The sequence below is a fragment of the Nymphaea colorata genome, chromosome 11 (assembly GCF_008831285.2).
Source record: "Nymphaea colorata isolate Beijing-Zhang1983 chromosome 11, ASM883128v2, whole genome shotgun sequence".
In the NCBI taxonomy this organism is placed as follows: Eukaryota; Viridiplantae; Streptophyta; class Magnoliopsida; order Nymphaeales; family Nymphaeaceae; genus Nymphaea; species Nymphaea colorata.
The window spans coordinates 988,771-1,041,176 of NC_045148.1; the positions used below are offsets into that span (position 1 = coordinate 988,771).

General features: G+C 39.5%; 4 protein-coding genes across 9 annotated transcripts; 2 read left to right on the top strand and 2 right to left on the bottom strand.

The window, feature by feature from the left end:
* Window positions 1-12,565: 12,565 nt before the first annotated feature.
* Window positions 12,566-22,126, bottom strand: LOC116264248 (cadmium/zinc-transporting ATPase HMA3-like). 2 transcript variants are annotated; one of them, XM_031644359.2, is made up of 11 exons: window positions 22,038-22,067; window positions 20,809-21,041; window positions 19,725-19,909; window positions 19,385-19,645; window positions 18,224-18,321; window positions 17,245-17,500; window positions 16,541-16,678; window positions 15,860-16,187; window positions 15,224-15,429; window positions 14,848-15,047; window positions 12,566-14,021 (listed from the first exon to the last, which is right to left on the bottom strand). In XM_031644359.2, exons 3-11 carry the CDS (start codon window positions 19,903-19,905, stop codon window positions 12,825-12,827), a joined length of 2,865 nt encoding a protein of 954 aa, XP_031500219.1. In that variant the 5' UTR covers window positions 19,906-19,909; window positions 20,809-21,041; window positions 22,038-22,067; the 3' UTR covers window positions 12,566-12,824. The 2 variants fall into 2 exon arrangements, with proteins under 2 accessions (XP_031500219.1, XP_031500218.1); XM_031644358.2 differs by lacking the exon at window positions 20,809-21,041 and having other exon boundaries at window positions 22,038-22,126.
* Window positions 22,127-33,438: 11,312 nt separating this feature from the next.
* Window positions 33,439-37,885, top strand: LOC116264942 (uncharacterized). Of its 2 annotated transcripts, none has more exons than XM_031645411.2 (5): window positions 33,439-33,582; window positions 34,539-34,843; window positions 35,957-36,108; window positions 36,903-37,036; window positions 37,117-37,885. In XM_031645411.2, the coding sequence occupies exons 2-5, from the start codon at window positions 34,596-34,598 to the stop codon at window positions 37,282-37,284; spliced, it is 702 nt and encodes a 233-aa protein (XP_031501271.1). In that variant the 5' UTR covers window positions 33,439-33,582; window positions 34,539-34,595; the 3' UTR covers window positions 37,285-37,885. The 2 variants fall into 2 exon arrangements, with proteins under 2 accessions (XP_031501271.1, XP_031501272.1); XM_031645412.2 differs by having other exon boundaries at window positions 33,483-33,582; window positions 34,551-34,843.
* Window positions 37,886-38,905: 1,020 nt separating this feature from the next.
* On the bottom strand, window positions 38,906-43,414 carry LOC116265036 (uncharacterized). The gene is made up of 4 exons (XM_031645556.2): window positions 41,443-43,414; window positions 40,391-40,792; window positions 39,745-39,953; window positions 38,906-39,480 (listed from the first exon to the last, which is right to left on the bottom strand). The coding sequence occupies exons 1-4, from the start codon at window positions 41,846-41,848 to the stop codon at window positions 39,235-39,237; spliced, it is 1,263 nt and encodes a 420-aa protein (XP_031501416.1). The 5' UTR covers window positions 41,849-43,414; the 3' UTR covers window positions 38,906-39,234.
* A 4,610-nt stretch (window positions 43,415-48,024) lies between these two features.
* Window positions 48,025-51,988, top strand: LOC116263834 (pentatricopeptide repeat-containing protein At1g08070, chloroplastic-like). Of its 4 annotated transcripts, XM_050080400.1 has the most exons (4): window positions 48,025-50,214; window positions 50,351-50,454; window positions 51,180-51,282; window positions 51,509-51,988. In XM_050080400.1, exon 1 carries the CDS (start codon window positions 48,121-48,123, stop codon window positions 49,978-49,980), a length of 1,860 nt encoding a protein of 619 aa, XP_049936357.1. In that variant the 5' UTR covers window positions 48,025-48,120; the 3' UTR covers window positions 49,981-50,214; window positions 50,351-50,454; window positions 51,180-51,282; window positions 51,509-51,988. The 4 variants fall into 4 exon arrangements, with proteins under 4 accessions (XP_049936357.1, XP_049936356.1, XP_031499487.1 ...); XM_050080399.1 differs by having other exon boundaries at window positions 50,351-50,459; window positions 51,180-51,988; XM_031643627.2 differs by having other exon boundaries at window positions 51,180-51,987.
* Window positions 51,989-52,406: the final 418 nt, after the last annotated feature.

Consider the following 52,406-nt stretch of genomic DNA (forward strand, 5'->3'; position numbering starts at 1 on the left):
ATGTCCAAGCAAAATGAAAATAAAAGTTAGATTTTATTGTTTTAGTTCTTCAAGGCGTGTTTGGATAGTTTCAATTTGAATTTTTCAAAAAAACATCATTTTCTTCTTATCAAAGCTTGGTTTCTTCTTGTTTCAAGGAGTATAACATAACTAGTCGAGCTGATGCGAGAGTCGCCTAGTTCTCTTGTTTCAAGGAGTATAACATAATTGGTCGAGCTGATGAGAGAGTCGCCTAGTTCTCTTGGGTATCCTTCTCTTTCTCTCTCTCTCGTACAGTCAATCAAGTCTCTTATTTTTTGAATTATTTCCAAATATTTTTTATTATTAATTATTCTTATATTTTTTATTCTTTAAAAAGGAATAATTAATATTTTTCTATCTATTTATAACTGATTTAGTTGCCTGACTGATTGAATTTGATTTCTGAGTTTTACGGCACAGAAGCAAATTGGACGAATCCACGACTGCTAAATGCATGAGCAGTCGGACTAGAAAAATACGCATCGATTCCATGCTATTGGCGTCGTTAATTTCGTCATTGAGGAGAATTGAATAGCTTGGTAAACCACCACCTTGGTTTTAAGCCATGTTCAAGGCTACCTGCATCGCGCAGAACTGTAAGCTTTCTCACGGCGTTGTTCTTATACGGCCCTCTAATCCAATTTAACATGGGTTTTCTTTGTTGAAGGTGGATTTGTCGTGCATCTAATGCATTCTCGTAGCTCTCTGTAATGACTTCTTAATTTGAAGAGTAAACTCAAGATCTCTGTCTGCTATGATTCCTTCTGACAGTTAGTATTTCATCTATCTTTTGAAAACACCATTTTTTGTCGAGCTTTGATTATCACATTGGAGGCAGAACGCCATTTTGCTTCAAAAATCCAGTTTTAATATCAAATGTCATCAAAATGCACTCTTAGTTTTATCCAAATTAATTTTGGTGAGAAACGTAGATTTCTAAAGTGATGGTCTTGGGCTCCTGAATGGAAATCGGCATTAAGAAATCCATTCAATCAATTTATTGGAGTCGCTTTTATGGGCTTCAGATCGTCAGAAATGCCTGATACTTTGTCATTACTTGTAGTTGGTAGAACAGAGTTTAATGTCGACAACATACGGAGAAGGTGCATCACATCTTATTCACAAAGGGGCGCTAGATCGCGTTTGATCTTGAATTCAAATTCATGAACATGAAGTAGTTTGCTTCTATTTCATCAAAGTAAACTCAAGCTATACAGTTGAAAGCGTCATTTTCCTGTCACTTTGCCTTCTAAATATTATTATAAGAACGAAAAGAGTCCCTTAGATTGATGTATCTCAGAAAAAAGAAAAACATACAAGATCAAACTAATGGCCTGTCTGGATGAAGGGAAAGAGGAGAAAATGAAAGAAGAGGAAAGGAATGGATGAGGAAAACAAAGGAAATGCCCAAACAAGCTTGCATGAGGAGGCCGCTGCCCGGGCGAAACTCCGTTCTGTGTCCCCATAAGCGCAAGCTCGAGGCTTCGCGTGCGTCGGCTTGTGCAGAGAGAGTCGATGCAGTCAGATCTCACGACCATCCTTCGACAGCGACGCCGGGCCACTTCTCCAAATACCAGTGAAGAAACGAACTTGAAGGCCCTTTTGTTTCACATATAGAGAGAGATATAGAGAAGGTTACTCATCTTAAAATCATTCTAAGTCAACCCATGACAATGGCGGACTTGACCATTTCTGGGGGGTGCTGAGTGCATTCAAATACCAACTTCCCTTATGCTCCTGCACTTCTTCTTTTCCTTCGTCTTCTTTTCTGTTTGTCTAAAGAGTTCATTTTTTGTCTCTAATCTGTTGGATATTTTTCCGTTCATTTGGTGCAGCGGTTTCTCAGTACGTTCGTTTTGTTGATACGATTCCATGTTGAAGGGTTCGAAACCTGTCCTTCAATTTGTGCTCGATGGTCTTCGTCTCGATCCTACTGAGCATCAATCTTCTTTCTTCATCTTTCTTTCTCTTTCTAATTCTAGATATCTAATTCGATCGTCATTGCGAACTCTAGTTGTGCCAACAAGTTAAGAAAATAGCTTGGCCGTCTTTGACGTGCAGGGAATTTGATTATTAAGATTTAGACATACTGGAATCGTTAATAGGAAAAATGGTAGATTGAGAAAGAGATTTGTTGGATGAGTTAATTAAACAATTGACTATTGGTTTTGCATAATCCTATAGCCTCACAGAAGTACTGAACAATACAAGGATATAGGAAGGTGGGAAGAAGGCAAGAGGAGTTATGGGAGGGGAATAATCTTGGTATGCTTCAGAAATTAAGAAGAAAAAGGAAAGAAGTAAAAGTAGAAGAGTGTTGACGTGCCCCGATTTCAAGAGGCAAGTTCTTTCTTTTTCATATTCTCCCATCCTTTCCTACTAGAAAAGCATGGTTCAATTGTCTTTAACCGACTACGATCCAAAAACAACTTTAGACTACAACTGGTTTTCTATTGCCTAACAGAACTGCACATAGGTGGTTGAGCGTGAGAAATCAGATTTCTAGTAGTAAATGGTGGAGCTGTAATCGAGATTTCCTCTCCGGATACTGTTTTGAAGAAGCAATTGCCAAGTCGGATCTGGCAATTTAAGTAACTCGTAGACCAACTCGTACCACGATGTGACTAATTTAGCTTTGTTTTGTTGCCGCATCATCTTATTTAGCCGACTAATTCCTGAAGATCTCAAATTCACTGTTGAGCCCCTGTTCAGGCAACTATCGTTATGTCTTTCTGCTGTTGCCATCCACCTGCGCTAAATAACCTATGCACAAAAAATAGCTTTCCTTTCATTGTTGGCATGGTGAATTCACAATTTAAGAAGGTGAAAATGCATTCATCAAGTAAATAAACCATCGATTGGTTCAGTAGAGACAATCTGGTTACAATCTGGCTGCTTTAGATTTGATCTGTTCCCTTTTCCCTTCTGGACATCAAAGGGTGTTTGCTTTCTGAGTGGGGACTATCTTGCTCATGAGTAGACCTGCTGGAATATATCTTCAGGAGAGCATCTATGCCCTCCGACATTTTTTTTCCTGGTTGCATCCTGTCTGGTCCTTCTTAGAATTCTTCGTCATTCATAGCTGAACCGGATGAAAGATTGAGTGCCAACGAGACCCTCTCATCAATGATTGTGCCAGGGCATACGGGGTTGCTGCAGAAGAAATTTGGTCTCAATATCCATGTTGGATGGGGACACATGACTCGAGAATCTAGACACTATACTGCTATGAATAAGCTAGCAAAATCCTTTTTTCTGTTAAGCTTTTAACATCTAGAAAATAACTGTTCTTATCACTTCTATTCTTATGGCGTCTCCATATCCCAGTGTTGCAGAAGATACTCTACTGCAGTATGGGTTCATGAAGAAGCCATTCTGTGGTGATATTTTTCCTCTGTTGGTTGGCCGTTTCTTATTTTTTATCTAAATTTTTCATTGGTCGGGGACTGAAACCACAACATTGAATGCTAAAGTTTACAACCATGTGACAGCAGAGAAATATGTCTCTTTCTTTTTTTATAGAGAAAATGGGTTTAGGCAGATCCGGCCAGCTTATGCCATGAGGTGCTCTCCAGGTACTCAACCTCCTCCACCTTGAATTATTCTAACTCAACCAAATGGATGAAGCTCTTCTTGGGAGCAGAGGTGTGTCTTTTGCAGATCGTCCATCCATCGAATTAAATTTCTAGGATGATGGCAAATGGTCGCAGACATTGATTATCTGCATCACAGTTTAGATACTTGCCATTATCAAAAAGGCTGAACAATTTGTAAAATGAAAACAAGTAGATCTTACCCTCTGGCACTTGTGCTCGTTTACATGGATGTTGGTCCCAGGTTACAGCAGGCACACAGTCATGCTCTTAATTGCAGTTCTTGCATACTATGCATAAGCTTCAGCAAATGATGTGCCATGAATGAGTGCTTCTAAAGTACCACAGAATCTTACGATGTATAAATGATAAACGTGTATGAAACTTTTGCAGTCTATGTTAATTCTCTATCTGACCGATTTGATGGTGCAAGTCCATCAAATATTCTATCCAGCTTCTAGGAAAGTACTGTCAGTGAAGGGATTGGTACTCATGTTGGTTTGGATTGCTATTAAAGTTTACGGATGCTAAATTTTGCCTATTTGGCGGAAGACATGAAATAGGAAAAGTGTCGCTACTTGTATGACCGCACTTGAATGTACGAAAGTACATTCATGCCAAACTTTGAATATTTGGCAGAAGGCATGAACAAGAAAAAGTCGTTTTATGTTTCAGTGATTGTGTGATGGCACTCAAAATGCACATAGCACGGTCATTCATCTGAGTTAGTCTGATCTACTATCTATAGTTTATCCAACTATGCTCATCTACCCATACCTCTGCTTTAGTATTCATCCTTGTTTTCTTTCCACAGTTGGCTTCTACTTAGCTGGAGTGTTTCCTCATATAGTCTGAGCCTTGCATGAGAAGAAGAGAGCACAATGTAGCCAAGAACAACTTGCCAAATCTCTGCCTCAAACAGGAAAAATGTCGGCAAGTCATCCTTGGCTGCACAGCACTCTCCGCCTCGCCATGTAAGGCCCTTGGATGGATGCTCTGCAAGCTTCTTTGACTCTTAACGTCTCCCCATCTTCTAATCGTACTGCCTATCATCTTGTATCATCCAAACCTTGCATGAGAAGAAGAGAGTACAATGTAGCCAAAGACAAACTTGCCAACCCTCTATCTTAATACAGAGTGAATGTCGGCAAGTCATCCTTGGCTGCATACCACTCTCTGCATCATCAGGCAAGGCCCCTCAGATGAAGATTCTGCAGGCTTCTTAGTTGTTTGGCATCTCTTGAACTTCTAATCATGCTTCTGGTCTTCATTTCATCTAGGTCTTGCATGAGAAGAAGAGAGCACAATGTAGCCAAGGACATACTTGCCAACTCTCCCACTCGTGCTAGCACAGAGTGAAGGTCGGCAAGTCATCCTTGGCTGCACACCACTCTCTGCCTCTTCAGGCAAGGCCTCTTAGATGAAGACTCTGTTTCTCTTCTCAAGCCAAGGAGGATTCTCATGTCCTGCTTTCCCTGGGATGGGGTGCCATTCCTTATATAGGCAGACTAGTTAGCTGGTTAAATAAACAAATCGCTAATATTCTCTCTGACAATTCCTTTACTAGTGGGTCATGGAATGTCAAAATTTCTATCCCATATTTCAAATTCCAAAAGAGACAATCAGCTCCTTTGCTCATATACAGTTGCAGAACTTTAATCATTCCTGCTCTAGGGAAAATTTCCTTTTGTGGGTATCTGTGGTGGGCCTTAGTAATATCTGGTCCCCCTATCTTCTATTAATGGAAATGATAAAAGTAGCAGTGTCTGTCCTTTCTTTGGGCCCGGCAAGTCCTAGAGATGATAGTCTGTGAAGGAATAGTATAAAATTGACAAGGAACATGCTTGGAACATTCAAAATAATGGAGATTAAGCGTTTTCCTTTTTCAGTATCTTTGTGTTATAGTGCTGCTAATGAGCAGCACAACTACCTGCTTGTTATGTTGAAAATGACCATAATTCTGCAAGTATGACTGGCTGGTATATACAACCTGTGGCTCTGCATTGCACAAGGATGTAAACAGTTCAGATTCAGATAATCTAACTATATTGTACATTGAATTTTGTCGAATTCTGCTGACCCAAAAAACCATATCATAAACGATTTATGTCCCTGCATTCCACGCCAGGCTTGCTTCATTTAAACTTGACCTTCTCCAGCTTAGAAGAGGAGGCAAGCTTAGGCGACTGTCCCACTCTCAGTTATCTGAAAGATAAGATTGATCAACCAAATTAGTCTGATTAAGTTTGTTGATTTTGATCTGAAATATCACCTGCTATGTGATATTGTGAAGAGGCATATGTCTATTCAGATATACTGGAGCAGCGTTGGCGATAAACTAATTGCCTTCCATCATCTCTAAAAGCTGCAAAAGCAGACAGGCAGTATTTCAACGTATTGAACAGTTAAAAGCAGAACTTTTTCAAGGATGTCCTTTTGTAGTAAAAGCATATATGGGCTCCACAGTAGCATGGGCATTTGCCGTTATACTCCTCCAAGTTCATGTTCACTATGATTTCTGTGGATCCATCTCCTCTCTTGTGAAAGATTTTGTCCAAATACAAAAATACTTTTGCAGATAAAGTTGGAGAGGAGAGGAATCCAATTGAGCGACATCATGTGAGGCTGAGATGGGTCCAGTAACATGTCAACATGGCAAATTGCATGGCTTAGGTCGGCAACCATATCCTTCGCAAGAATCTATGTCTGTGTTATAATATATGTTAGCTACCCATGATGGATGACGCTGACAAAGCGAACGTGTCAATCTGCGGTTCATCGTCAACCCACCCACTGGCATCCACATATTTCTGCAGATTATGCCTTGCAAATGGCCATGCACATCCTAGAGGAAAAGATAGAGAGTGAGATGAATAGCTTCCATTTAAACAAGCAAAATTCCCAATCTAGAAGCACTTTTTCTTCTCAATTCAAACACGAAGGATTCCTATCAGTGTTTCAGCGTCCAAGGACCATGCTTTCCAATGATATTGAATTGGTCAGAAATCTTTGGTTGGATTTGATAAAGTTTTTGGTACAATAGCAACTGTTTATTTTGATGGGTTTTGTTAAATTAAACATAAAAATGACCTGCTTTTATATACTTTTTTTCACATTAAAATATGTTGGTCAGGCATACTGGTCTCGATTAAGCAACCAATGTGTGCAACTGCATTTTATTATATAAATTAGAACAAACCCAAAGGCGCCCGAGGTTCCAGTGCTTCTTCTAGTAGGGATTGTGGTTTTGATCCATGTCATTAAAATTTCAATCAGCTATTTATTTCTGTTTTTTCATCAATTGATGGATTTGCAGCTATTTATTGAAATTCAAAACTAATCTCCACTAAATAAAACTTATAGACCACATCAGTTTGGTTGGATTAGAAATAAGGGTATGTACAATCATTCACAGAAAACATGTAACAAACTGATTTACATAAAATTCTTTAGCATTTTTGGGGGTTTAATGGGATCAATCTATGTCGATTTATGGATGTAATGTATCTAATAGAGTGAGGGGATTACAACCCACTACCTCCCTTCAATTTAGATGTTGCTGCCCGCCTTTGAAGACACATAGACATAACTTGCATGCTGATAAGTACCTAATTATCAAATATACACAGGGACATGCATAATCAACAGCGGAACCCATGTGGCGGTATTCTTTAGTTTATTAAAGAAAACATTGATTCTGTCCCTATTGGAGAACAAGGATTCTTTTCTCCTGCAGTGGTTCTAAGGCCGGTAGAACTTTCTAATATATCACAAAGATTAAAGTGTTCATTTATCTAAGGTCGTCACAGGTACGTACCAAAAAAACTAAAGAAGATTTTGTCTTTATTAAAGGTGAAAAATATGCTCATGTTCAACCTTTCAATTAGATGCCAAAATAGGAATGCTGTAAAGTGCTTACGTGAATTAGTCAATTTGCTGCTTCGCCTAACGAATCTTGGAAGAGCCATAATGCCCTCTGAGTTTCGATTTTATGGCTTTAGATGTTATGACATTAAATGTGTTTTAAAATACTATGTGCCGTCTTCAGTGGAGAAGTTAGGCTAGAATTTCTGTCGTATTAGATTATATTTTGAACGAAGAATGCATGATGGTTGGCACTCGTCACCCTTTTATCTTTGGACAAATATTCTTGCAGATATGCTTAATTTTAAACCGCTTCTGGGATGGAGGAAGTGATACATGAATCTTAAGTTTTCCATCTTATTGAAGACTGGAGCCCCTGATAACATGGCAGTGTGGTTACTGTTTATGGGTTTAATACAAATTTGTGAATACTCCACAAAAAATGACAATGTAAAGATTTGAGGTAGCTGGTCGGACCAGTGAATAGTAAAAGATGAGTATCCGATTTGATTTTCATGGGCACCACCCCTCAATGTAAACCAACACAGCCCGAGATCCTAAGAGCAGGAGGGGCTGGCTTCTGGTCATGGGATTTATTGGCCAACAAGTGCTTCATGAAGACCATCAAATTCAAGGAGATCAAGAGTTCAATATCATAGAGTTTAAGTCAAACATGTAGCTTTGTTGGCATAATCTGACTGGAGAACAGCGTAAGTTCAGGTTGTTTATTCAAAAAAGAAATGTAATGCATGCTTTAGATCTATTGTCATTAATTAAAGAAGTGATCTCCCTTGCTTTTCTTAAGTGCTAATCTTAGTGATGTGTATTAGTCTGTGCCCCTGAAGTTCTCCAGAATAAAATCATTCGAGAGGAACGGGAACAATATATGTGAAAGCATCAAATTGAAGATCTGTAGCTCCATTTGATGAAAGATAAGATAGGTTGACCCCTTAATATTATATTAGCCCATACACGAGTAGCAGAGCCAGGATTTTCTGATCAAAGGGTGCTTGAGTTGGAGATACAAGTTTGGTGTAGGCACTACATGTAATTTTTGAATCATGGTAATGTGATCTTGGGATATTCTAATAAGATTGTTGATGGGATGGTGTAGGCCGTAGCCCGCACCAACCAAACAAGTAGCTCCGCCACTGCCACCTGCTGCTGTGGAACTTGGGGGAGGGGGGCAGGGCCATGGGCCCAATGAGTCTTTTGCAAAATAAAAATTTACCATATAAAATGTATAAAAATTTCACTTGGCCACAGTATAAATTTTGAAAATTACATAGTGCATGGGCCTCGATAAAAACAATCCTGGCTCCGCTCTTACCCAGAGACAAATATATTTAGTTCTTAATCTCGTCATCCTGAAACTAGGCCAACCCTGAAACAGAAGGCGTAAGAACTAAGAAGCCAAGCTTATGTTGGCATTTAAAAGTGCTCTCTCTCTCTCTCTCTCTTGGACTTATGTTAATGTTATTTTCCTCTCTCTCTCTCTCTCTCTCTCTTTGCCTCTTGTATATTGATGTAACTTGACAGAAGTCGAGATCTTCCACTTAGTAATATATGGCCATAAATTTAAAGGTTTGCATTTATGAAAGCAATGATAATTCCTGAGGCTGCGTACTTTTAGCCAAGTGATATGAATATTTAATAGCTTTTGCCTATTGAAAGGGACTGATAGTGCAAGTTGCACCAAAATGTGGGCTGAAAAAATGAGATTCCAAATCATAATTTCATACATTATTATATACAACTCTTATTATTTGTGGGAGGGTGTGTGTGCGTCTTTCTCTATACATGTGTATATTTCCCCACTCTCACTTTTCTTTTTCTCTTCAGTTTCTCTTCTTATTTTTCTCTTCCCATCCTAAGATGGGTTGAATATTGGTTGCGGATGTTTACTGCATAGCTGAGATCTGACGTGCACGGTGATATGAGACCACGAAGGATCTAAGCTCCATGGTTTGATGTTTGGCAGTTTAGACAAGCAGCGTGGAAATGAAATCCACGGATTGTTTAAACCGTAGTGTTGATTTGAGATCCCTTACTGATGTTCAAGGGGAAACAAACAGACGATGAGGATCTTAAAACCATGGATTTATGGCCCGATCCCCCCTTCATACTACAGATCCCTGTTTTTTTTAATGCAACGTGGATCTCGAATCTGCAGTTGTAAAATCTACTAGTAATGCGAATTTCACTTAACGTGGATTTGAAATCATATACATATATCCGAGGTAGCAAACATAGCCTTAGATAATAAAAAAAGATATGAAAAATCATTCCAAAGTAAGACTACACACACTCATATTTATGAACACCTTATCTGTTTTCTAAGCTTGGTCTAATTGATAATATATCAGGAAGTATATAGCATCTTTTGTTGGAAAGTTTTCAATGCGCATATGATTCCATGCATTCAAAGTGTTGATAGCATGTCATAAAGGGGTTTGGTGCACTGGTTCAGGTCTGTGGCTGGTAGATAACCAGACATTCGATTAAATGGCATGGATGTCAAACTCTCTCATACCAACAATGGGTGGAATTAGTGTATTAACTGACATACATTAGGGATCTTACACCGGACGCCAACTTATGTATTTATGCGGTGAGGGGCGGGGAGGGGAGGCATAATTTAAAAATTACTCTCATTTATGCCGTGAGATACTCCTTCAACTTACCTAATAAGTTGATGCCATATAAACTTGATGAAGAAATAAAATTTTGATTAGATGAAGTTCATCTCTGTCAGTTAAATACCATATTGAATGATTTATTTATCAAGTTGAGTTAGAAGGTCGCCAATGGTGATGCCTTCAAAACTAAAAAACGTGTAAAATTAAAGGATCATCATTTATGTAGACAATTTGCACAATAGTTATACTAAGTTTGTTGACTTAATATGATCATATCACATTAACTTAATTCTCTATGAATTTCCATTTTGTCGGCTCTCTCTCTCTCTCTCCTGTTCGGGTAGATGAAACAATTTGGTATATCCTTGTCAAAATAACATTGATCCTTACTTATTTCTCTAAATTGGCGTCGATTCTTCAACTTCTTTCGCCTTTGAGGAGCCAACCAACCAGCGGTCATCCATGAGTTCACGAATCAGATTCAAACAGAACCGCGGCAAACCTCAGAAAGGTTGTGTCCATTAGGCGGTAGCCCTGCAACCACGATGGCCCAAGCAGGAGGCTGCCTACATTTTTTTAACAATATTTCGATAAAGTGAACGTTAAACAATGGATGTCTTTCAGAAATATTACGTTGGCACAGCCAGTGAGACTCAGAAAAGTGGCGGTGATGCCAAAAAGTGAATTCCAATGAAGACCAGGGGCAACGAATTTTTAGAGAGAGAAAGCGGGTTCTCTGGCAACTCTCAGCGACTTTGGCTAATGAAAATCGGAAGCTGTGATGCTGGAACAAGCATATCAGAACACCGTTTAAAGAGATGCACCTGGAATCTGATCTTGTTAGATTTTGTCCTTCTGGTACACGATCTCTTCATGCATAGGGGCACAGAAGGTCGAGCGCAATATACGGCTGTAAATTAAAGGTCTGCAGCCAACAGTAGGTGGCAACCAGTATTCTGAGCAGCACCAGTTGCAGGGTCAGAAAAGATAAATTTAACTTTTGAGGAGGCCATTGATATTGTTCACAAATTTTAGGAAGTCCATTCATACTCTTCATAAATTTTAAAGAAATAAGAGATTTTCCTTACTTTAGCTTGAAAATCCAGTGGCTCCCATATATTCAATTTTCTACGTGCGTCCACATGGGTCGTGCTTATCCTTCTGCATGTTTTAATATCAATAAAAGGTGTTACTCAATCCTGAAGTGGTGATGCGCATCAAGGGTTTGAATTTTGAAATGCAGGAGAGGATATGATCTGAGAGACTACACCACTTGGTGATCTGTATTCAAGGATTTCCACTTCTGCAATTCCGCAATATCCTGTTGTCGGATACAACTAATTGCTGGGTAGCTCATTCAAGTTCAAGTTCTTGGTATCAAACTTTATGTGGAGAGCCGGAGAGAGAGAGAGAGAGTTCCTTTTTTCTGCAAGTGGGTGGAAAAATCATCAAAACAGTAATTCTGTTGATAGGAAGCGGCGACCCTTGTCAGCAACTTGCCTATGGAGCCCAATCTGCAACCATCGACGTTGATGCTTTGTTCGATTATAATCACCAGCTGTATCATTAGTCACGGCATTTGGTCTTTACATATGTCACTGCATAATGAAAAGGGACGAGAGAGAGAGAGAGAGAGAAAGCTTATACTTTCTGGATATGGTGATTTTTACTGCCTCGTGGTGTCAGATGCAAGAATTCATACTCTGGTTCAGGGGGAAGGATAACGAAATACATCTTCTTGTGGCCCCCCTGTTCCTGCAAAATGCATTATTTTAGGTCCCAATCAACTTTGTTACTGATTATTTGTCAACCGTCCCTGCATGATTTCGGTGTGCAATTATTCCTGCGTATCTCTCCCTTTCCCATCAATCAAAGTCCTTTTTCTTTTCCCTTTTGTTTTCATACTAGCAGCTATCCACCAATATGCGTAGTCCTTGTAGTTTTTCATCCTCCTGTTCTTCACGTCTTCATTGTACTCTAGGAAATTATAGCTGTTGCGTGGTAGTTTTATAACAAATGGATAGCAGTAGCCTCAAGCTCTGCGTCCCCAACGAGTCTACTGGACAAAAGTGAAATCAATCGGTAATAAACGTCTGATCATAGCTTGCAACTTTTCTTTTTCAATTAGAACTGGTGTCAGCCTGGAATATGAGGGTAACAGATAAAGTTAAGACTAGAGTGTCCCGGTCAATCTAATCTTACGACATTTATATGTGTGAGAGACCGGATATCTTCGGATGGCTCGAGGAATCCATGTTTACACTGCAAGATTTTGCTAGATGACAGAAGATTTAAAAACTATCACTAAAAACACTAAGCACTAGCAACGATTTATATTTATGTTATAGGACAGTTTATGGCATTTTAAACAATAATTTATTGTACATTTAGCGACGGCTTAAGCCATTCGACAATATCCACCAGTTGGCAGATTTCAATTTTCCTATGTATGTATGTATGTATAATTGTGTTTTCTAACAGCTTGAGCTCAAAGTATTGATAGCTTGCTTTTATTTCAAAGGCGCAAACTTTACCCATGCTTATCTGATCTCAACAAAAAATTGAGGTCGATCATCTTTACGAACACATGCGTTTGACAAGCAAGGACTGAAGAGTTGAAGCCCCCTGTGATGGAAGGAAAGGCTTGCTCTCTCAAATTACAAAAACATGCGATGGTCAGTGTCCTTCTTAGACAACATTATAGGGGCTATTCCACTATAATTTCGGTCAGTAGGGTTCCAGCATGAATACATGCACCACCTCTAGGTCGACAACAGCTAGTCCTGCAGCACCTGCTGTCTCCCATGCCCTTAGCACAGCAAGTTTGCCCATTCTCCATTCCACTGAAGCTGCTGCCCAGCACCTCCTGGTGCTCTGTGTCTTCAGACTTGGTGCACTTGCCACATTCATCACTCTTCTTTCTTCCATTGGTCTTGCTTACGCTTGAGCTTGGGCACTTGCAGGCATCTTTGGACCTTTCTTGAAACTTTTCAGCAGGCGGATCCTGGACAGTTTCAATGGCATCAATCTGATTGCTTACTCCTCCATCTCCATTGTTGCATGTGCCTTTGCACTCATCTTTATGTGAGTGCTTGCACATGGCAACACAATCGGTTGCTCTGCTGCTTTCGTCAGGATGCGGGTGTTTACACGTGCCAATGCATGGGGCCGAATGGCCACCATATGTCGCACATGTGATTGGCTCGCTCTGGCTACATTGTTGTAAGTGTCCATGGCAGTTGGTTATGCAGCTTGTATGTTCATGATCTTCTGAGTGAGCGCTTGGTCTAGCACTGGCTTTACATGTATCATGCTCTTTGCATGTGCCATGTGAGGAGTAATTGTGAGTACAATGTCCAGCACAAGGAAAGCAGCCTAGATGCACGTGAGATGTATGTTTAGTGTGTCCATCACAAGGGGCACAAGTCTTAGTATGTGTATGAGGACTATGAGTCTGGTTTTTGCACTTGCCCATATGGTTATGCCCTTGCAGCAGCAGCAGCATGCTATTAAGAATCACCAGCAAACAGGTGCCTACATCAGCTAGAATAGCAGCCCATAGGCGCGGGTGGCCGCCGAAGGCAAGCCCAAGTATCACGGCCTTGGTCGCGACTGACAACACTATGTTCTGTATGATCTTTCGGTGTGTTCTCCTGCCAAGTTTGATGGCTATGGCAATCTTTCCAATGTCGTTGGACATCAAAGTAACATGTGAAGTCTCCGTGGCAATGGCAGATCCAGAAACGCCCATGGCGATTCCAACTGTGGCAGTTGCCAATGCTGGGGCATCATTCATGCCATCACCAACCATTGCTGTTGGTCCCAGCTTCTTAAGGTCCTCAATTATGCTGACCTTCTTTGCTGGTAGAAGCTCTGCATGAACAAAGTCTATGGAGTTCCCCAACTGTCCAAAAAGAAGAATCAGTTTGAGCTATTCAAAGTGGTATCGTATGAGCATCATAATATGTACTAACTTCAGAGAAATGGCCATAAATTTGGGAATGAAACATGATCTTCGATTTATCATCCATTAGCCACTAATGAAAACTTACGTCTCTGCTCCAAACATGATACATGAAGCTTAGTAGTTAAGAGGATAGAGTAACATTTTAAAAATGTCATTCCAGAGATACTTCGATGCTCTGACCCTGTCTGCTTGATACGACACCAGAAACAACTTTCTGACATTGCATACTAGTCCATGGACTACATAAAACCATAATATTTGATTCTTTGTTCTCGAACCATAGTTTTTCTTTTCTTAAATTTCGGCGACACTTTCTTTTCTTTCTGGTAGGTTGATGTTCAACAGAATATACTAAAAAATGCACTCAATTACCAACAGTTCTTGACCTTTTCAAACATAGAGTGTTTTTATCTGGTAATGCTTAAGGGTTTTCTTATGCTTTTTTCTGAGCATAAACAAAAGAAAATTAACTTTCGACTTAGACCACGTAATCGGAAACTCCAGGGGAGGCCCAATCACCCTGACATACAGAGGACAATATCATAAGGAAACTGAGGGTATCTGCAGAATGGTAGGATTAAGACTTGATCTAGGGTCTTTATGTCAACGTCCTTCACAATTCCCCTCTTTCAAGACGTCAATTTTTGTTGCTAAAGCGGAACTTCTGATCATTATCCTGACACGCTAGGGTTTATCAGACATCAAAGAATTTGCAATCAATGGCAAAGATAAGGCAGAGGATAAACAGGGAAAAAGAGGAGACCTCTTCTTGGACGTGCATAGCAGCCACTTGACTGTCCCCAGTAAGCATTGCGGTCTTAATCCCCAGCGACCTCAGTTGTTGAACGACTGCCTTTGCCCCAGGTCGGCATTCATCGCATACCCCAAAATTCGCCGCCATCTTCCCGTCCACCATCACATATCCCATCGTCACTCCCCTTCTTCTGTCATCCTCCCCTTCATCTGAGACAGATTAGCAAACGAATTATTTTTGTTGAGGGAACGACTACGCCAGCACAACTGTTCCAACATTAGATGATTGAAACTTGAAAGGGAGATGAGAATATGGCCGTTTACGAAATGCAATCATAAATGCAACCACAGTTGATATATATATATATATAACGTTTAGAACTTACCATTAACGTGACATCCGAGCCTTTGTGCCATCCTTTTATTCCCAACGCAAACCTTTGTTCCGTCTATCTCCCCAGAGATGCCTTCTCCTGGAACTATGTGAAAATCCTTCACATTGTCTGAACATGCCTCTATGCTATTCAATCTGCTATACTCAACCAGAGCAGACGCCATTGGATGGTTTGATTTTCTCTCCAGACTTGAAAGCCTGCATGTCCAAAATGGGAGCCATAAAAGAAGGATTCTGTACCAAAACTGATTTCACAGGTATTTAGCTTATCAAAAACCTGGTTATGTTATTGCGCACCTTTCAAGAGCATTTGGCAAGAAGGACAATGTATTTTTGGAACAACGTTCATAGATACACATAATTGAGGATACCATATTCTTTTGTTAAGAAACATAATATAATTGTAATTGTTGTTCATAAAATCTGACATGATATTAATTTAAAAAAAATGTTTTATAGGAGCTGCATCCTAAAACACTGTATGATTAAGAGATATTCATATAACTTTATGGGTTAAATTTATAGAACATTAGAATCTAATGTTCCATGAATCTTTACTTATCTTTGAGATAAATTCATTGAGGCAGATTTATGAAACACTAAAATAACACTTGATAGCTGTAGGTACCAGTAGAGCAACTTGTCTCTAGTTGCAGCATCACCATCCAAGTGGAAGTGAGAGACGGCGAACTTGCCACATGTCATTGTTCCGGTTTTGTCGAATGCCACAACCTTAACCCGTGCGAGCGACTCGAGGTGATCCCCACCCTTGATCAGGAGGCCGATCGACGCTGCTCGGCGCAGTGCACACTCTGTGGCGACTGGTGTGGAGAGGACCAGAGCACAAGGGCAAGCACTGACCAGCACAACCAGGCTCAGATAGACCCAGTGCTGCAGGTTGTGGGCTCTGAGTATGGCTGGCAAAACTGCTAACCCAACTGATGCTATCACCACAGCTGCAGCGGAAGAAGGAGTTAACCAAACAATCTTCATCATTCTCATATGGTGCAATAAATCAAGAGGCGCGCCCCAAAAAAACATGTATTGGCAATGGACCAAATCCAAATCGATACATATTCATATCGAGTCTGGCTAGCATGACTTGAGATCCAGATTACTCTTTTGTTTTGACCATTGCCAGACTGGATCCACATCTTGGTGCTTGTTGGACGTGGAGTACTGTGGTTTGGTGTAGGGGTGTGGATGGTTCGGATCTGGGTTGGACGTGGCAATTGCCATACCCCACTGTTTGGATCTGGAGTTTGGGTAAGATTGGTAACAATAACAGGTAGCAGAAACAGGAGCATACTTGGAGTGTAGTACTTCGCGAATTCGTCAACTATGCGCTGTGTTTTGGACCTGTTCTGGTGTGCCTCTTCTACGAGCTTTGCCATCTTCGCCACTGCGGAGTCCTCGGCGAGGGCAGTTGTCTTCATGTTAATGTACCCTGCAGAGCAATTTGCCCACAAGTTAAGCATGTGTGGCTAGAATTGATATACTCACTGCCAGTGGTGGAGCTAGAAATTAAACCAAAAGTTTTGAACTTTCCGACATGAGCTCAGTGGGTTTTTTGGGCCCGAACACCAAACTTGTGTTTGATTCCTCACGTGCACGTGTGAAGGGGTAATTTTGTCTTTTTTAATTCATGCACGCTTGACAAACTCCCGATGAAAAGACAAAGAGCATGATGTCTGCTTGAGGATCTTAGGGGTCATTTGGCAAATAGAACTCTTTGTTACTGTTTCATTATACTAAGTTTTAGTGTTTTATGAATCTGCACCAATTTTTGTGGTAGACAATGGAACGCTCAAATCTAACTGCCAAACGACTTCTTAAAAGACTGTTTAGCAGAAGAAAGTTTGGTTAGTATTTCATGTATCTACCTAATAATTGGGTTATATATATTAAGTTTTTTTACAAATATTCTATAAAACTATAGACATATATGCAACACTATGTTTTACATGCTTATAAAGGGATGTGCTTAAACATCAAGACGAGGAACAAAATTACCAGTAAGGTTCATAGTGCCGCCCCACACAAGTGATCCAACAGTCTTTTCAACTGGAGTCGACTCCCCTGTCAAGCTTTTCTCATCAACCTCACTCATCCCGTTGACCACGGCGCCGTCGATCGGAATCACTTCTCCGGCCTTGACCACAAGCACAGTGCCAAGATTAACTTCATTTGGGTGGACAACGGCGCCGGTCTCTGCAATGGTTGCATTTTGTGGCATCTCCTTCATGAGATTCGACATCATGTCGCGTGCCTGAAAATCGATTCTCCAAGGTAAATGGAAGCGCATATTTGAGGGTGGCCGTGACGGGCTAAGGATGGATAGATGGTGCGAACCTAGTTGCAGTCAACGCACCCAGGGGATGCATTGATAAGGCTTAGGTGAAGTTACCATTAGGTCTTGCTTATTCTTCTGATTCAAGGTGGTTACTTATTTCCTCTCAATTTCCCAGTGCTGCTAGGAGGAAAACTTGCATATACATTTGGTTTGTGCTTTAAATCAGGAGAATCCAAGAACGACAAAGAAGAATGTGGAAAGTGCATATGCATACATGCAACTCAAGTTACGTAATAAAGCCTGCTTTAAACTGAAAAAGCATAATGTATAAGTAAATTTACTTTTATGTTTCTCTCTTTAGTCTTGTAGTTTTACATGTTCTTCTAATTGATCTAGCAAGTTTTAATTAATTTAATAGAAAAATAGTGTAATATATATATATATATATATATATATATAATTTATGGAGGTGAAGGGAGAAATTTAACAGCATACCATTTGATACATTTCGTTGGGTGGTATATTTAATTACAATGCATCAGCCAATGGTGATTGGATGAAACTCAATATGACAGGAAGATTTTATATATATATATATATATATAATCCACCATTCAATTTCATTATACATGTATAACGATACTGAATTGGTTAAAATGTTTAGGACATAATGTTTATTAACTCGAGGATGCAGGTTACCTTGTCACTTGCTCGGGATTCCAGCCACTCGGCAAACGTGAAGAGAAACACGATCGTTCCTGCCTCTTGATAATCTCCTAAACCGACGGCTCCACCAACTGCTCCCAGAAAAAAAAGGAAAGAAAACCAATAAACATATGCTTTTTCATTGATGTGATCGAATCAAACCATCTAATTACAAGTTTTTGGGGTTCGTATGTGAGACCACAACTGCATCTCGATGCCTCTTCCAAGTTTCCAACCATTTGTATCTTGGCAGATATGGTTCCTGATTCACGTACTATAAAAAATCTATGTTGCTTTAGCAGATCTGGTAAATAGTGATTAAACAATTAAACATTCCTAATTTACAGATAAAAATCACATTAAGCATGACCGAGAGAGGCGAGGAAAAGGAGTATTTCTTCGTCTTCGTCTTCTTCTTCTTCTTCTTCTTTTTTAAGGCTTAAGGCTTAAGCTTGCTTTCAGTGTCTTAAGACTACCTATAAAGTGAACTATAAAGTGAACCTAGTGTGATTCTTAACAATAAAGAAATATCATGAGAGAACTCGAGGTGAAGAATGCCAGGATCGGGATCTACTGTCGAGAGTGACAGATTTGGGACTAAATCTAAGATCTTAGATTGGTAGTTTTTATTTTTTCCCCTCAGGATGTACTGACATGAAAATGGGTGGTCGTGGTGTTTTACCTTTTAAAGTAGAATCACAGTGAGACCTGTAATACACTCCATTTTGCCAGGTAGTCGGCCCTTATTGGCTACTTATTAGAAACATAAACTTTTCTAAGCATGAAAATATTCTACTTGTTTATGTCTGTGAGATTATGGACAACATTTTCAACTATCGATTGTCATGTAGTTGAGCCAGAATGTTTTGGTTGATGGGCACTAATGCAAAAAATATTAATATTAATCCCTTCAAATACATGGTGAAATGATCGATTGAGCACTATACATAAAAAAAAAGTGAACGATTGAGGAGCACCAATATATGAAATGAGCAAATAAATGAGACCAACTAAGATCTAAACAAGCGTATTCGGTGGAACTGTGCGGGCAACTGCCCACACACAAAGCCCCTACGTGGCTCCGCCCCTGTTATATGAGCTACATAAAGATCCACTACGGTTACTACAGTCTACTGATCGATGAACATTGTCTACCTGCAATTAACAAAAGGATGTTTATGTCAAGCACTAGGCGCTGAATCGCGGCATAGCTTCTCAAGATGACCGGCGGTAGTCCGACTAAAACGGCGGCCAATGCGAGCCATTGCAGCGGCCCGTAGAAGCCCTTGAAGAATGACGGTATCAGCAAAAGGCCAGAGCCTACTGTGTATAAGCTAGGCCAACTCCTGGTGCTTGCAGGCTTTCCACCATAGCTGCGAACACTTGCATTGAGTCTGGCTTGATTGAGGGCCTTGACTGAGAAGATTGAGAAGGATTGGCTCAAGTTCAGCCATCGAAAGAGAGAGGAAGGGAAAGAGAGACAGAAAGTATATACCAATTTGAGTTTGGGAGGTCAGTAGGCTATTGTGAACGACAGTGACCGTCTTGGTTGGAACACTAACCGAGACCTTATGAACACCATCAAGAGGCTTCAATGTCCTCTCAATAAGTGGAATTTCTGAAGGGCAGCAAATGCCCAGCACCTCAAAATAGCTTTTCTGCAACTCTCCCTCCATTCTTCTGAAACAGCAAGCAAGAACAGGGAGAAAGAAGTTTGTAAGAATCAACCGAGAGGGAAAAAGAATAAGTAGGAAGTGAATTCTCACGCATTGGAATGAATACCCAAAAGTTTTTTTTTTTTTCTTTTTTTCTTTTAAGATTCAACCTAAAAGTAACACCAAGTGCTTAGTTGGGCAGATATCAATTCACTTTCAGTTAAGTAATTGCGATCTGACGCCTAAAAAGATCCAAAGGTTTGAGTACATGGGATCATCAAGCTTTCGCTTTTGAAGTGAGAATACTCCCACTGAAACCGCCTCTCATGTTAGGATGCTAGCTAGCAAAGCTTTAGGTAAAATAATTGAAACAAGTGCTTCAAAAAGTGAATCTTAAACAACAAAAAAGCACACTGATCATGTAAGAAAGATAGATTAAGGAGGATTATAGGTAGTGACCTGGAACGATCAAGGGGCCTCCACTAGTAGATGATCATGGAAACAAGAAGTAAAATAAACGATGGGCATGTCAAGAAAAATACAAGAAATTGAATGCTTGAAGGCTGAACAAGTCATTGGTTGGGCATCCCCTGGCCTGTCAGGATAATATTTTATTGCCCGAGTACGAAGCGGAGTTAGAAATTTTTCGTTGCAGTGAGTGAATTATAGTTTCAAAATGTGATCGAAATATATTTCAAATCTTTACATATAGTTTGGAATGAATTTTTTAAAACTTATAAGTAATATTTTTTTTTTTTTTAATCCGAGGGGTGGCCGTGGCCCCTGCACGTGGGATCTGGTTGGATGAGATAGCAAATCGCTACTTAAGATGAAATATATAGACTGCTAAGCTAAGGTTCCAAGCATTCGTCTAAACTTTCGACTCCCGGTATTCAACCAGCAATTGACACACCTCGGTCATACCTCACTAGCTGCGTCCTTTTCTCGGGCACAAAGATGTTGGCCAATGGTGCAACTCTAGTGGCTCCTCCTCAAGTTAGGCAGCTGGTTGACGAAAAGGCAATAACGGAGTGAAGAACCCACTCGTTCGATCAAGAATCCACTCATATGAACATATTCCCCAATAACAATCTAATCTTTGCCCGAGAAAAGGTTCTATTCATCCTGTTGTGCAACCAATTGGCTAAGACAAGCATCTAAGCGTATCAAAATATAAAGAAAATGAGTTCATTGCTAATAAAAATTCACAATGCATTGGCAACATGATGTTTACAAGAGCCTAATCCTTTTTTACCAACCATAACTTTGAGCAGAACTTAAATAACTCGCGAGTGTCTATCCTATTAACTCAAAAATAAGAAGTTTAAGGCAAATTAACGTCGCCTAAGCGTAGAGGGTTAGATTTAGGTGGGTGCTATTTGAGTTAATAATATATAATCCTTTAGCCAGGCTGATGATCAAGTACCAACTTTGTGATAGCCTTTTATTGATCAACCAATGTGCTAATCAGCCACATGGTGTGTCCATCTGAGGCTGCTAATGACGACTTGGCTCATCACCAACTGGATCTTATAATGTTTGTTTCCAGGCTTAGTCAGTCATATAGGCCTGAAAAACTATAATTGGTTCGATCGTTACACTAGGGGTCTGTTCAAGGCAGGTCTATGGTTTGATTCTCATGGTCGGCATGTCTCTGTTTCTTGATGGGACATAATATCCAAAGCTGAAGGGTATATCACTGACATCAAAGCAACCCAAAACCCAGGAGGTGAGGGGAATGGGGGGCCTTTAGATCTCTTTTGCAAGCAGTGGATTGTAAACTTCCTACTCACTCGGAACAAGAGTTAACTCCCGACATCCTTTTGTATCAAGATGGTTTCAGGGAGACTCACTTAACCAAGTGCCTAACGCCGCGATAGAGAGGCATGAAGAAGAGGCAAGTCCACACCACTTTTCTATTATTATTATTATTAGGCCGAGCTAGTTTGATCAAGTTGTGATCACTTCCCTCATCTTCTTGGACTGCTTTAGGATGTGCTTAAGTCGCAATCTGATCATGCAGCTGAAAAGATCAGATTTTGTAGCCATGCTTTTCACTATGATGCATTTAAACTTGAAACAATTTAAGTAAATATCCAGTGATAAATGCACAAAGAGAGAGAAAGAGAGAGAGAGAGGGGGGGGGGGATGACCTTTTATGAAGGAAAGTAGCACCCAGAAGCCCAGCTCACGCAGTCTTTTCCAAGAGGTGGGTGGATATGAAGCCCTCATGCACAAGTCCCTTAATATAGGAAGGGAACAAGCAGAATAACCGAGAAAGCAGCAACAGGATGGCCCATTATGTCATCTTGGATCAAACGGGTCAGCACTATTGCACGGATCCGTTCTCGCTTCCTAATAGGCCGTACATGCTTTTGAACTTCTTCTTTTTAAATCTGAATTTTTATAAGAAGCAGTGGGCTCTTTCAGTCGCTGAGTTAGGGTTTTTCTTTTAGTATCTTACACATTTTGTACTTATTTACACATTGATTGCCCTATAAATTGAAGCATTAGTGATCTTTAGCCAGAAAATTCATGCCCCGCTACTTAGATAAAAAAAAATTAGCTGCTTAGCGAAGTATATGCTCGTGCCCCTTGTTGAGGCATAGAATGCATCTTCTCCACATTGTATCAACCTTTCTCTCGTAAAAGTTCAGTTTATAAGCACACATAGAGGTGTGTCACAACTAAAATACCTTTCATAAACTTCCATTGCCCCGTGGGCCATTGAAATTTTTTTAACAAGGGTGGTTTTGACAAATATGGCATCCGAGTAAAGCCTGCCAATGGAATAATGCTAGAGTTTTGAATCTTTCTCTTACAAGTTGAAAAGGAGAATCCAGAATAAGAACAAAACCCTTCATTAGATACACCTTCTTAACCCTAAGCCGCAGGCATAGGAACTTGCTTTTTCATTTCTCCTCGATGAACAGTTATTGATTGGACACAAGCTTTCTTTTTGAAGGAAAGGAAACCACCGCTAATGAACATACTTTCGAAAAGAAAAATGGCCCTAGGAAAAAATTAATAATAAAGGAGCAGGCACGAAGAATCATGTACTAGCCAAAAGTGTACTAACAAAAGAAAAGCACCATGTACTATCCACAACAAGTTTGATTGCGTGAAGAAAATGTTAACCACGGAAAAGTTTTCTTCTTCAAGTGCGAAACAATCCTAAAAAGTTTCTCTCTTCTTTTTCCTAACCGGAAGAGGAGTAGAACTTGTTTCAGTTTTTCTTTCAGGAAGATCGAATTTTACTCGTATATTTTTCTTACAGCAGGTGGAAAAAATCATTTGAGACTGATGGTGAGTAGCCCCATTCTGGTTGGTATTAGTTAATAGTATTCTATAAATTTATCTCAAAGATTAGAGTAGATTCAAGAAACATTGTGTTTAATATCCATTGAATTATGTTGAACTTTTGAGTTAAATTCACGAAACATTGTGTTAGTATTCTTGTTGCGAACCTACAAAATAAAGCCAGCCTCACCAAGTAATGGTCTCACAAAGCTGGCTATCTATATGCACTACCCATGTTTAGGGCTGTACATTAATGAGTCATGCCAACCCGAACTAGCTCGGCTCTAGCTCAACTTGTCTTATATATGCTTAACTGTAAACTCAAGTTTATAAACGAGGTGAGTTCGAGTTACATTAACTCAACTCGCTTAGTCTATCTCGCCTTTTTTCTTTTAATTTTCACAAATTAAAACCAAGGAATCTGAACAAATTCTTATTTAAACCAAATGCAAATATGACTTAATGCCATTTTTAAATCAGAATCCCTTCTGATATGTCAAATTTCTTTTCCATTCCAGTCCTTTGGAAGGAGTTTGATTAGATACTCAATTCCAAATATGATGCATTGGCATCCCTACATGGTATATACCAGTTAAACGAAGCTAGCATTGTGGGCTTATAACGGGACATATCATAAATCTTCAAAATCTTTTAGGAAGATAGATCAATGCCCACTTTTTACTGAAGATATGGCTGGCGTTTTATTCTGGCCACAGTTGGTGCTAAGATTAGGCCATTTATCTTGGGTGCCCTACAGAGTGAGCCCCATAGTTTAGGAGCTCAACTCTTCTTGCGATAAAAAAACTCACTATGTACATAGCAACGTTGTTAGAAACCGAAGGTGAGTGGGTTTTCTCATTATTTGTTGAAAGGGAAAAAGTTCACAAGATGACAAATCTACTAGTTTTTAAGTAGCTGCTTTGATTTTGATACTTTTACTTTCCAAAAGAAAGCATTATCCTTCATCTTCATTTGCGCATGATATTGACAGTTTATGTTCACCATTAATGCGGACATTTGTTATATATTAAAGCAGAAGAGAGTCGATTATTACAACTACGCAGGGAATATATATATCATTGTATGAAAGAGTACAACAATGGGATTCAGGTAATTCAAAGCCACCAGGAAAATGGTAATAGGAAAGCTGCATTTTTTTTTTGTGTAACGTACTCATGGAACACTGTATTTTTTTTTGAAAAAAAAGGGAGCATTCCTGTTACCAAGTGGTCTCTACGGGTTACAAACTTAGAAGGAGTTGAAACTTTATAAAAGTTCGAGTTAAAACAATTATCCATTTGACTCCAGTACTCCTGTAGGGAGGGTGTTTGTAGGGCTGCACAAGAGACGAGTTGAGATCGACTTTGGGTCAGTTCAACTCGACTCAAAAGGCTCAAGCTCGACTCGACGATACAACATCGAGTCCGGATTCAATTTGTTCAACTTGTTGATGTTAAGCATGTTTTGTTTCTTTTTAACTCTTTAAACTCTTTTAACTCTATTATGACATTGGTTATGCCTCGTGCATAAACTAGTCTGAGTTCTTACAACTCAATACAACTCAAACTTGTCTCGTTTAACATTTTCAACATACGTTTGAACTTGACCTAGTTTGGATCGAAACTTGACAAGCGAGTTCTAGTCAAGCTAGAGCTGGCTCGACCCATTGTGCAGCCCTAGGTGTTTGATTAGCAAGAACACTGTGTACCGGGTCAATGAAATTTTCACTTGTGCTATAAGGGTAGATCGGACAATTTTTGCCTAAATCATTTCCAAGTACAATATGAAAAAAGTTAAAAAAGGGCAGCCTTTTTCGTGCTGTCAAATGCCCCGTAAAGGCTGAAGTAGTGGTAAGGTACGTCCTGACAAAACAATGAAATACGAGAGGGTTTTCCAACTCAAGCAGCTAATTTAAAAAGTGCGCGTCGCTAAAGTGAAAATAAGAAAATATTTTCAAATGATTCTTTCCACAAAATACAGCTCTTTTTTCTTTAGAATATTGGCAAGATAGATTTAACTAATCAACCTTTATAAGATTATCCTTAAAACAGCACAACCAAGGTGTTATTTACCAATTTCCTCTCTAATTTAATAATCTTCTCACAGCCTAAGCCACATGTAAATGTATTAAAAAGTTGACGCATGATTATTATTATTATTATAATATATATATATATATATATATATATATATATATATATATATATATATATATATATATATATATATATATCCTATTGGAGGACGCACTTTTAAGACATTATAGAAGACGAAGGCTGGCACGGAGGGAGCCTTTGTAGGTCTAAGTGAAGAAGCCCACTTTGGAAAATGTGGAGCACATTGTGGTGTTATATTGCATGCCCATTGGCCACAACATTGTCCTGAAGAATCCATCCACCTGGTACTCACCGGATGTTGTTATATAATTGACTCAATCTTGATGACACAAGACACCACCAATGATCTTATCTCTATAGATCGCACTATCATTATTTTTATTCCTTTTCGCCGGCACAAAATCTAGCGCGCTCTCCACAGATATTTTGACTTTTTCCCCTTGTCTACGACACTGTTGTTATATATATATATATATTTTCTTTTTGGATCATAGGGGATTCTTCAGTCCTCTTTACCAAACTTTCAGTATTGGTGGCCTTGGTCGGTTTTGGTATGGTAGAAATTCGAAGTAGTGCTCTATCCCCTTAAGAATATATACAATCAAGTGGGTAAGTTCTACATATACTTTTCAATGGATTCAAGAGGAAGGAACACGAGCACTTTGTAAGAAGTCACTCATTTCAGTATTATTTCAGAGTTTTGATGGGATCAGATAAATATAATCGCAACGAGTTCAGCTAATACTTAGGTGGTGTGCATGCCCACCACCATTTGACTGTGGAGGATATTCAGGATGCTCGACCCGAGCACATACCACCTCTCTCTCTCTCTCTCTCCCATTTTAGAGAGACATGCATGGTGGATCAAGCTTGCAGGTGGGCAGCTTTTTCCCGGACAATGGCATCTGGAAAGGCAGAAAACGACCGGCGTACTGCCGAACTTTTGAAAATATATTGCCGATGACCACTTGTTGATTCCCCTCGTGGGGCCGAAAAAAAGGCTCCGTGACGAGCAATATTTGCTTGGTCGCCGTCGACGGTGCTTCCACTATCTCAGATGATGGCTGACGACAGATCTGTCACTCAATTATTGGCCGGATGCTGTTTCTTTTTCCCTTTGCCCGATCAGCACTAGTCAACATGATTGGGAAGATATTAGAGTTTATTCATCTCATCTCATCTTTCTTTCTTTGCTTTATCAAAACCGTCTTATCTACCTTATCTGAATCATCAAAGTTCCATTGTCTTCATTAATTAATTACATTAAGCCAGGGAAGAGAGAGAGAGAGAGAGAGGTGAATCTAATGGTGCAAGCATACCAGCCACAAGTTGCTGATGTGATCATATTATTGCTACTATTATTACTGTTATGATATATATATATATACATACATATATATGTATGTATATATATAGGACCACAAAATCATTGTGTCAATGCCAACCAAAAAAGATGTGATGTCTGTTAATGACATCTCTTTCAACCCCCACAAATATTGGTGGATGTGCCATTTCCTCCTATATCAAGTTGGGTGATCAATGACTTCAGAAGCAGGTAAGAGCTGCAGCAATCAGTCACATACCTTAGTAACTATTGTGGTTGAACTCAAAATTCTTGAAGTAGAAGGAGCAGAGTTTAATGCCTGGCATGCACGCTTCCTTGGCGAAACTGGTTCCGTGCGGTGTGTAATGACTAAAATGTTGTTCCCATAAAGTAAAAAAAGGAACATTTTTTGTTTTTGAAAAAAAGAAATTATTAAAATGTTAAAAGTCTAAAATGTACATACCTTTATAAAAAATATTCTAAAATGCCTCAACCTTTTTTTTTTCTTCTTGTTGAGTACATATATTTGTTGTGTGCACATAGGTGTACATGCATCCAGTGGCGGAGACAGAACTTTTTCGCTAAGTGGCACTTGAGTTGACGACATAAGTTTGGTGTGGGCAAAGCATGGAATCTTTGAGTCATGACAATGTAGCCTTGGAACGCTGTAATAAGATTTTTTTTGGGCTGATGTGGGCAATTGCCCACACCAGCCAACAAGTTGCTCCGCCACTGCATGCAACTTGAACTTCTTCTTCCGTGACTTGAGAGTTGAGATCCCCTCTACAATCTTCATGAACTTATTTTTAAGGGGAAAAAGAAAGGCCTTTGGCTGGCATGTCCAACGCCTAAAGGGTGCAAAAAGTGCAAACATGATATGCGAGAGATGGGATTGGTTCTTCATAACATCCCACGCTTAAAACAAAAAAGAAAAGAGAAACTAAAGAAAAAATTAAAGAGACTAATCTTATCTTTACTTTTTTGTTAAGAAAAGTTCACGTATTTATAAAGGCTAAGATTTGAGTCTCCACTTTAAATTATTGAATCTAGCTATTGGAACTCGAGCTCGTACTCATAGTGAATGAGCTAAGTTAGTCTAAATGAACTCCAGCCGGCCATTATGTTCTTAGAATGCATATTTCTAGAAGGCATGTTACAAAAACACCGTCTTTTGTTTCAGGAAACATGGTGTGGATGTTGAATCTAAAAGCAACACTCATAATCAAACCATATATTCTGAAAAAAAATGCCTTGAAAATTCAATCCTATGAAAAGTTTTAATTTCACATTTTTGGTTGAAAAAGGGCTACTTTAAAAGAGTTTTTTAAGAATCCGTCGCCTGTTCTTGATGAATTTCTTGGAACGCATGTTTCAATATTTTGCTTTATACAAGTATATATGAAAAATTGCTCACATGGGTGTAAAACGATTAAAATGCCCTTGTTAAAATTTTTTAAAAACTTTTTAGAAGGATAAGAAAGGAAAAAGTCTAAAATTTCCACTACTTTATAAAAAAAATTAAAAAAATACCCCAATACTTGTGTGCACATAAGTGTGTGCTTGCAACTCGACCTCCTTCATTAGCATGCAGACATTTTTTTTCAGAGCAATTTATATGAAACTTGAATAATCCAGCCAATCGGTTCCTATCTCTCTCTCTCTCTCTCTCTCTCTCTCTCTCACACACACACACACACACACATCTGTTCTGTTTGTCCATCCATTACACTCTTCAGATGTATCCCATTGAAGTTTCTTTCAGCACTCTCTCTCTCTATCTTTCTCTCTTTCTATGTTAGCATTGAACAAACAGAGGGAGGGACAGAATATAGTTGGGAGGGAGGAAGAGGGACAAAGGGATATTTTCAAAAATATCAAGATATTTGTGGCTAATATGAAATACAGGTTCTTAATGTTCAATATTCTCATGTCCATTTTAATTTTCCAAGGGGTGAAACATTGATTTGTAGAGTGATCTGTCCTATCCTTTTCATGCACTTTTGACTAAATAGTAAAACAAAGAAAAAGATGCATCCAACAGTTTTCACTGAACAACTACTTTTTTCTTATTTTTAAAGATCTCACATGAGTTCTAAAAAGAATGGCTCTTCATAAAAAGAACTAATCCTATACTGTTTGGAATGCTCATAAGAACAACGATGCTGCTCCGTAAGTAGATGCATGCAGGGCCTTTATGGCACCATAGATGCCAATTCCTAACATGAATGGCTATTTACATATAGAATCCCGTATAGAATGTCTACAAGAACAAGGAAATTGCTCCATGTATAAACGGCTTGCGGTGCCTTTATGGCAACCATAGATGCAAATTCCACCGGAAAAGCTTTTTCTGGGTACCTGGTCCCTCAACATGATCTCGAGTTCTATATCTTGGTCGATTCTCCGGTTTCATGTTTTGGCTTCGAAAATTTTGCAGAAGCATGGAATCTAATTCCCTAGTCGAAGCACCCACTGTTTGAATTCAACTTTTTCTCATTTTTGTGGTATATATTACCAGAATTCCGGCAGATCTCAACTTGGCAGCCTCATCTTTTGTTCGATCGATCGGGATCGTATTCATTGGTCCTCAAAGATTTCATCAACCTCCAAAAGGTGGAGAAGCAATATCTGATTCTGTTTGGTAGAATAAGAGCCGGAGTCTCCAGAATTGCAACTGATCATGCTTCAAATGCCTCAAGCATCACCATGCATCAGTAATCAAAACCATGCATGGAAATCGATTTAATTTCAGCCGTTTGCGAACAAGGTGCTTCTTCATCAATATAATGCCAATGGCCTCAGTTGTTTGGAATCGATCGTATTGCCAATATGTATATCACATTGCAGATGGAGTTGAAAATGCATCAATGTTGCTGAATAAAGCAGTCATTGGCAATTCACTGTTTAGTTTGAAGCATTATCAGAAATATTAACGCCATGCTTTTCAAAAAAGAGCAGGAGGAAGGGGGGAAATAAAGGTGAATTGAAAAAAAAAATGGGAAACAATCATCATGCTTTGGAAAAAAAAATGCCAAAATGAAATGTTGTGTTTTCCCGGAAAAGTGAATATGTTCTAATTCTTTTTGGAGCCTTCTTAACATTTGACAGACTATTTTGAATTGTTATTAATTTTTTTATAATAAAACTAGTACAAAGCTCAAGTTTCCATTTTTTGTTGATTTTTATCCTTTTTGACTTTTTAATTTTCTAAATCCTTTTCAGAAAAAAAAATTAATTAATACCCAAGAAAAAAAAATACCTATTGAACCGGAAGGACTATATATATTCATGACAATGAGTACTTCGGCTAAGCAGCAAGTTAATAACTACCTTCAGGGTCTTCGGCTGTATCAAGATCTGAGTGGGATATGATACATCCTTTAACTTGAGTGTCTCGATTCTACCTTTTATAGGTAAAAGAATAGCACCCGTGAGAATCAAACAAGCGACGTGTCTTTTATGTGCCCCCTGCCCAACCAAGTAACCCCTTGAAACAATGGCAATGTTTTATCATAGAACATGAACAATCCCCTGAATTAAGAAAGCTATCTAAAATCAAATCGAAGTACTTTAAAAACTTGTGGGGGTATGTAAACTGGTAATTCGAGAAGTCATGCTCTACTAATATGCGGAAGTAAAATTCGCCGAAAACACAGTCTAAATTAATGGCATCTAAATTGTCAGCTTGGAGATGGATCGAGTGCGATATCAATAGATGCATGTCCGGCACCGTTATGAACTTCATTATGTCTAAAGGTTCTGGCTGCACATAGCAAGGATGACGATTTTCGTATGATTGCGTGAACTAAAGAAGCTTTAATGGCTTATCCTAGTATAAGAAGGAGATTGAGCACCTCCCAACGACTGAATCTGATGCAAAGCTATAGTAATATCCATCAACCACAGAATCTGATCAGAACTGTTGTCCTAATTATGCTTTCTCCTATCAATCTTTGGTTTAGCTCGACGCATTGAATTGGATCCTGAACTATTTCCTTTCTAGTTAAAGCAGTGAATGTATACATGGTTCTAGCTAGAGGAATTTTGATTAGAAAAGCGTCGTGTGCTTAGAAAAAGTTATTCCTAAAATCACTTGCATGTTAAACACTATGTTCTTGTTTCATGAAATATAGTACGATTATGAAATATGTTGTCCAACAATTAAACATCATATATGATCTACTTTTCAAACATGTATGGGTTCTAGAAACATGGTTCCCGAAACACAATGTTCTTCATATTGAACAAACTTTAGTGTAGATACAGTCGAATTGTGACAAAACATAAACCATTGACCTTAGGAACTTGTGGCAATTGTATCTAGTTTCACATCCAAACTCAGTTAGCTAGTTTCATACACTAGAAACCCTAAACCCTAAACCCTGGACATCTAAAAACATAAACCAAAATGAGATGGAGATCGGTTGACCCATGAAAGTAACCAATTACCTTAGGTCGTATCCACCTTGCATTCAGATTAATAATAGATTGCTTCCAATTTTTTTTTCCTTGGTATGATCAGTCTTGAGATATTCTTGTTAAAACGGATTGAATTATGCAATTATTTGCTATTTATAGGGCGTATTTTTATCAAATTCTGGTTTAAAATAACGGGATGTGGATTCAGTCAATCGGGTGCGGTATCTAAACTAAAACTACACAAGCTCGGTGTCGACCAAAGAACAAATGTCTATGACAAGACCTTCCAAGGTGAGTGCTACGTCTCACAAAGTGTAACTCTAGCTCATCCATGTTCAGTCACACCTGTCTCAAACTTTATATCTACTTTTAACTTCTGTTGAAGAGAACGGAGCCAAAAAAGAATGGTATATATAAAAACAAGTGGCATTAGACACTTATATGTCAGACTTCGAAGCGAATCATTTGAGTCCTTGATTTCAAGGGGATGGTGGACATGAAATTGTAAATATAGAAGCCCAGCTATTTTTTCAAGAATGTGAAATATCCTTCAAAAAAGACAATTTCTCTCTCATATTTGAAGGTTTTACCTATATATATATATATGTGAATGACCTATGTCACAGGGATATGTCACTTCTAAGGGAGTATCCGTACCAGTATGCTGGAATGGTGGTACCGGTATGACGATATGGCCCGATAAGTTTGGATTTGGTTTCGGGTCAGAACTAGATATAATGTAAAAAGTTTTTTTATTTATTTATGAGATTATCTACGGATTTATGAAAGAAACATTATCTTTACCAAAATTTACAAAAACGTCCTACCAATATTTTGTACCTCGATACTCGTACCCATATCATTGTGACATAGCATACAATAGTTACAAAAGGGACTTATGTCAGAGCAGGCCTGAGCATTAATACCCTATCCAATCTCATCATATCAAATTTAATTAGAAAAAAATGTAACAGGCCACAGAGCAAAAACGTTCGCATGGTAGGCACTGATTCTTGACTCTCATGCAGAAGTCCTGGTTCAAATCCCACCGGAGTCATCTTGCACAAACTTGGGGGAATTGCTGCTCTCAAAACAAAAGCATATACACATCGATTGACGAAATCTGATATAGCTTCGTGATTCAGCTGGGTTATCCATCCACATCCAATCAAACAGAAAGGTTACCAAGATTCTCTGATCCAGTTGCTTCTGGCTCGACCACAAGGGTCACTTTAGATACCCTCGGCCATTGGAGTCGTTCAAGATTCTATTCTATCACCTACCAAGCCTTTTAGAAACGGGTGAATCAGATGCTTAGGTGAGGCATCTTTTTCTACTTGGTCCCGTATGGGGTTGAGATGGAGCTATCATTCATTTGTCTATTGTTATTAGGGCTGCACAACAAGTCTGCTTTACTCGTTTATAAATGAGATGAGTTTTAGCTTACGAAGATACTCGAAACCATAAACGAGTCGAATTTGAGTTTTAGGAACTCGACTTGTTTATAATCAACTCGACTCAAAAACCGATATTCTATATAATATTGTTGAAACCGGTTTCACAAGTTACATGAGTTAAATGAGTTACACGAGTTAACGCTTACACAAGTTAAATGAGTTAGTACTTATGTTAAACGAGTTAGCACCTAAGGGAATCAAATGGGTTAAACGAGTCGAATTTGAGCTCAATTTTGTATAGTCAAGTCGAGCTCGAGCTTGCTATAAGGAGCTTGAGTCGAGTTCGAGCTAAGCTCAAACTTAAATCGAGTTCAAGCCAAGCTCGAACTTAAATCGAGTTCAAGCCAAGCTCGAACTCGAGGTTTTTGAGCCGAGTCGAGCTCGAGCTGGCCAAGCTCGGGCTTGACTCGGCTAGTGTGCAGCCCTCATTGTTATACACATAAGCCCTTTGAAGGAGGTGGATTTGAAGTGCTTGGCCGGAGAATAGGACACCATATTGTCTGAGCAGGGAGAGTTGGTGAGATGCTACTCGTTTTTGTATCCCATATTTCGTTTCAATGGGAGTTTTGGGTGCTCGAATTCCCGACTCGATTATTGGTTGCTGTTCTGCTGCATGCCGATTTATGGGTTTGGAAATTAAACATAAGAAGCTACTGTTTTCCACTTTAGTTCGATTCAGACCTACTCATCAACCAAGTCCGACCATTAAATCTTACAAGAAAACAGCTCCATGATCGACCTCAAGCAACAGGATAACAGAATATTTGATTTAAGATCTTCAACTCTGCTCAATTTTAAGCAAGCAGGGGTTGATCACCGTTTGTGCCTTTAGATAAAGCACTCTCGAATCATGGTGCGTAAATCCGAGCCGTTTACATTCGCAGGCCCAATGGAAAGAAAGAGTCGATTCACCGACACGTTTGGTTGTCGACGTGGACTGCTGTTGACAGATGGACTCGTGTATGAGAACGCCCTCCCATGACGCCTCCTCCCCATTTCCGCCGGGGAGGAAAAGGGTAACAGGAGGAGGAGGACGAGGAGGAGAAACTAGTGACTGGAGGCGGAACACGAATTCCTAGAGGTTGGGGTCTCGATCGACTCGAATAACTTTTCATTCGTCTGCTACATCGTTTGGAGTTTATACTGAGATCTCTAGCTCATGGAGTAAACTGGGTGTTTTTCTTGCTTGTGTACGCTTCTGGATGATGGGTTTTCTTCAATTTTTTCGGAGTTCTGCTTTGCTTAATGTATTCCTTGTCTTGGTCATTGGGAATGGGTATGTTGATTTAGAAGGTTTTTCTGTAGAACTGAATTACGCAACTTGCTAGTAGCCAAAACCACCGGATTGTCTGCTCCGGTGGCAGTAGGCTTCTGCTTTCTTTGTAGAGTCGCCACTTTTAACATGAGAAGTCGGTTTTCATTCTGGTATATACTTTGTCTGATTAATAATTTGTGAGAAATTATAAGCTTTTTGCTCTTTGTCCGAGAAGATGTGGCTTTTTAATCATCATTTTTGTGGCGCTTCTGATCAACTGTTGTTATCGTGGGAATGATTCAGTTTCGGTTTTCTCGGTTAGCCTGTCTTGTGAAGCTAGAGAATTTTTATTTAGGTAATAAAAATCAAGTCAAGGAAATTTTAATTTACTTCTATTTGTGCTTTTCCTTTTCCTGCTACGGTAACGTGTGTTTTCGGGACTGTCGGTGGTTAGCTTCTTTCCTCTTGAGAAGCACAGAGGAATAAATAATAAATTCCCGAGGATACTAAATGATGGGCTTAGATTAGTATTGCATAAGGGTTCTGTGGTTTATTTCCTATCGTCGGTGGCTTTTTGTTAGATGAATTAGCTTACATGATCAAGCATATTAGAGGTGAAGTTGTAAAATGCAACGTTTTAGCTGCCTCATATCAAATCGGTTCAGAGAGTTGACCTTGCTTTACCAAACTATAAGTTGTAGTAGTAGGTTTATTATTTTGTAAATTGTTGACATCAGTTTATTTTGCACGATGTGGCCCGCTGAATAGGAGAATTACTTTAGTGTGTTGAACAGATAGGAAGAAACGTTGAAGAACAGTGGAGTTTTATAAATTTGTGGATGGCGCAAGCTTCTGCAACCACTGAAGACTTTGACTATTCCGTTGGGAAGCTTCCAGATCATTTGCTAATAGAAATTTTCACCAGACTGCCTCCTTCCCAATTTGTTGTGATATCCTGTGTTAAAAAACAGTGGGCTACTTTGCTCAAAGGAGAACCATTCTGGCAAGCTGCTCTTGTCAAGACTTGGCCTTTTGCTGGCGAAAGGAAGAGGTGGCCAGGTCCAATTTCTCAAGGCCCAAGCAGAAGGTAAAATCTCCAAAATTGATGAAATTGCCCTTCCGCTGCTATTTGGGTGCATCCATGTCCTGGGAGTTTTGGTTGCTTACACTTTCTTATATTCTTGTGCTTGGTATGTTGTATTTTTTAATTTTCGTAATTTGGACGCTATATCACTTTAGTTGCATTCCCTTTTTATTTGAGAGATGTATCAAGGCATGATTGATCCATAGGACATGCATAGAGCTTGTCTTGGCACGTACACGTAAATCTGAAATGGTTTTCTTGTGTTCTTGGAATCTAATGGACGAGCCACATTGAGATAAGTTCTTTTTTAACATGAATTGAACATCAAAAGATAGACCTAAAGGAGCAAAGATATCTGGGCATCAATGCCCACTCTAGTACTAATAAATATATTTTAACTTGCATGTGCAGGGTCTTATGCTTACCCATGTGAAACAACAACCGTGCTGTGTGCTTCCATTGTGTAGGTGAGATGATAATTGCATCTCCATATAGTGAAATATGACGCTCAGTTTTTTTCAATCTATGCAGTCTATTGAGAACGTTCTACTGATGCACCGGTACAGATTATCAAGATACTTTAAAAGATTTATTTTGCTTCGCATATAATTGCTTTGAATTGCTTTGGGAACAAAAAACATATATTGGATGCAATGACACATATTGATCATTATAGTGGAACATGCTTCCTCGCGTCTACTTTTTAACTGCTGGTTATACCCTTTTACTAAATTTATTCACTCTGCTCGTTTATAGTCATAACTTACAAAATTAATAAATTTGTTCAGTCTGCTCGTTTGTAGCCTTTTGCTAAATTTGCCTTGTTATGATTGTCTTTGTGAGTTTGTTCTTGCCCTTTGGACATTTAACATGTTCTGATTGCATATTTTTCATGCATGATTGTTGTTCAAGTTTCTTTCTCCTCCTGAAGCTTCTTCTATGTCCTGTATTTCTTTCCATTAAGCACTACTATTCTTATACCTCCATTTATAATAATGAAAAAAATGTTTTACCTTATGCATGTTGCGTTGTATTTAGAAATAAGTTCACCTTGATATTATATTTATGCAACCCCAGATTTGGATTGGCATACTGATGTTGAACATGGTAATTCAGGCGATATGCAGCTTTGCATGTTACTAGAAATATTTTCTCAGTTAATGATGAGATTGGCGAGCTCATGGGCCACGTTTATTTGTTTCTGAAAGAGAAGCTTGAGAATGCAACAGGAACCCTACCAACCAGGATACTTCATGGAACTGTCATTGGTACAGCTGATACTGATACTTCATTTGTGTATATTTGTTGGTGTCTTATTTGAAAGATACTGGTGTTGGTTATTTGTTTGTGAGTTTGATTGATTTTCAACAGGAAGAGAGCTAAACTGCTCAGTAGTTTAGGCAGTTGTCTGGTCTACTGCAGTCATAAATTTATGACTGGTGATCCAGCCATTTGTAAATTCCTTTTCTTGCGCATCAAATTAATCTGCATCAGAAACTTCATGAGTTGGATGACAAAAAAGTTGCGCCGGGCAGTTTTTGAGCCATTAAAGACTTAGTGAACTTCTGAATGCAATAATTTGTTGATGCGCAGAAATCAATAAAGGTTGAAGGCAGTTTTGAGGAACCATATGAAGAGACGCATGAATGCTTTTGGATGGATATTTTCAGAATTTATGCTAAACATAGCCAGAAAAAAGTATGTGCTATATTTTTTTTTATGCATAATATTTTGCTCTCTTAGACAATTGCCTTTGGAATGAAGGATCTGGATCGAAAAGTATGATGTGCAGTTAGGTTAAGTATGTACTGCAAACATCTGCTAAACCTGGTTGAGTACATTTGCAGTTTGTCTCTTTCTTTGGAACAATTATCTCCATTTTTGCCATTTTAAGAAGGTGGTGTTCTGTAGTTTTCTCTTCATTCAAGTGCTTGTCCGTCGCCAAATTCTTTATACATTGTTTTCCCGTTGAAAACTCTTATTGCTTTCTGAACCATTTTTTTCTTCTCTTCTTTTAGGCCCAATGCATGTACAGGCGTAATCAAACTCTTTTCATGTGCAGATCAGTTTATCACCTGTGGCAAATCTAGAGATTGTGCCCATGAGCTTGCTTCACAAATATGGTTAGCTGTGATCAACAACTTGGAAGAGAATGAGCATACGTTCCAACTGCTCAAACATCTTGCCGAAAGAGCTGTGAGCATAGTCAACACTTTAATTTTCATCAACTGTGTTAAAAACATTGAGATCATGTAAGATTTTTCTTGGGTTCTCAGGCCTTTCTTCCAGATGAGTATAGATTCTCTTCTGAGGTTCAAGGACGGATTTTCGAGAAGCTTTTCACAGATTTTCGTGATTGTTTAGTTCATGGGGAGCGAGATATTATGCTGGCCTGCGCAAGGAGCAAATTTCATCCGATTCCATGTGCATGGTTGGGCTACTAGCAGCTCCTCCACTTCAACGATGCCATGTGCAGGTCCGGGCACCGAAAGACCATTTGGAAGCTGTGCACGGGTCTCCGGAGATACATATGCGTCCTTTCATATTTTTTGTGCTTTTACAGGTGATGCGGCAAGGGAAGCTTCTTTGATCTACCACCGAATGGGAACATGAGATGTATCCTCTCGACTGCCTCCAAAATCTTCCCTTGTTTTGTCAAATAGACGTCCGGATACAGTCTTGCTCATATTCTGTGATAACTATATATTTAGAAACTCTGTTACGTGTAGATACGCAATGTGTAGATATCCTCCATAGAATTCAGCGTCATGTCATCTGTATTTGCTCATAGTGATTCAGCTTTACTTGTGGCAACATGTACATTGACTTGGAAAACTTGATTCAGTATGCAGCTAATGAGACTGAGACAGGACTTGCTCTATCCAGTCACTACCATGGACGAGCACAGGTCAGTCCTACTCAGCCTGCAGGGTGGCTCCTAAGCCTGTCATGGTCCCCATGGCCTTAGCCCATTATATGCTGGATTCAGTTTCTACGCCAGCCGTTTCCTTCTCAGTTATGGAAAGAAAAAGGGTAGTCACTTTATGCTGGTTGTTGGGTTTTAAGTTCTTCTGTCCTGTGTTCAGGCCATTTTAAATGACATGGCACATCAGATCTGTCCTCCCTATTACATTCATCTGGATGTGACATCAGAAGGGTATCTTTTTTAGTGCAGATTTCATCACTGTTAGGTTGCAGGAGATAAATTTCATCGTTTCATTAGTTTACAGTGGATGACAGGGTGCCACCAAACTCATCGTGCTTTGCAGTCTGATCATTAAAGACCACCTTTAATCGGACTTCGCGACCTCCTGCGCTTATATAATGCCAAATTCCGTGCTATTGAAGTTCCAAGAAGCGGCACGAACAGAGGTCTTAAATTTTTATGGTTGCTACTTAAAGCTACTTTAGTCTTGGTCGGCCATGTCTCCGGTCAGGTTGTGGGGTCTATGCTCCGGTTGGTAAAAGCCTGGAGTACGTAACAGAAGAATATGGGTTTCCATTGTAGGATTAAACATTAGGAATTTGCAGCCCGAATCCACTTACTGCAGATGCTGCCCATGTAACACGGATGCCTCGTTGTGGAACACATTGCTGGAGGCAAAAATTAGAATGACAGACTGGAGCAGCAGTATAATGAACACATGTACATGTCTGCTCACGTGTGAGAGAGAAAGAGAGCACCGATAAAATGCATTTACGGTGATGAGCTATCACCAAGATAAAATGATACGTCAACGGGAAAAAAGCTAGTCGAGTCAACTGCAAACGGTGGGCACTGCACCAAAGCCTACGTCCCAAAGTAGGCCAAGCAGGCCCTCAACCTCAAGGGGCAGGAGGTAGAAAATAGGCTTTAGCTTCTCGGGCATAACATCACACCCCCCCAAGATAAACACACACACAAAACAGAGAGTATAGAAAAGGATGAAAGGAACCATGAAAGCGACCAATGCCAAAGGCCAAGGTAACATCGCTCTTTAGCAGCAGGCAGCAGATAGAAGAGAAGGCTGGCGTCCCTAAAAATGTGTGTGTGAGAAAGAGAGAGAGAGATTCTATCAACTGGCCTGATAAGAAAAACATTACTAGTGACCAGTATTCAGCTTTTTGTTTTTTGCTGACCACAGTGCGAATCAGCTAGACAGGGTAGGCAGTGAGATTCATAAATTACAGAATATAGGTAAATACAGCTCTATTCTGATCCAAATTAGCACCTTCCTAAGAGATGATTTGAGCAAGGTAGTTTAGAATAATCCAACCACCAGGTTCAATACACGTAACTGTTCGCAATACAGTCATTAAACCCAAGTACCCAACTTTATACTTAGCCACCAATACAGACGTCGAGCTAAATCTGCCACCAGAGACCAGGAAAAAGCCCATTCTAGTAGCTGGAATCAACATGGAAAGAGAATAGGAGAGGCATTCCTCTGTAAGCTGCCTCCTGGAAAATCCAGCTTCCCGATCTTCTCTGCACACCAGTGCAACTGCTCTTCGTTAATCCTCCCCATCCTCAGCACCCTAGACACTATCCTCATATCAATGAGACCAAGCAAAAGTTCTATTTCTTCAGGTGACTCTGGCCAGGATTTCCTTTTCCACCCTTTCTTTTTCTTGAATAGCTCCTTCAGTTTCATCTTTTTCTGGATCCATTATAGGCAAAAACATTAGAAGTTCCACCACTCATCAATTGAGGATTCCGTTAATAATAATGGAAAAAAAAAACTCAAGCAGGGAAACAAATTCTTTTGCTACATAACATAGAACAGTGCTGATGTGACTGGGATTGCTTGTACGACTGCCATAATAGGCAGCCTCATGCCAATTGTTCTTGTCATGAATTGTGTACCCGAGAAATGTAAAGGCTAGAATAGAATATGTGAAAGAAAAGAGAATTTAAGGAGCACCTTGTCAAGATCAGTTTTAATCTGATGAAGTGGACCGGAAGCCTGGCTATGGCCTCCAAAAACATTCAGAAAGCTAGCTGGTTTTTTCTTATCTGCCTTGAGAAACTGGCGGAAGATCAGAATAGAATCTTGAATTAACCGAAGGAGGTCAGAGAAAGAGGCGGATGAATCCGAGTCCGACTCTTCACTAGTTTCTTTCTGGTCAGCACCTTCACACATACAAGGGGCGATCAGTTTACCATGAAATAGAAAAAATCGAAACACTGCAAATGCAATAAAGCCTCATTATCTCGTCGAAGAATTATGAAACCTAAAATTTAGGCTGCATATATGAAAGACACAGAAATCAAAAATAAAATGAACCCCTAGTAACATCTAAAATAACGTCACCAAAATAGTAGTTGTTCTGGCTTCTAAACATTCTAAAGAGAGAAGGAACACCAATAAAATAACATAAATAAGCAACACACCATTCTTGTCAAACGTATGGAAACGAAGAAAAGGACAATATTCCAGGATCAGGTTACATTTCATTAAAATACACAGTAACTTTGCGGTTGCATATGTAAGATCGCAGCACCTAGCTCATAAAATTCCCTCACACGGCATAAATAGAAGGAACGATGTACTCGGCAACGGCAATCACCTTGAAAGCTCGGGACCTGAAGCAACTTTGGCATGGAAACTCTAGCCCGGGCATAAATCTCCGGTCTATTACCGGGTTCAAAAGGCTCATTCTCAATGAACCTCTGTAGCAGAACTTGAAATTGCTGAAAGTGCTCAGCAACACGGGCATAACATGGATGAAGTTGGCATTCAGTTGATATAATCTTCTCTCTGGCCTGTTTGTATAGGCAGTGAAGAGCTTCCCAAGTCAAGCAAACTTGAGCCACATATGCAGTTTCAAGCTCTTGATATGGATCATGCGGCGCTTGCAGCTGTTCAGCATCATCATGAAATCCCTGCTTCTTCAGTGACAAACGCCGAAGAGTTGATGCCAACTTCTTTGTTGTAGACGTTGGAGTTCTTTTGGCAGGCAAGGGCGACCCTGAAAGAAAAAAAGGGGAAGGTTATGACATTGAAAATTAAAAAAGGCAATAAAGAACAGAATGACAGACTCGTCCATCCTATGATGCTTGAACACGACTCTAACGATGTTAATGGCCAATCCTGTTCTTGGCGATAGGTCACTAAAGTTTTTTCCCTGAGGAGTTTAGAAAAGAACAGTTTTTTCTAGTAATTCAGAAGTTTCAAAAGGAAATAACCAATTGCTGGAAATCCATATTTACAAACTTTCACAAGAAGAAATTTGGTTGAGAGAAAAAAATATCGAGACCCAAAACTATATGTTACAAGGTACTATCGACACGCTTAGCCATTAAAAAACATCAACAAATAAGTAACCTTAAATACATGACAATCATAATATGCAATCATTATAAACCATTATCATATATTGCAGGCAAATACCAAACTGGAAATATTCAAAAATCAAATCGAAGAGAGTTCTATCAACTATCCGAGAAAAAACCAAGTTGCAAGCTACATAGAGACGCTACTTTCAAAAGAACAATGTAAGATGTGCTGCATTCACAAGAAAAAGATTTCATTTTCTCTTTGGCTGATCAGGTATCACTTTGTGTCATGAATCAACACAGCAAACGAAAATGCGATCAAAGAGTAATCTGCAACGGATACCTGCGTCAGGCATCTGCTCAGCAGTAACCTTATCAAAGAACAGCATCTTCTCGCTATACTTGTCGTACACGTTTTCGAACGCGGAACATGAACTGCTATCCTCAGCCTCGGAATCTCTCCACTCACTGGAGCTCGATTCCTCCTCCATGTACCCATCCTCCTCGGGTATCTCTACCATGAAACTGTTCTTCCTTAGTTCTTTCAAACGCCTCTTCACTTCACCAGTTATGAAATCATCGTCGTCGTCCTCCATGTCTCCAGAATTATCATTGTCATTTATAACTGGTGCAGGTTGCGATTCCTCCTTTATAATGTTGACTTCGCTTGGTACCTGATTCAGTTCTGGATCTTTTCCCTCAGTTTTCTTATGACCCTTCTTAAAGAGTTTCCCATTAAAGAAATTCATATTTACGCCTACGAGGTCCCACTTCTTTTACTAAACTCTCAGCAACTTCAGGTCGGATCCTCTACAAATTTTTAGCGACAAAGTTCCAGGCTTACAGAGAAGGGGGATGGGGACTGAAACTAAACTAAGTAATTGAACTACTTGGGATGTTCTAAAGATAATTTCTAACATAGACTTTGATATCGAACTCTATGAAATCATGCACATGAGAATCGACCTAACTGACTGGTTCATTCGTTTGAGAAAGTATCAGCGCAAAAGCTACAAACCATCATCCCCTAGGCAACCGATCGACATGTCTAAGAGCTTCAAAATGACCCTTTTAAGAACCTGAGAGATGCTCCAGCACCACCAACCTTAAGCTCTTCTCCTCACCTTGGCCTTCACCTCCTTTAGATAAAAACCATCCTTTTGCAGCAGATCACCAACACCATTCTTCTGTATTGACAATGGGAATACAGGAAAGAGACAACATTCTCAATGAAATGCAGATCATCAATGTGGGAAGGCAACCTTGAACTAAAACCCTCGCAAACCCTCCAACAGAGCAGATCTATGCAGAGCAAGAAACACCCTCAAAGTCTCAAGGGTTTACTGACTCATAAAGACCATGGAAGAGAAAGAAACCTCGAAAGGGACTGTATACACATAGATCAACCCCTTCCAAACCTAAAACCCTCTAATTTCCCTCGCTTTTCCCAGCCGTTGTTTCCACACACCAAAAGATCACCCGGAAAAAAGGAAAGAAAAAAAAAAAGTGGGAGAAAAAGCGATCCTATAAAAGATAGAATCTCCGGCGGGTATAGAAGGGCAGTAGCTAGAACTTAAGGGCCTGGGATTCGAATCCAACGGGGTCTACCCCGAGCTTGCGTATCAAAAAGAAAATAATATAAAAGCAGTCTCTCCCAAAAACATGCGAAAAATCAAAACCCCAGGGAGTCTCACCAACTACAACCTCACCCACATTCCCTATCGCCAAAAGCCCCGCCTAAACGACCAAACAACTACTCCCCAGATCTACAACAACAGATCAAAGTGAAAAGATGAACAGGAAACCATGAAAGGAGTTCAGGACAGAGGAAAAAAAAAATCGAAAACTGGGAGCAACCAACTTGGAAAACCCTAAACCTCCTGCTCCACCAAAAAACCCCCTGAAAAGCCGAGAAACTCCAAGAAGAAGGAAAGGCATTCAGAGATGCAACGTCAAGCGTCTAGAGCTGTCGAGTATAAGCAAGTCGAGAAGGATAAAAACCCTTAATGAACAAAATGTGGGAGGAAGAAAAGTTGGCGGTGGAAGAGTGCCTGAGAGACACAGAGATTAAAAGAGAGAGAGAAAACAAAGCGTTTCCCTCCACCTCTAACCTCCACTCCTGTGCCATTTTTGTGGCAGAGTCGGCATGGAATTCTAGGACCAGTTGGAGCCTACGGAGGGGCAAAACGGGGATTTCGAGAAAGAGGAAGAGTAGCCTTCACTTTCCTCCCTTCACCTCCCTCGGCTGCACGGAGCCCTAGAGAGAGAGGGATCAGAGAGACTCACTGTGGTGCAGAGAGAGACGCACAGAGACAGTGGAGGCCGTTCGGGAGGGTGGGAGGGAAAATGTCCTCTTTTAGAAAATATTACCGTCTAACCCCTCATTACTTTTAAACTATTTCCATAATCCACAAAACATTTTCTGAAAATTCTTAATACCACCCACTGATCTGGGGCAAAGCTCGAGCTTTCGAGGGTTTTTTGAAATTAACAGTAACTTAAATGATGATGCAGAATTCACTGCAAAATTATATGCGTATCTAAAATTTTCATTAATAAGCATCGGATTCTCCGGGTCCCAGCCGGATGCGGTACACAGAATCCGATCCAAATATAGTGCCTTTCTTTTCACCGACGTAGGGATGGACACCCTGAACAAATCCGTTCTCGATCCATCTCGGGTTGGGAAACATATGAGACCAAATTCAAGAAGGTAAGTCAGAGGATGAGTCCGGCTCTGAACTCTGACCGCTTTGTTCCCTCCTCTTACTTGGCATGTGCATTGATTGATCAAGTTCAATCTTTCTTGGTTTGTAAATAATACATGAAGGATCTTTTGGCAGTAGATACGTCATGTTACCTTCGTGTTTGATGAATCTGTTATAAATAATTGTTAGTTAGATTCATAAAAAGTTAGTTTTAGATTCATAGAAAGTTAGTTTTATAGTTTCATGAATCTGCTTCAATCTTTAAACCAGATCTGCTTCAATCTTTAAACCAGTTTACTCGTGGTAGTGACTGAACTTTTGTTTTAAAATTTTAACATGAGCTAAAATAAAATTTTTTAAATTTTCTTACATGAGCTAAGCTAAAATTTTAAAAATTTACATGTAATTTTTTATTTTTAAAAAATCTAAGAAGAGCCCATGACCCCTACTTACGAAGTATTATTGTTGTCGTAAACCTTCCAAATTTTACAATTTGAGTATGCTATAACTTGGGCATAAGCAGATTACTCCATTAAACAGCATTTTAAAGGCAAAACGATGATTTAATTTAATAAGATTATTTGCCTCAACTAGCTCTACGTTAACATCCGTATCCGATTTATGTGATAATTTCAACAAATGCTTTTGTTAATATGTATATATAAAGTCAATGTTAATGGATGCAGGCAGTTGTCCAACTACTAATGTTAGTATAGTGACTGCTTTTGACAAATTTTTAAGCTTTAGCTGTTCACATCCGGCAAGATTGTATGTGTGTGCGCGCACGTATATATATATATATATATAATTTATTTATTTATTTATTTATTTATTGATGAAACATCCTTGAGCGGATAATAGAGTACCTATAGAATAAGGAATAGAGAATCACTAGACAGATAAAAATTAGCATACATATTAAATTGGTTTCATGAAATTTAGTTAAAAATGGGGTTTTTAGTCAGTTTGAGATAACTTGTTTTGCGTTTTTGGATAATCGCATCAAAGCACATTTTTTATAAATAACCATAACCAAGGGTGCCAAGTTATTCCCTCCATTTAAAAAAAGAAAAAGCAGCTTTTGCTAAAAACGAATTTTAGAAAATCTCATGTGCCGTTTCATCTAAATAAGCTTGAAATTTGGGAGGAAAACGAATTTTCACATCCAAAAATTGGGTTAAGACCCCTTTAAGTATTCGCTTCTTTACATTTTCTTTCAAGTTGTATATTAGAATCAATGTTTTTATATTAAACTAGTTAGCCATTTTATTTTATGTGTTTGATTCGACCGGACATCTGATAAGCATCTAACAACTCATTTTCAGTACGGACCCAAGATCAGAACGTGGGAGTAAATGCGTCCATGAATAAATAATCTCTCTGCCATTAAATCCGGAATCAGTCTGCCTTCGAATTGGCACCAAATCTGCTCTCCGAAAACCACGTTCCATCTCTTAGTTTTTATTTATTATAAATTTCAATATATATATATATATATATATATATATATATATATATATATATATATATATATATATATATATATATATATATATATATATAAACATCACTGGATATTGAGTTAAGAGATTTTGTTTGTTTCACCGAACATGGTGTTCTAAGATCCTAGGATCTTAGATCCATGGATTTAAGGTCAGATCTCCTTTCATATTACCCTTAATTTATGATTTTTAACATGTAACATGGATTTAAATTTATGTTATTATGATCATGATCCTTCAAAATACACCATTTTATGTAGCCTCAAATCTGAGACTCCGTTTGATGGTAGGAAAGAATTTAACATGGTAAATTTTTTTGAATATCCTGCCTCCTTCCTCACGCTAAAATAAGGAGCAAAGATGCCATCACCACACGATGAAGTTGAAATCTAAAATCGGTGGGAGGAAGAGGAAGGGAGGGAGGGAGAAGGGAATTGGAGAGCTTGCTGATGGGAAAGAGAAGGGGCGGAGATTGTTCGGTTGCCCAAAAGAGAGAGAGAGAGAGAGACTACTTTGTGATGGTGGTTCCTAGAGATTCGGTGGTGGTTCTTTTCATGGCCGGAATGTGGTGGTGGAGCTCAATAGCTGCAGCGATGATCGGCATAGAGGAACGAGAGAGCGAGAAAGGAGAGACAGCATTGCGGGTGAACTTCCCCGCGGTAAAAAGTCCGCCGTTAGGAGGTCGGATTTTTTTGCAGGTTAATTTTACCCTCGCCGTACACATTTTTCGGGTGAAAAATCGATGTTTGATGCACACACCGCTCACCGGGGTAAATTTCCCTCAACCGTACGAATTTCATCCAATGCACAGGAAAAATCATGTGCATCAAACAGGGCCTAAGATCCGAGAGATCTAAGTTCTTCCCAAAGCATGTAGAAACATAATAGTCAGCGACGAAGAAAATGCAAATCTTAGAAACTCCCTGTACTTCATAAATGTGATAATTGCTTCTCGTGATGAACCCCTTGGGTTGGAGACTACCATTATTTGAGGTGCATGGTGCAGTTCAAAACTCATCCTCACAAATTTGTGGTCGCACTTGATTGATTTGGATCTCATCCCTAGAAAAATTTTAAACCCAAGGATTTGATATTTATTAGTCTCGTAATTGAGATCCACTTAGTCAATCCCCTCTCCCTTAAGAAACTCCTTCTTTTACCAGATATTCTCACTTTCATTGATACATTAAATGTTTATCAAAAGAAGTGGGAGAGGTAAGAGTAAGAATATTTGGTAAAAGTAGGGGTTTCTTCAGGGAGAGGGAATTGACTAAGTGGATCTCAATCATGAGACTGGAAAATATCTAATCTTTGGGTTTTTAAACTTTTTATAGGAATGCGATCCAAATCAATCAAGTCCAATTGACCACAGCTCCCTAATGGTAAGTCCAGTCTATGACAGGGTTGGAGATCCAAAGGATCTAAATTATTGAGATCTGTTGGGATCAAACCAATTGCATTTCAACTCAAAGTAGGATACTCAAGTCCATCTTAAAAGAAGGATGTCTATCTGTTTTATGCTAGATTAAGTCATTTTGTCTTTGATACAACGCAACCGGATACACTCTTTTAGTTTCACAAGGTAAATAAAAGCTTATTTCCTTTCACGCATGTCTAGATCTTTTGGATAGTTGAAAAAATTCATGTCCTATAACGTGAGCATTTGATGGTCGGAGAAATCCATGTCATATATATATATATAATGTTGTCAAATGACAGAATATTTGAAAATTATCACTAAAACACCGTGCAATGGAAACACCATCAATTGTTTATTGTATAAAGATAATTTATAGTGTTTTCAATGATAGTTTATGGTAATGTTAGCCATGAATTTTTAAGTATTTAGCCATCTGACAGCCGATATATTTTATTTCTTCATTTGTTCCTCGGGTTAGAGGCCTCTATGAGGAAGGTCTTTAGTTCGATTTTCATTGACGCTATGATCATGTGTCTTAAGGTGGTAGAGCGTGACATCCAAGTTGAAGGGTGCACCGTTCTATCACTGACGCAGCTGAGGACCCCGAAGGCAAGGAAAATAGGGAGACCTTCGGGCATCGCTTTGGGCGATTGGATGATCCTCTCGCTCACCCCGAAAATGCGGTAGTGTGCATAATAAATGCCAAATGGATAAAATTTAAAAATTCATCTCTTAAAGACCCACAAATTATCACTAAATTCATTATAGATACATATTCAGTGTTTACTCACCGTGGCAGCTAATCATTTAGTTACTACTTATAAACCCTTTAAATATTTCTAAAAATTTTATACGGGGGATGAAACTTTCTTAAGATCGGGTACTATGGAGAAGGACTCTAATTCGAGATCTACAGTTTTCAAGTTCACATGCATCGAAGCTTACCTCGGATCCAAATTGATCAATACGGCGCAAGGGAGCATGGTTTAGCTGAACCAGATTCAGTTAAGATCCGAACTCTTAGGTTGCGTTTGATGTCTTAAAGATTTCAGATCTGAGAGGTTTGAAATCCACGATGACTGAATTATCAAACTGTGAATTTCATATCCATCCTAACGTGGATCTCAAATCCACGATCCAGTATAAAAAGACATGGATTTGAGATTTGATGGGGGGTTTGGACTTCAAAACCGTCCGCGGTGATCTCAGAGTTTCAAGTCTGAGGATTCGAACCCAACCCGTTGAAGACTTGAAATCTGGCTTCAGGTTCAAGTTGTCCTCAAAGTCGAAAACACCCTTTAATCTTATCTGAATTTACGGCGCCGTGGCGCCTTCGTCTTCCCCCCAGGTGGATCATTCTTTACAGGCATGTGCGGCCGGCACGTGCCGCGATGGAGCCGCGTCTGCTCGTTTACCGGCTGCGCACGTGCACTAACCTCAGACAGGTGAAGCAGGTGCACTCTTTCTTGGTCGCGTCCGGCGTGCAGGAAAATTTCGGGGGAGCTATGGTGTTGAAGATGGTCGATATGGGCCTGCTGGAATATGCGCAGCAAGTATTCGACGAAATTCGTCAGCCAAATGTGTTCGTGTCCAACTCGCTGCTTTCTGGTCTTTCATGGTCGGGATTGAAGGAGAAAGCAGTGAGGTGCTTCGTGTCGATCCACCGTAAGGACCACCTGCTCAATTCATTCTCGTTTTCGCCTGTTTTGAAGGCGTGTGCGGCGATTCCGGAAGTGCATGCAGGAAAGCAGATACATGCGTTGATAGTTAGAATGGGTTTCGGCTCGAACGTGGTCGTCCGAACGGGATTAGTCGATTTCTACGGGAAGCTAAGGGATATGGATTCCGCTGAGTGCGCTTTCAATGAGATATTGTGGAAGGACGTGGTCTCTTACAACGCATTGATATCTGGGTTCTCGAAGAATGGAAGAATGGAGGATGCTCGTCGAGTGTTTGATGAAATGCGGGAGAGGAATGTGGTGACTTGGAATGCGATGATATCTGGATATATGCATAATGGGAAGCACATGGAGGGAATGGAAATGTTCGAGCGCATGTGTGTTGAAGGAGTGGAGCCAAGTGAAGTCACTTTGGTGACGGCATTGTCTATTGCTGCTAAGCTTGGAGATCTGGAAAGGGGTCAGAGGATTAAGAATTTCATTGACGACATTGGATTCAAGATGAGCATGATTTTGTCAACTGCGGTCATGGAGATGTATGTGAAATGTGGGTCGGTAGGTGAAGCGCGCAAAATATTTGATGCAACTTCTGAGAGGGATGCTGTTTTTTGGACTACCATGATTGCTGGATACACACAGAATGGGCAGTTTGATGAAGCTATCATGCTATTTGATCAAATGAAGGAAGAGAAAGTAAAGCCCAACGAGGTTACACTTGTTAGTGTGCTCTCTGCATGTGCTCGCTCTGGATCTGCAGACGTTGGTGACGAGTTGGGGACTTACTTAGAGAGTGAAGATATGAGCTCCAGTGTGTTTGTTGGATCTGCATTAGTGGACATGTATGCGAAAACTGGAAAGATTGTAAAAGCTAGGCAAATGTTTGATAAAATTACTCATCGAGATGTTGTATCTTGGAATGCCATGATTGGAGGACTTGCCATGCATGGGCTTTTCAGCGATGTGGTCGAGCTATTTGGACAGATGCGAGAATTAGCAATTGAGCCCAACGATGTAACCTTTGTTGGGTTGCTAACTGCTTGTGTGCATGCAGGTCTAGTTGAGATGGGCTGTCGAATTTATGACTTCATGGAAACTGATTTTGGGATCATTCCTCAAATTGAGCATTGTGCTTGCATCGTTGATCTCTTCTGCCGGGCTGGGCTGGTGAGAGATGCTTATGCGTTCATAAGAAAGATGGTTCTAAAGCCTAATGCTGTTATATGGGGTACACTGCTGAGTGCTTGCAGGATCTGCAACGATGTAAAGTTGGCTGAGTTTGCGGCCAAGGAGCTGATGATATTGGAACCCAACAACTCGGGGAATTATGTACTCCTGTCAAACATATATGCAAATGCTGGCAGGTGGGATGATGCAGTGAGGTTGAGGGCCTTGATGAAGGAGAAAGGAGTACAGAAGAATCCAGCTTATAGTTGGATAGAGGTAGAAAACGTTGTTCATAAGTTTTTGGTTGGTGACACATCGCACCCTCAATCGGATGAAATTTATTGTGCCCTCGAATGCCTGGGCCTTGCCATCGAAGAGAGCAATGAATATATGTCTCTTTCTAGATGAATCGTGTTATAATATTAATATGCGTTCGGACCCCATGTGTCTCCCACAAAGCATCAAGCGAAGAGGTTAGGTACAATGCATCTAAGAGAACCCTGAGATATTCAAGCTTTAAAGCTCATTATTTCGGGTCGACAAGAAGCCGAGGAATGTATGGCATATAATAGCAACTAGGAGGTGAAGCTGACGCTCCTAAAGAATCTCTTGTTTCATGAAATCAATTACACTGTTTTGCAAGTATGTGCTTTGTTCTTGCATAATGGGAGTACGATGCTTTGTGGTTTCTAGCTTGAAGAAGCTAACCTAGCCCAAGGCAGTCTGGACATTTCTTGGGTAAGATAACTGACTTCAGCTAAAACAATTACATGTGCAGGCTCCATTTGCATAGGCTGTATCACGCCAACTCATGTACACTGTTGAAGCAGCAAACGCCATGGCTTCTAGTCAAAGGGAAGTCGCCACTAGAGTTCTTCAAAGGTAAAGTAAGGTTCCTAATAAAAACTTGGTGTGTCCACATGCTGATCCTTTGCTCATGGATAATGGATAATTAGTAGGTAAAGATCATCCTTTCAGTTGTCATTAAAAAAGTAATTAGTAGTTTGACATTGGAAGGTAATTTGGTCTAGCAACTATTGCAAAAAAGTTATCACAAAAATCTTCATGCTTATGCACGTAAATTGGACAAAGTGGGGGTAGTTTGAGGGTAAAAGCCTAAGAAAAACTTTCATTTTCCCTGTACTTGTCGTGTCTGCTGATGGTTCTTCAATATGGTGGAAGCGAAAAGAATCTAATGTGATCTTAGTTGTGCCGATGCCAATTGCTGTTCGGCTTTTCTAGTGTCAAGGTCTTCCACTCATGGATCTTTAAAGCACCTATGTCCTATGGGGGTATTTTGATGGTAAAAGCCTAAGAAAAACTTTCATTTTTCCTATGCTTGTCATGTCTGCTGATGGTTCTTCAATATGGTGGAAGCAAAAAGAATCTAATGTGATCTTAATTGCGCTGATGCCAACTGCTGTTCGGCTTTTCTAGTGTCAAGGTCTTCCACTCATGGATCTTTAAAGCACGTATGGGACTTCAATTAAGAGGAGAAAACCCTATGAAATTTCTCTTCAGACTGTTACATGGGCGTGCATGTTGGCTTCATGCTGCTTTCTCATTCCCTTCTTGCTTATTGGAGGTGTATTCTTTAATTCATGCAGCTCTTGCTTTAGGATCATCAACAGACACAGGATTGGAGTAGTCGAACTACAAACCAGGTGCTTGAGGTTGCATTTATTGCAATGGTGTCAACAAAGTGCACAGGTAATGCAAGGTCTTACAGCAGGTTGGAATTAGTATGTGTTCAACAGAGAGAGAGAGAGAGAGAGCACGTCCGGAAAGTGCCAAAGATATGATGCCGAAGAAGTTATTGCTTTGCCTTACCCAAATGAGCCAAAAGCGTTGGAAAAGTTGAAAGAAATTGAATGCTTATCTCCTTCTAGGTCTCCACAATTTGGTAGACTGTGCTGAAAATTCTTTTTTTGGATAGGTGAAAGGGAAAAACCCCCCTTCAGAACCGTAGGTTAGCTGGCCTTCGGTTGGTGAAACCTTTGGTGTCTCTTTCTTGCTAGAGAGTACATATAGCTCCAACCTTGTGGGATGGGATGCTATATTTCTACTTGGATCACTTATTCAGAGACTAGAGTCCAGCAGATTTGCAGTGAAGGAACGCTACCAGCTCTTGTATGAGTAAACCTCTTCCCTCGTTGCTGTGATCAAAGCCCTCGTGATCGAGGCTTTCTTGCGGAAGGTTTACTTGTTATCAGGTGTGGATCATTCTCTTGAGAAAATCCCAGGAGATCTTAGTGTATGAGAAAGCTAAAGAATATGGCATACTGTATAGAATATCAAAGACTTGTTACTGCAGAAATACTTGATAAACTGTAATGTTGAAAATCAGGAAAACGTTTTGTATCAGGACGCAAACACTTTCCAGTCCGAGCTCTAACATCTATAAAAATGAAATGTACGCGCTATTTATCATCTTCTACAATATGGTATAGGAGATGGACTATGTCCATCGTTAGATGTAAAATAGAGTGGTATTTCGTGGCAGAGACTAGAAAAGTCCCAGAACAACTAATAAAAAATGAGCATAAGAACTGGGCGCGGTCACTCGAACCTAGTGAGCAGAGAAAAAAAAAATGCAAACTAGTGGCGCTTCAAATAAATGAACTTAATCCTTTCCTTTTGTTCCTCTATCATGCTCTAGAAACAAAGCACAGAACTTATGTTGGATTCTTTAATTTTCCCTGTTTCAATGCTAAGCTATAAAGATCGAAAACTGATTCAGTAAACCGTTTTCCCGTTTCAATCACATATTCTGAAAAAAAAAAAAACAATATTACATATATAATTTGGAAATAAGAAACACATTAAACATAACT

Bases quoted from the DNA above. Each gene is read 5' to 3' on its own strand.
- LOC116264248 (XM_031644358.2), bottom strand. From the start codon at position 19,905: ATGGAGGGAGAGTTGCAGAAAAGCTATTTTGAGGTGCTGGGCATTTGC. The intron at 16,188-16,540 runs GTATGCTCCTGT...CTTCCGCTGCAG, and splicing joins CGCGAAGTACTACACTCCAA to CTGTGGTGATAGCATCAGTT. The intron at 15,048-15,223 runs GTAAGTTCTAAA...AATCTGTCTCAG, and splicing joins GCTCGGATGTCACGTTAATG to ATGAAGGGGAGGATGACAGA.
- LOC116265036 (XM_031645556.2), bottom strand. From the start codon at position 41,848: ATGAATTTCTTTAATGGGAAACTCTTTAAGAAGGGTCATAAGAAAACT. The intron at 40,793-41,442 runs GTATCCGTTGCA...TTTTTCTTTCAG, and splicing joins TGAGCAGATGCCTGACGCAG to GGTCGCCCTTGCCTGCCAAA. The intron at 39,954-40,390 runs GTGATTGCCGTT...GTATGTGTGAAG, and splicing joins TCAGGTCCCGAGCTTTCAAG to GTGCTGACCAGAAAGAAACT.
- LOC116264942 (XM_031645411.2), top strand. From the start codon at position 34,596: ATGGCGCAAGCTTCTGCAACCACTGAAGACTTTGACTATTCCGTTGGG. The intron at 36,109-36,902 runs GTACAGCTGATA...TTTCATGTGCAG, and splicing joins ACTTCATGGAACTGTCATTG to ATCAGTTTATCACCTGTGGC. The intron at 37,037-37,116 runs GTGAGCATAGTC...TTGGGTTCTCAG, and splicing joins AACATCTTGCCGAAAGAGCT to GCCTTTCTTCCAGATGAGTA.
- LOC116263834 (XM_050080399.1), top strand. From the start codon at position 48,121: ATGGAGCCGCGTCTGCTCGTTTACCGGCTGCGCACGTGCACTAACCTC.